The sequence below is a fragment of the Vigna angularis genome, chromosome 11, assembly GCF_016808095.1.
Source record: "Vigna angularis cultivar LongXiaoDou No.4 chromosome 11, ASM1680809v1, whole genome shotgun sequence".
In the NCBI taxonomy this organism is placed as follows: domain Eukaryota; kingdom Viridiplantae; phylum Streptophyta; class Magnoliopsida; order Fabales; family Fabaceae; genus Vigna; species Vigna angularis.
Window position 1 is genome coordinate 26,383,961 of NC_068980.1, and position 72,089 is coordinate 26,456,049.

Below are 72,089 nucleotides of genomic sequence, written 5' to 3' on the forward strand. Positions count from 1 at the left end.
CAAGTTTACAGGAACACGGTTCCATTCATTTGTCCAATTCTAATAAACATCACAAGATAACAATTATTAAATTTTATTTATTATTTAGTAATAATTGAAATATTCCATTTAAATAAAGAAATTAAAATTTAATAAATTTAAATTCTCTTTTTTCAAACAAAAGCTATTAATTTAAAATTCTTTAAAGCTGTGAAAGTTTAGCTTATATATATACAAGTCTCAAACAAATAACAGTAGGTACCCATTCCCTTCTCTGTGACATCAGTGGAATCGATTGACTTATGGTTTTGGAATCGATTCATATTCTCTTCTCCCAATTAATCCTTAGAGAGAAGAAAATTTTGAAAAATGCTTTTGCCAATTCATAGATTATCATGAAACTGTCATTCTAAGAATATGCAATCTGATCTTATCCCTCACACCTCCAAGACTGAGCTCACAGCCATACCTTTCTAAAGGAGTAACACTCACTACACATTTCTATTATATTCAACTGTATTTAAGAATTGGATATTTTTTTTTTTTGTGAAAAATCGTTTTATAAAGAAGAAAATAAGAAAATTTGCAAATATTACACCACTCTATCATGAACTTAAAGTCGAAACATTTACAACAAACTTGAACTCACCAACACCAATAAAAAAAAATAATCCAATCTAATATAAAGAATTGATATTATTTTTGACAAAAAAATCTTCAAACAATAAATTTATGATTTTTTATTTTTTATATGATGGTTAACTTTTTTTTCTTTTAATTAATTTGAGACTCAAACCTACAATTGAATTCTAATAACTTGTTTTTAATAATATGACAATGATGATTTTAATAAAGCATATGGAATCCAATAAACAGGGTGCATTAAGAGAAGCATTATGAAAAGGGTTTGGTGAATAGAAAAGGAAAAACTTGTGAGAAGCAACAACCATGCAAGGCATTAGTGTGTGTAAAGCAAAAACCATTATTCTAAAGCAAGGCGTTTGGAAGAAGTCTCCCTTAATGAAGGGGTAACGAAAGAAAAAATGTTTTAAAAACTAAAATGGCTTGCAAAGTGGATCCTCTTTATGCTATGCTTACAAAGACAACACAAAAAGAGGGCAATCGAAACCTTCAGCAAACACCAAAGGACATGCAATATATAAGATGAGAATGTATGCATCGTGCTTAGAGACTTTCATCTTGCTTAATATTTCTGTACTGTATCAACAGACCAGTTTACGTTTACCGGCTGATCAAGCATATAACAAGTCAATTCCAGTAAAAATCACAGCTAAGCAAACGAATGATCGAATACTCAGTTCAGTGACGGTTCAGTCTAAAAGTCTGATTTTTTATTAACAAGATAAAAATATACTTAAGCGATATTAGGTCGTAATTAGTTCAGTCCTAATCAAAAACTCAATTTGAAATCTATAAATATAAAGATATAGTAAAGAAGTACACGATTGCATTAATTAGACATTTAAGACTTAACTGTGATAATTAATGGATAACTATAAATTAACTTAAGCATCAAAATGTCTTTAGCATATCTTCATCAATCGAATTTAGACTCTAACGTAAATAACGTGGCAAGAGAAAGAGTAAAACAAAGTAGAAGAGAAGTGACTGAATCAAATTACGAAGAGATGGTTCTTAACCCTACATAGTGAAACAATTTCTTTGAAAGATGCTTGATTGGTACATTATTTACACTGAAACAATTTGTTTGAAGGTTGCTTCATTGATAGATTATTTCACATGTTATGAACAATCTTTAGTACTTCCAAACGCTAACCAACAATTTAATTCAAAACCACAAACAAAACTAGCAAGGCAAAAACAGAGGTTGCAGTAACATCATTAACTGTCTTTGTTTATATACCAATGTAGACCACAACAAATATTTCCATAGCTCAGTTTGATGAACAAGAGTTTCACCAACCAACAACTGGTACCACCCAAAACTAAACCTACGCTTCTTTTGTCTAATGTTTTTAATGTTAGATGAAAGTGTAGTAACATTGAAATTTTAGTATTCAATCTGAGACTAGTTTACATACAAAACAAACTACGTTTGGCAACTAGCAACTTGAACCCTAATCAGAGTGCACAGGATACAAATCTTGAGCAATTTCAGCACTGCTTCCACCATCAAGCAGAAGCTTGAAAAAAGCCACGGCTTTGCTCTTCCCTTTGGGGCTACCGTGTTCCTGCACGTAGGAGATCCCATCCAAGGACGCAACCTTGTTCTTAACCTCCCCAACTACTCTCTCACTCCCATATCTCACCAGATTCAACAACGCCGCAACAGCATTCTCCTTTGTCCTCAAACTACAGTTTCCACTTTCCGAACACAGCATCATGGCCAACCTAGAAACCCCCGAAACCTTAAGAAACGCGTCCTCGCTCTCCTCACACCCCGCAATCTGCGCGATCACCGCCGTCGCATCCTCAATTATGCCAACTTTTCTCTTCCCGTCCTTGTCCTTCGCCACCAGAGCGAAGAGCACGGGAACTGCTCCCAGCCGGACCAGTGCTGTTCGGCTCGGCGGGTAGAGTGCGATTCCGAAAGATGCTTTCAGAGCATCCTTGATCGTCCTCGTCAGCGAATCGGGATCACTCATTATGCTGATGAGGGCACGAAGAATTTCGGGTTTTGCACCGACGGTGGGGCGGAACTCGGCTACCACGGCGAGGAGGCTGTGGAGGGTGGCGGCGACGGATTGGACGGCTGATGGGGCGGAGGAGGTGGCGTGGCGGGAGAGGATGTGGGCGAGGGCGGGTAGGAGGGCGGGGCAGGAGAGGAGGGGGAGGCGGTCGGAGATGGAGAGGTTGAGGACGGTGGCGGCGGCGTGTTCTTGGATGGAGTGGGAGGGGGAGTAGAGGGCGGAGGCGAGGAGGGGGACGGCGCCGGCGGCGGAGATGAGGGGGCGGGCGGCGGGGTCCTCGTTGGAGGTGCGGCGGAGGTGGCGGAGGGCGGCGAGACGGGTTTGATCGGAGGAGGAAGCGAGGGAGGAGACCAGTGTACGGATTGTTAACGATTTCGTGTCCATGGATTGAATGGAGATAATTATGAAGTAAATTTTAAATTTTTAAACTTTGAATCCATTTGGGATGTGAGAATTGAATGCAAATTGCGAATATTTTTTCCGGGGGTTTGAGTTTAAAGAGTTGAAGCAATGGAATGTGATTGGTCGGGTGGTGTAGAGTGAAAGGAAAAGGTGAAGATAGAGATGAAAGAAAGTGAAGTGATTCTGAAGCTGTCACTCTGAATGTTATTTTACTAACTTAGTTGACTTTTTTCCAAACCTTTGATTGAGTCAGATGCTTATGATTTTACTATAACAATTAACCTAAGATACCTTAATTTCCTATGTAGTTGTATCTTATTTAGTTAATAAAAACAAAAACACTTTAAATCTATATTCATAAAAAGTAATAGAGCTAAAGAGAACTTAACAAAATAAACTCAAACTTCATAATTTTCTAATAAATTAAGCCTGAATATTTATATTTAAATTATTTAAATAAAATGAGAAAACATTATATATAAAAATAATACACTAATTTATTTTTTGTAGTCCTCCGTACATGATTGGCTGACCTTTTCAATCTTAAGAGATGCATTAAAAAAATAGAATTAGCAATGCTTCTTGCTTTTTTCTTCTACGCAACTTGGTAAGGATAATGATTACGTTTGTGTGAAAAATTACATTAGAGGGAGTGAATGTTTTTACTCTTAACGGTGTCACATGGAAACATGGTCAAAGGATCTTCCAAAAATAATACCTGGATCTGTAGTTAGATGAGTTATTTGAGGATTGCATATTCTTAATAATCTTAAATATGTTTCAATCTCTCTGTAAATACACTTTTTTTCCTGTTTTTTTTAATATTTATCTAAACAAACAATAATACTAAAAGAATAATTGAACATCTATTTCTCAATGCCAACGCACAATTATTAATCACGATACATAAGTAAATTACTACAATTAATTAAAATATTCATATCACAATATAAATCAACACATTTCATTTCTGTCAAAGGATTTAAAAAATTAAATAAAATAATTTAAGATGTGATGATTATTTTGGAAGAGTCGACAAAGTATTAACAATTGATTTGACTTATAGTTCGAGTTATACGTGTTCATCAAATTATTGTTCTATTTCAATTATATTAGAATAAATTATGGCACATTTTAAACAATACTTTGGTTAATATGATTTAAGTCATTAGTAAAGTATAAATGTTGTGCAACATGTCATAACTCATTAAAAACTTTAACTAGTGGATGCCAGGTATCAAGGGAAAGGGTTCAGATTTTCAAAAAGTGAAAGACAGGTGGCTGTAGGAGAATAGACCGATCGGTTTTAGCAGGAGGTATTTAAGTTGAGATTTTGAAATTTGGTCTCACTTTCTGCATGCACCCTTCTTCTCCAAACTGTTGAACCCCATTTTCTCCCCCTTCTCTCTAGATTTCCTCTGCAGAATTATGTAAACTGTAATCGAGAGTCATTCGTGACCGTTCGATTTTTCTTTGGTGTGTTTGGTCTTAACTGGATTCTCCTTCTAAAGAGAATTTAAGTTAATGACCGTTCGGTCTCTTGTTGGTAGATTGTTATACTAAAATACTTAGTTATGTTTAGTTTTCTATATCCACTTAGTCAGAATATTCAAATGAGTTAAGTAAATCAATATGATAGTCGTTTTCAGTATGAGAATAGATGTTAGGTTGTTTCCATGGTTGGTTATATATATATATATATATATATATATATATATATATATATATATATATATATATATATATATATATATATATATATATATGTATGTATGTATTTTTATTAGCTAGAGCATTCGGTCTCTACAGTACGAGGTCTGAGAATAGCACTCGGTCTTTTCAGTGTTCGGTTTCTTTATGAGATTTTGTGTTTTTCGGATATTCTGTGTCAAACAATATTCGGTCTCAGTAGTGCTCGGTCATAAACCAAGTGCTCGGTTTCAGTGTTGTTCGGTCTTATAATATTCTTTAATATATTTGCATTAGGTATTAAGAGTGTTCGGCTAAAGTTTGTAGGGTTTGGTTTAAATTCTCTAGTTCCAACAAAAGTTATTATAATTTTTGGTTAAGTCTAAAATCATAGGTATTCTTTAGTATTTGTTACCTCCTTAGGTTTTCTGTCCAGTGAATTACTATTATGTAGTAACTGTTGAGTTACAAGTAAATGCCCAAATATTATCAAGAGTGTTCGGCTGATTATGAGCCTTATCTCGCATGGACTGTTCGGTCATGTTCTGTGTATAAGTGGAAGACCGCTCGGTCTTACACTAAGTGTGCTGTTAGATTAGTTTTAAAGGTGGTCTTTCGTTCAGTCTTGTTTTGGAAATGAGTTATGTCTTTCTTAAATTCAGTTTGAATGTGTTAATGTTAAAGTATGATGATAATGGAAATGTGATATGAATGGAATGATATGGATGTAAAAGAGAATTCCAAGGAGGAATATCTCATGGATGGTATTGGAATGTGATAGGCTGTCGTTGAAGCTATCAAATTAATACTACTTTTCAAGGCAACTTCAGTATTGCCAAGTAGTATTCAAGAAGGTAGATAGGGCTAAAGTAACCCTGAGTCGTCTCCCAACGAACACATAATTGCTTTTGAATATCTAACTCTTACGAATGCTATGCAATGCTTATGGATAAAAGTAATGTTTGGAGAATGTTTAAAGAGCAAATAAGAAACTTAAAAACAGTTACGATGAAATAGGCTAATTCCACTGCTTTTTCAAGATAGATTCATCATCGGTTATTCACGGATAATTGTTCAATTGATTATTGTTTAAGTTTCAAATTAATTAAAGTACATTCTTAATTAATTCGAGGGCGATCATGCATTTAACCAAAGTAAATTCTCAATCAAATGCAAAACCTTTCTAGATTATTCACAATAAATTCAACCAAAGTACATTCTCAATCAAATTCTATTGTGTTTAATCATGTCTATTCTTAAATCTCCTAACCAAATTAAAAGTTAATCAGTCAAAGTAAATTCTCAATTGATTATAGTTGAAATTATTACTAATAAATCAAAGTACATTCTCAATTGATAGTAAAAACCATTTAATCATATGAAAGTTCCTAAATTAAATCAAAGTAGATTCTCAATTTAAACCTAGAAACCTTAAAACTCATATAATCAATATGCATGTAGATTCAAACACATTATGATGCAAAAATCTTTGCTTTTAACAAGATAGAGACATTAAAGACATAGAGAGAGAACAACTTAAATCAATAACCAAAGTAAATAATTGCATTAACTCAATCTAACCTCAGAATCCATAATGGATGGAATTACAGCAGAATAGCCCTAGATGTTCAGCTCTCCATGAATGGAGTTGAATACAAGATGAAAGAGAAGTGAGAGGAGTATGAGAGAATGAATTAATTAAGTGAAGTCCCCTTTTTCTGCCTCCCTTGGGTCTCTTTATATAGGCTTGATTGGGCTTGGACTCTGAATAATTTGTTGATAAGATATGTTCTGTTGATATATTATATCTTTCAAATATTCATTAGATTAAATCAGTTTTAAAGAATATTTGATAGATATTAACTCAATTATCTTATATCCTATATCTTCCAAATAACTAAAAGATTTAGATAATGATAAAATTATTTGGAAGATATTTTATGTTGATATTCCCAAATTAAATTCAACAACTGGATTTTATCTTTTAGATTTTCTGACTTTCCAAAATTGCACAAATACCCTGAAATTTCTTCTATTTGCACTTTAGCCCCTTTTGAATTTTCCAAATAAAATCTGATTTTGGGCCTTGAATTGCCATTTGGACCAATAAAACTTATATTCTCAGCTGCACAAATAAACATTAGAACATCCAAGAATAATTTATGCGTTAAAACTCACTTTTTACTTCTCTTTATTTCCCAAACCCAACAATTCCAATTATCAGAAATTCACTTAAAATAAACCATTTAAGCACAATTATCCCATCAAAAATTTGAATTTTAAAGCATAAATGTGGGCATAAATATGCACTCATCAGAATGGTAAAGTATGAATGTGGACAAAGCTTAGTTGGCGTTTATCCTGATATTCTGTGATTACTCGTTCTCACGTAGAGAAGGGTAACTCATGTGTGGGAACAGGAGGTCCTAGACCATAAGATGAATTTAGGCGGAATGGACTAACCTCGGGTGGCAGCTGTTGAGGATATCATAGTTATTACATCACCCGGGTGCAAAAACGTCGTAGCTACACAGAATTCATACAGTCCGGACATTCATAGTGAAGTGGTCGGTCATTGCATGCTTTGACGTATAATTTTGGTTGGAAATGTATGCCCATAAAGTAAATATAATAATTTAAACAAAAATCACAATACTTTTATACAAAGAACAAAAATAATCAATTATTAATAAAATTATGTTTATGAATGAAATGTGTAAAATTTAAAAAGAAGATAAATCGTACATGTAAAATGAATTATTTCAATTTTAGTTTTAATATTTTTAGCCCAAAAAAATAATAATTCCAAAAGTAGCAATATTTAATATCATACCATACAACTCTTGTAATTTAAACAATTAAAAATATATTAATTATAATATATTTTCATGTAATTCAAGTCACAAATCTTTTTTAAGGTTTAATTATCAGTTTTGAATCAAGACAAAAATAAACACTTAGTGCTAGGTATTCAAATCAAATCAAATCTTGCATATATTTTAGCAAATTTAAAAGAAAGTCAATCAATTATTATCATCCTAACAAGTACAAGAGTTTTCTTTTGATTGAATTCAACAAGTGTCAAACTCATGGCATTAGTGTCATATTTACATCTTTTTCAATACTTAATGTCTTGTTTCTTATCAACATCCATGTTAAGATTCATATAAAAATGATTTCAATGTTTGACCGTGTTAGTAGTTTCATATTTTTATTGTTATCATTATATGACTTGTCACAATATTCACAAATTGAATTATCATTATCCTATTGTAATGGACCCAAACCTTTGACCGAGTCGTTGTAAGTTTTTTCTTAAGTTCTTGACATGAGTTCAATGACCATATGTAAGAACTTTTAACATTGATGGTGATTAAACTTCAAATGATGTAGATCGACGATGTTATTGGTATCTTAGAACCTGAAGCATCATGTAATGATAGACCTTGACAACTAATATTTTTCATTTGTATGAATATTAAAACAATTATAAATTACTAAAATATTTTAGTAATGATTAACACTTACATGAATAATCAATAAAAAATAATTATAAATCAACATAATCACCACCTAGCCATCATGTCCACTCAATCAAATGTAAAAAAATACAATAAAATCTTGCAACATATATATTATTGGTGTGCTTATTCTTCCCATGAGGGAGAGCTTGTGTTCTTCTAAAAATAGGGGTGATGAAAATAATGATACCATGATCACGAAGAAGGTGACACATCATCATGAAAGTGATTTTGTTTGTTTGATTGATATTATGTTAATGTACAATGGAAGTAAATGTTAAAGATGATTGACATAATAAATGAAATAGAAAAAAATATATGAAGTTAATAGAATTTTGAGTTTATTTAGATATCTCATCTATAAGTGAACATTAAACAAATATAATAATAAGCTTAAAATTAAATTTTAGGTTATTTATATTAAACTTATTATCAACTTTTTTAAAAGCAAATTTTTAAATTGAATTAAGTTGAGTTTGACTTAATTATGGATGAAATATAACTCAATATCTAATTAAATTAGATTGAATTATTGAATATTCCAAAAAAAAAGTACCCTAGGTATAATAATACTCACCTTATCTTTTTAATCTTTTAATTTTTTTTTTACTATTGGTTTCATACTTAATATATGATCACTAGATATATAAACACGTAAGTGAATATTTGGACAACCGTATTTATATCTTTTATAAATACTCGTCCCCAATATGGATGCAAGAGTATCAATGAATTTTTATTGGGACCCAATTAAGTAATTCCGCAAAACATATTTTTAACCATATATAATCAATATAAACTATTTATTTTCGAAAACAAGGAGTCATTATGTGAGAAATCTTAAAGGTAAATTCTCCTTTTAATCTGCTTTATTCAGTTTATTTTATAATCAAAATTTTATTCTTAAGATTTAATACCCGAATTACTTAAGTAATCAATGAAAACAAATTGCTATCATTATTCCAACCAATATTGATTGAGATAACATTATTGCGTAGTACTAGGAAGTCTCTAGATATTAATTCGTCTATAAATAGATGTACAACTTCTTTGATATGACATAATTAAAGTGCATATAAATTTAGGTGGTGCTTCAAATTAAATTCAGTAGATGTGACTATACATAAACTATATTTATTATTGAAGAACATCTTATATCAGTTATAATTTAAAACCAGTGTTATGGATCCCTTGGTGAAAGATATTACATTAGTTAAATCCAGAACTAATGTAATATATATGATTTGTCTTCTTAGCTTAACATATTTCTACATTGGTCAAATATTTCAACAAATATAATAATAATAATAATGCACTTTTACATCGGTTAAACAATCGATGTATATCTATCCAACTATTTACATTAATAGTATTTGTATCAAATTTTTAACTAATGTAATAACTTGAGTATAATCGAATGTGTGTCCTATCAAGAATTTTTATTGCATTCGCAATAATCTTGACTGGAGTTTTATACACCATGTGATTTATTTACCAATATTTATATACATATTTGAATATGTAGGTAATGCAAATATTACATACGAATTTTAATAATGGACCTTTTTACAAATATAGGACAATTAACACTAAAATTAAGAATGTGGTGCATGTTTGGAAAAAAATTACAATTGGTGATAAGTCGTGCCACACACCTTCAGTACAAAGAGATTGTCTTAGGTTGATACGACATTAAAATCATGTCAATATGACATTATTTCGTTCTAATTATGGTACACTCGTGTCATCTTAAAATGACTTGTTTATATTAAAGTAAGTGTCGTATGAACACTTTAACGCCTTGTATCTATTTGTAATTTGTACATAAGTTACATCAAATTTATATTTGAGGGTTGAATTGCCCCCCTATTCATAAAAAAGCCTCGATACCAAATACAAACACAACCTTTTTCAAACTTAAGAATCTCACACAACCTAACACCGAACATTTTACAGCATTATTTTCACCAAAATAGTTTCCTTTTATTCATTAAGAAACGACAAACAAATATCTAATTTATTACATGACCCGTGAACTCGACGATTATCTATCCAAATATCGAAATCTCAAAAATTCAATCAACCTGAATAAAAAGACAAAAGAGCTACAATATATAAACCCGTGACACACACCATCACATACCTATAATAAATACGAACGAACTTTAAGCACAAAATGCACATCAACACATATATCAGTAACTCAAAATCTTGCACTATAAAGTTAGCCAGCTAGCAAAGAAACCCTTATTAGCATATCCTAGAACCAAACCCAGTAGAAGAAATAGCATCATCACCCAAAAGACTCTGCAATATGTAACTAAAGAGACACGATCATATGAAAGTCACACTTGTTTTATTTGGTGCAAAGTTCACGAGCAACACCGAGCCTTGAGTTGGGGACGTCGAAGAGCACACGGTGGTTTTGTTGTTGCATGTTGGCTATGACGTTGAGCACTGAATTGACGTTATCTGGAGCTGAAGCCATGGCCAAGCATGTGGTGCTTCCTGCAGAACTGTGTATGAGAATGTTGTCCTGTGGCAGGGTTACGTTCATGCCTGAGAACATGAATGTTATGGTGGGTGCAACTATCGGAACTGTGTAGCACGTGTCAAACCCTCCAAGGGATGTCACCGTTAGGTTTGCCTTTCCTCCCACTCGCCGCCGGAACTCGTCCCGGACTGCCACATACGCCGGCGCAACTAGCCGGCTGAACACCGTGCCTGCATGTTTAACCAATGTAAAAAAATAAAAACTTGACTATCTTCTAACTTAGTGTTTTATAAATAAGTGTATTTCATTTTGTTTGTATTTTGGTTGAATAAGAAAAGGCAGAAGGCATTACCAGAATCAAAGATGGTGCCGGCTCCGGTGACCGGATTGAAAGCCAAGGCCTCCTGAGGAATGTCGACGACTTTCCGGCCGACCCTAATCGCAACCAAGTTGACATAATAGAGTGAAGATCTTCTAGGATTCTTGAGAAGAGGGGTGTACTTGATCCTAATGGGCTGGGCCACAGGCCCAAGTCTGAGTGAGCCAGAGAAGTTGAGTGATTTGAAGCTGGGCAAGCAGTAAGAGAAGGTGGACTGATAGAGGTTCTGGGTCTGGGACAGCAAAGACAATGGGCCTCGGCCCAAGCCCAAAAGCCCCTGAGGTGGTGTACTGGGCCCAGTAGTCTTTTGAACACATCCGAAGGTGTAGCCAGGAATAGGGTCAGTGGCTAGAGTAACCGTGTCTTGGACCAGGTTAGCACCAATGGTTGAGCTACCATAAGTGAAGTTGAAGCTGCAGGAGCTGCTTCCACAACTAGGGTTAGGTACCTGAAAACGTTCACATCACAAAGTCATATTATACAAGGGAATTATATTTTAATTATTTCATATATTTGAGTATTTTTAAGTTAAGAAAAAATTCTTTGAAGGAACGTTGAACTAAGATTGTTTTAATTATTTAAAAATATTACAGCATCTGATTAAAATAATATAAGAAGGTACAGTTTGAAAGATTGAATGTGCCTAGGAAAAGGTTGGTTTAGCAGAAAAAAACAAGTCTCGTGAACCCTTCCTTGTCTGGGGCACACAGATTTCAAAATTTTTAGAATTTGGGATGGGAAAAAAGGTCAGTAAGTCAACCCCACAAGCTAAGGGGCAAGGGAATTCATGTGTCTATGTGATGATGATATCCAAGAGAATCATTAGACTCTCTTTCTCCTTCCAAGTCAAGAAAATGAAAAAGACTAATCACACAATATCAATCTGGGCCATGCATGCTTATGTTTTAATCAATTATCACAATTTTCTATGTGCTGTCCTCTACTCCAGTGGGAAAAGGGTCACAAGATTCTCAGAAAAAACACCATTAAGTAACACAGTGAAGGAAAAATACGAATATCACATGATGTTTGTTATAAATAAAGTAATTATTTCTAATAAAGTGAGTGTCCAAAAATCACTGCTCTGATTCTTTTAAAGTTTTTAATGATTCTTTTCTGTTAAACATCTCATCAACAATTCTTTTTTCCATTATTATACAAAGTTGATAGAAAAAATAATGAAACAAATAATGAGTTAATGAATCATCTCAACCAATACTAAGGTAAAATGAATTTAGATCTTGGTATGCTGTGTTTGTTTTTTCTCTTTGGTTAATTGTGCCTCAGAGACAAAGCACGAATGCTACATTTTAAATAGTGACAGCAATGGGGACCAACAATAAGCAGGACTACGTGTTAAATGCCTTTATGCATTGTTTATACTGACCCTTTGGAATATTATGTTAAAAACATTAGATTGCCATGGTTTTATAAGCAGTTTTGCAGAAAACAAAATAAAAAAGTCATGTAGAGTTAAAAAAACTGAGTAAATGGCAGTGTAATTTAGTGAAGAAAAGATGATGATGAGATTGAGAAAATGTGAAGGAGATGGTTAACCTGGTTGCATTGAGGAGCACCACAGTTAAGATTCTTGAAGGAGGTGGACTTTTCAGGAGAAAACAAGGTTGATGTGCAGCCATCACAGGCAGTGCAAGGAATCCAAGCAGCATCATTGCTGGTGTCCATGGCCAAGAGCAAGGTCTGAGGTGGGGTACCTATTTTGGCTCTCACAATGTAAGTTGGGCTCTGAATAATCTGTCTGCCTGAGGCAATAGGCACCACTGACCTCCCAGCCACCAAGCTAGCCAGAAACTGCAGCCTGGCTTGGTCCTTGGCCTGCAGTTGGAGGACACTCTCTTCCCATGAAAGTGCCTTTGATGGCCTGAATGGAGAACAAGGGCTGAACACATGGAAAACTTGCAGGGTTGAGCCATGCTCTTGTGTGTCACATTTGGGGTTCTGCCCTTGAACTAGGGAGAAGACTAGGAACAGGAATAAAGGAGAGAGTGAGAGTGAGAATGAGAGTGTTCTTTCCATGGCTGTTGATTTGCTGGTGTGATTTTGCTGCTTTCGTTTGAGTCCTTTATATAGTAAAAAGGCAAAAAAAAAAATGAACTTTTTTATTTTTTATTTTTGTATTTAAGGGAAAAGATTATTTTGGGGTTTGTAGGTGAGAAAGGGGTATGGGTCACTATACTTAGTGGTATTAACACTGTGAGTTATTTAGAAGTAAGTGGGAGATAACAGAGTGTACTCCATTTGGTTTTGTAGCCTACTCTGCTTATTTCCTGTATCACAATTTCAATATGGAAAATACACATCTTTCACTATTTTTGACCTAAAGAAACCTTTTTTAACAACTCTCTTGTAATTTTACATCAATTTTTTCATTTGGGCAAGAAAAGGGTAGGTTAAGGAAGAAAAGCTTTTGGCTACAACGCTTTTCAATGATGCAGAATTATTAGGGTTCATCCATTTGGGACAAATCATGTAGCTATGAGAAATAAATGTTCAATAATAGTGTGATTTTGCAGCTGTGGGGATGCTACTGTGGTAGAATGTAAAACAAATAAAGGCATGCATAATTGAAAAGTTATGGGTTGAGGAAAGGTGTTGTCTTTCACAAGCCAAAGTGAAGTGCTATTTGGTTGTTAAGGCAAGAAAGGATGGTGCAAATGTGGGGGCATGGAAGTACCATAATTCACACTATCTAGATTGAACTTGGAACACTTTTTCAGAATATCCATTATTTATTTCTCCTCAAAATTTGAAATGCAAGAGAGAATGGTTTTCAAGATTTGGAACAAAGAACACAGATCGGGTAATTAATTTCTTGCAGAAAAGACAAAGCAAGCATAGCACCAAACCAGAAACCGTGATTTCAGCTGAATTGTTGTGCCATTTTACTCCATAGTTGGATTTACCTTTTCACGGGTTGTGTTGTATATTTTTTTCTTATCTTATTCCTTGACTCCACCAAACAGTTATAACCAGGCATCATATTTGCTATGCTGCATCATTGTCACAAATCATTACACAAGCAAAGAAATCCATAGATTCAGCTTGGAACCTCTACAATAATAGGTTTCCCTCTTCACAAAATGTTTCATCTATGTATAATATGAAATCTTACGCAGTCAATTTCACTGTCTGTGACATAAACAAAGTTGTTTCGATCCAACTGACATATTCTCTGGTATGTGTAGGAATATACTATATATTAATGGGGCCATACATGATATTTGTTTAAACAAAAGAAAACCAAAGTGAAGGCTAGTTCCATGCACCTTAAATATGATAAAATGAATCAAAATCTCATGTAGTGGTGCCAAAATGATTAGACCCCAGAAGGGGATTTGCTGAAGAAAAGTGTAAAAGATTCTTAATTATCATTGCTTAGTGCTGATTGAGAAAAGTTATATTTGTTTAAAGATAAAGCTGCAGTATTATTTGCAGTGTAGGACCCCCAGAAAATGGGAGTTGATGATACCAAAAAATTGATTTTCTCTGAGACCGACTTGTGTCGGTAGAATGAATTAAAATTGTGAGAGGTTACAGTGATAACCACATACAAACACCCACTAAGTGGACAAGTGACATGGTTGTTTCATAAGCTATAAAAATAAAATATTTGAAGTGTGATCTTGATCTGATCAGTGAAGTTCAAGAACATGGAACATTTAATTTAAGAAGAGATTAGATTCTCATTATTGTGGTCATTTTCTTCAGCTCACTTTGAAATCCCTTGATAAAGACCTCAGTGCCATCAAGCTCAGCTTTGAAGGGAACTACATTGGGGACCTTGTTCTATTATGTAAGTTAACAGACATCAGAACCAAGAGAATCTATCTATGCCATTGACAGTGTCACATGTGAGTTCACCACTGTTGTTGGCACTTGAGAAAAGTTTGAGAAATAGTCATGTGCATTCTGGTTACCCCATTCAGATGATCAATCTCTTCAGTCTATTACACTTATATTTTGGATCCATGCCATCCAAAAATGACAGATTTTGAATTTTGACTCTTGGATAAAAGTACAGTTTTAACTTAACCAACCTTTTACTCGAGCTCCAGATAAGATAAATTTAAAAAAGAAAGTTCACTCGAAACATCAATGAAACCTGAGTTCGCATAAATCTCAAATAATATTTGTTAAGTGCTATTTGTAGGAAGGGTCAACATACATTCACACGAGACAGGATGTTATCCACTTTGAACCAAGTTTTCACGAATTTGCTTTTAGTATTATTTCAAAAAATCTCTTACCAATAAAATTATTTTATGTATATATAAACTTATGTCCATATCTTATTTTATCCGATGTACATCTAACATTATTTTTATCTTCCAAAACTATAACTAGTACATGATAGAATAAAGAAATCATTAACCAGAAAAGTAAAATTAAAAGAGTTTGAATATAAGACACTCTTCATCTTGCAAAATAAATAATCTGCAATTATTGTAAGGGATTCCATGACCTCTATGTAGAAAGACATATGGATATAGTCAAATCATATAACAAAGCATAACATGGTAGGAAAGAGTAACACTACTGTTTATATTTATAACAAGATGAAAATATAATAGTTATATTTGTAGTATTTGTTTCAAAGAAAAATAGTGGTGACAGAATAATTTTTATTTTTGGTGGGGTTTTGAGAAAAAGAAACTTCCAATAATGGGAACGGGAAAGCTGTTTTTTTTAATTGGATTTTTATGAAAAATAAATAGCTTAAGAAGAATATTATCTTTGGTGGGACAAATTAAAGGGCCAAAAATTCCCACTCATGTGACATGAAACAGGGAAAGTTGATAATTTATTTCATTTAGAATTTTATAATAACATAAAAGTATTAAATAGTTTTATATTAAAAAAAAGGAGTAAGAGTTATTATTGTAGTTAATTTTTTGAGTTGTTAGAAAAATTTAGTATGAACTATTTATGGTTTGCACTATATCCAAAATGGTATCACCAAAATGTTAACAAATTGTCACTACTTAATATAGGAAGGTATTAGTATTCAGATGCTTACATAAATAAATACAAAGAAAATCTTTCAAATATATTAAAAGATACAATTGTATTAATGTGTGGGAACAAACTTACTTTTCATAAACAAAAACAACTAAAAAATGAAAAAAAAAACTTTCAAGATATTAAAAATAAAATGTTGGCAGCCACACATGTGGAGCACTCTTATTTGTTTACCAAATCACACGCAATGTGCAAGCGTGCCGCACAAGTAGCAAACTCTACTATAATAATTTCACATGTGATGAATACTGAATGCTTTTTTTTCTTATGAATGAAAATTAGGATTTATAATATCTCATACATTATGTATGAGAAAATAATATATATATATATATATATATATATATATATATATATATATATATATATATATATACATGCAAATGAAAAATATTTTATAAATATTTTAAAAAATAAAAATGAAAAAATAAATATAAATTAAAATCGTGTAATATAATTATCTAAATTTATATTTTCCTCATTTATAAATTTAAGGAAAAATTTATTTAAATAAATATATATATTAGTTGCCATAAACTTATTTTGGGCTTTAGAAACACTTTAGCGCAATTTGATCTGGGTGAGCTTAAGTTCCCTACTGGGACAAATTCGTGCTGTATCTCCATTATTTTCGTCCTGGGCCCTAAATATGAAATCACTGTTTTGTCATTTCTCAATTAAACTAAAAATGGTTTTTGCATTAGAATCTAGAAGTCTTTTTTTTTTCTAAACTTCTTTTAGGATTGTACAGCTTAGAATAAGAAAAAAAAACTCATTTTCGATTAATATTTCACTTGTAGAAAATGATTTTTGGGTTATATAATCTAAAAGTAAAAAAATATATAATTTAGAAGTTTTTTTCTTTTCTTAACCCTTTTCAACTTTTACAATTTGGTTTTTATTTTTAGATTCCATAATCTAAAAGCAATATTTAGCTTTTATGAGTTGTATAATTTTGATGGCATTTTGTTTGGTAATCAGCAAGCTTTTTAGGTTGTACTATATTTGAAAGTTATCTTTACTTTTCAATTGTATAATTTATAAAATAATTTCTTTATCAGTTAAATATATTTTTTGTTTTCAAATAATTATAAAAAAATTATGTTTCATCAAGCTTTAAAAAAGTCGACCCTAAAGTAACAAGCTAAGTTGCCCCCAAGGACCAAATTTGTAGTAGATTGATGGGATAAACTTGAGTTGTGATTTTTATATTCATTAGGCTTAAGCTCTAAAATCTTCAACATCATATTGTATCAAGTTTTAAAAGATTTATCCAGAGGTGTAATCTATTGGCAAGTGCAGCAAGTCATTTGTAGTACAATCGAATAGAAGTTTGTTTTTGGGTTTCTGCATTTGGAAAATATTGATAGTAATATATATTATATAGATTAAGTGAAGTAGAGGCTATAAGTGAATTTTATCTCATCCTTTTTCACTATATCATTATTGATCTTGTCTGTGTACTTATGCAAATCATTCACTATCATGTGAGTGCTCTTTAAATGTAACTTTAAGTTCATTCTTGACACTTAGATCCTAAGTTCATCAAACTTCAGTATAATCCCTCAATGACTTCTTGAATTAATCTCTTGCGTTAAGATCATGACTCTATAACCAATTAAAATCTTAGATCTATTCATAACATCTAAAAGCACAAGGAGAATTAGTTGAATGACAACTTGGAACTAGTTCCTACTCAATCCCAAGCTAGAGAAATAAGAATGGGAGAAGGAGAAACAAAGCAAAGGTAAAAGCCTCGATGTAAAGGTGCATATAAAAAGTGTAGAGACGAATGGTGAAACGCAAAAGTCTAGAAGAAGAAAATTAAACATTTTCTATCGATTAAAGTAACTAACAAATATAAAAAGCATTTTCTATACTGATTGTAGGTCTAACCAGTATAGAAAAACTTTGCAATTTATTACAGTTTTGTCAATGCGTCAATAACTATACCGGTTCAGTGTCCAATCAGTATAAAAAGTTTTCTAATTTATTACAATTTTGTTACCATGACACTTTTTATACCGATTTTGTATCCAACTGCACCACACCATTTTCTATATAGATTATATTTACGATTGATATAGAAAGTCTTACAATATTTACAATTATGCTACCAAATCACTTTCTATATCAGGCAAATTACAACTGGTATAAAAATTCACTAAAAAAAGAGTTTTTTTTATTAGTATCTTAAAATTAATGTGTTGTCATCCAAAATTGTATTAAAACTTAATATCTTTCCTTTATAAGTTTGTGTTTTTATTTCAATTTTAGGAGGAAGAAACACTAACTTCCTGTATGTGAAGATACTTGGGAGTTCAATGAATGGGAAAAAACTGAAACATCATATAAGAAGGCCAACAAATGAATAAATCAATGTATTTGTTACATAGTTAAGGTCAAGAATAATGAATTGAGTGTGTAGAAAGATATGAATAAATTAGTGCATTATCATGAGTGTAAACTCATGAAAGCTGAGGAGACCATCACCATTCAAATCAAAGTGATGAATCATAGCTTTGCATTGGTGAGTGGATTTGGATTCACCTAACCTAGCAAGCATGGTTTGCAAGCTATTGGGAGTTATAAAGCCTAACATTTGAGAGTCATTGTACAATTGTGTGTATTTGTATATAATTTTGATATACGAAAATATTTGTTATATTGGAATTGTTTTATAAAAACAATAACTTATTTGATTTTTTTTATCATGATTGATTTGAGAAAAAAAACCATTTCTTTTTAAATTCAAAAGTCCTTATTATATTTTAGATGTGAAAACAAAAAATAAATTAAAAGGTTATTTTACATATAATATTTTTTAAATAGTTTATCAAAATAAATTTATAAAAACTTTAATAATTAAAAGAAAGTATGCTTTTATAATTGTGTCCGAATATAAGTAATTTTTGTACTTAGAAAAATAATTTATTTTAAATTTTTTAAAATTATTTTATTTTTAAGTTTAAACAAACTCAATCTATATTATATGTTTAACTTTTTAAAATAATGAAATTATATATCTAAAATATTATTGCAACTAAAAAATAATTTTGAATAGCTTTTTATAAAATCAATATTTATGATTAAAAACAAATATAAATTAACTCACATTTTTCAAAATATGTACAAAATAATCATTATACTAATTTCTATCAAAACGACCTTTTATTATTTAATTAAATAGTATGGGATGAATTGTCAGACCTCGAAAAACCCACCTGTTTAATCTCATTAAATGTACCCCAAAACCTTGTTCAGATGCATTTAAAGCGCACCCAAAACTCTGTAAACTGACGCCAGGTGTCAAGAATGGAAGATTCGAAAATCAGTAGTGGATGACAGGTGTCTACCGGAGAGCACACGTCCGTTTGGACGTGGGGCAGACAAAAATGATTTTCTGAAAAACCCTGCCCACTCTCCTCTGCATGCACCTGCTCCTTCCAAATTCTGACTTTCCATTTCTCCTTCTTATCTCTAGAAAACCCTCCCTTCTCTCTACTGTAACTCATCTTTCTTTCCTCCGATCACGTTTCAGAAACCGTAGTAGTGTTCCCGGCGGTATAAGCTTCAGTTTGAACCGATCATTTCAACGTTCTGATACTGGTAAGTTCCCTCTTCCTTAACCGTTCGTTCTGTCAACATGCAAACCAAGTTCTGGTTTCATGGGTCCTTAGTTTAATGCTAAATCCTTGCTGGTTTGTTATTTGATTTTGGTTCGTAGATTAGTAAACTGTTGGGGGTAGAAGGAAATCTTAGTTCTTTGGCAGACCAACTTCAGTCACTAGGACGACCGTTTACACTAGAGGTAAGGGAAGCTTATTCAATTTAATTCTTATGTTTTTGACTATAATGCATGAATGTTCGTTGGATTGTATGAAGCATGACTATGTGATGATTGATTATTTGACATGTGGAAATATCTGAGTTAATGTCTGAGTATGTGAAATGGGATATAGTTGTGAGTATGAAATTATAAAGTATTATGTTGAGAAATGAATTTGAACATGTGTGAATACCAAATAATAAATTCCCTATGCTATTGAACGTTCGGTATTTCTTATAAATTCTTTTGAGAGTGAATTCTTTCATTTGGAAAGAGTTGCATTTGAGAACGAGCGCCTTCTTGTAATAGTACTATGTTTGAGCATTCGGCCAAACATAGATTCACTTGCATGTCACGTGAGAAAATGAAAACCTTGTAAACAGATATTTTGCATATTTACTTATTCTTCAATAATGTCCCCCAATGTGTTTATTCCTATGATTTTAAATTGTTTCTATTTTCACTTATTGATAAGTCTCAGTTCTCACTCCCATAATGAGTGGCGTTCGGTCTTACACCGAACGCTCATAAACCTTTTAATTTAGTTATCCTGATGAAACCGCGTTCGTCCAAACTAGGTAGAAATTCCGTTACTGTGTTCGGTTATTGACTGGCACTTAGTCTTGATATATATATATATATATATATATATATATATATATATATATATATATATATATATATATATATATATATATATATATATATATATATATATATATATATATATGAATTTTACTACATCGATTCTTCAAAGGACGTGGCACGTATACCTTCGCTGTCTCCAACCTAGAGTCTTCCGTACTTTCTGTATTCTTCCAATGTTGACTTTAGTTCACGAGAGTCAGTTCATTTAACTGATTCAGGTTATAAGTAACGTTTGTTACCTATTTTATAGTTGAGCTCGATTTCTTCTTAAACTCTGGAAGTAACCCTTCAGTTTTATTTTATTCTGGAATGAGAGATTTCCCCGATCTCGTTCGTCCTCGTTCTAAAGAGGGCTGAACGTTCGTTATTTGACGTTCTTCGAAAGTGTGATAAAAACGATATTAACGTAAGAAATTATGAACGAGCGTTCTGGGGAGGAACGACTCATGAATGAATATTTGAAAGTTGTAAGGTATGATTGTGGCAATGCTAAGCTGTCGATTCATCCTGATGTTCCGTGAGTACTCGCCCTCACGTAGAGGGGGTATGTCATGTGTGGGAACGGCAGGAGGTCCTAGTCCTTAGGGTCACTTTGGACAGATAGGGCTAACCTCGGGTGGCAGCTGTTGAGAGTATCCCAGTTACTACATCACCCGGGTGCACGAACGTCGTAGCTACACAGATGTCATACAGTCCTGACGGTCGGTCTAGTAGTAGGCCTTGCCTTAAGTGTATTGTTAATCTCATATGTGTGTTGGTGTATGAATTGTATGTTTGAAAATGAATTAAATTATATAAGCTTACCCTGTGTTTCCTTGTGTTGTTTTATTGTACGTCCGTCTTGTCGTTGCAATGATCATCCGTGTGGATGTGAGCAGATGGAAGCGCGCTACTTGAAGAGGCGCTGGAAGAAGAAGCTTTGGAGGACGAGAACCTTGTAGAGGTGGAAGTGAAGGCCGAACAGTAGGACATTCGGTTGTAGTTGTAGTTTAGTATGAAGTGACCGTTCGGTCACTTCCTTTTCTTTTTGTAATTTGACCGTTCGGTAATAGGATTTTTGTAAGCCGTTCGGTCATGTTTTCCCTTTCAACTTGTACAGTTTACTTTTGTTGAACCTATGTAAGGCCGTTCGGCCAGAACCGTGCTTTTGTTTAATTATAAGACTAATTTGAATTATCATTAAGTGTAATTAATTCTATTATATGGTTTTACTGTATTTTTGGGATGTTATTGTGGGTATGTGACATCCGGGTACTGACGAGGATGGGGAGTAACGCCGGTGCAGGGATTTCAGGTTTTAAAGTGTAAATATTTTACCAAGAGAATTCAGGTAAGCCTTCGTGTTACATACACTAAATGATTTTATAGAATAATGTTAGATAGGTTCGCAGCAAACTCGTGTGAAAGTTACAAAATTGACTTTCTTTTGTACTGATATATATAGTTGGTAATAAAGCGGTACAAACACGCCATTCATTATTCGTTTGGCATCGTATTCTCCAATGACGCTGTGTTTTGGGCGCGTTAAAGCCCTTTTCCTCTCTCCTTCCTATCTTTCTATATATATTGAGATCCCATAGGAAACATATGAAAATCAGCATCAATTTACATAATCAGATAATCTATCTTGTGTTTGAGAGGTGTTGTTGATCGAGTAGGATGAAAATGGCTAAGAGAGATTATGAGCGTGTGATGAAGTATTTCGATGAAGATGGGGATGGTAAGATATCTCCATGGGAGCTGAGGAAGAAGCTGGGGATGATGGAGGGTGAAGAGTCAGTGATGAAAGATGTGGAATTGTTGGTTGAGGAATTGGATTCTGATGGAGATGGGTTTGTGAGTTTGGAGGATTTGGTGAAGCTAATGGAAGAAGCAGAAGAAGAAGAGAAGATGAGAGATTTGGAAGATGCTTTTGAAATGTACAATGACTCTCAAATGTTAGGCTTTATAACTCCCAACAGCTTGCAAACCATGCTTTCTAGGTTAGGTGAATCCAAATCCATTCACCAATGCAAATCTATGATTCATCACTTTGATTTGAATGGTGATGGTCTCCTCAGCTTTCATGAGTTTACAGTCATGATGATGCACTGATTTATTCATATCTTTCTACACACTCCATTCATTATTCTTTGCCTTAATTATGTAACAAATACATTCATGTTAATACAAAGCAAGTAACTTATTTATGTTTTATAATCAATCCAGAGAGTTCCACTCAGGAGATAAATTCTTCCACCACCTTCATATTTTTCTTCCTGCTCGTTAATATAAAGAAAGTTAATACAAAATTTGGTATTATAAGAAAGTTTATCCACTGACGTGTAATTGGTGAGATTAACATGAATGTTTATATTAGGTTAAAACAACTAAATTTAACGTTACCTAAACTAGTTCAATTCAATCAACTGCAGAGAATTCAGAATACTCATGCAATTGCTGAATTATTCAGCTTATAAAGTTCACTTATTTAGAGGAACCACAAGAGCAATCACTTTCTGACTGTGCAAAGGACAGTTTCTTGTGAGAATGAAAAATGTTGAATTTGTCAGCTGGCAACAACCACTGAGGTTTATAGTGGTTAGGCTAAGAAGAAACACAGATAACTTGCTGATACATTGATCACTTAAGAAATCAACTTTCCGAAGATCCAAGCATTGAACAGATTGGCATTTGGATAACACATACGAGATTCCTGAAAATGTACAATTGCAACAGTCTTGGAGGATAAGCTTCTTTAGCAGAAGACCTGCACCTTCTGCAACCGCAAAGAGAAACTCATCCGAGATAACAGAATTGGACAAATCAATATCAGTTAACCTTTTCAAAGTCCTGAATGAATCGATCAAATTCAAGTCAATGGGGGTGAGTGTTAAACCAGGTCCATGTATTCTTTTCTTTTCAATGTTAAAGGCAATGGAGCTCAAACCGGGTCTGAGGCGGATCGCAGAGGCAATGCCTGTTTGAGTGATCTTAAAACAGATGAAGAATGAAATCTCTTCCAATGACACAGTTTTGGCAAAGAGAGAACAATGATTTATCAGTGATCAAATGATTACCAGAGATATTAATCTTGCGAAGATTCTCAAGCATAGAAGACAGCCTTAGAACCCCAAAATCAGATGCTTGAGAATTCAATGGGAAGCTTATGTCAAGCTTATCAAGCAATGGGAAACAATAAGCTATGATTACCAGATGACTATCACGAAGCGAGCCAATGTTTGAGCAGATCAGAACCGTCAATTTTTTCTTGTTTGAGCCAAGTTCTCGCAAGCCATCAACAGGAAATGTTCTCTGGTTGGATAGATTAATCAAATCAAGCTCCAACCCAGATTGTGAAATTTGACGAAGCAAGCCTTCACGGTGGCCATTCAAATGACGATGACCAAGGCCAAGGAATCTGAAGACTGATTCCCAACATTCTTCAGGAAAATCTTTCACAGTCATGTTTTGCACTCTATCTATGAAGCACAAGAACAAGATTAAGATGGAGGAATGGTTCAAGTGATCATGAAGTCAGATATGATTGATCAGAGGTTATTTATTTAGCAAGTTTTGGAGGTGTTAAAAAGTGGTGAGGATTTGGTAATCAAGGTGACGAAAGGAAGCTCTTGATTCAAAAAGAAGGGTCCTTTGTTACAACACATTTGTTATCATATTATAGCTAGGAGATATGATTGTTAGACTCACATTTGTTCATGATACTCATCTATTTCTCTTGTTAGATTTTTGCCTCAATTGTTTGTCATCAAGCGATATTAGATAGGTTCTCCTATATAATATTTTTAGAGAAGTTCACTATTAATTTCAACTTCATGATTCTTTTGATTTTAGTAATTAGGGAACCTTTATTGGATAGTCTAAGATGACTACTAGGTTCACAACAATAAAATTTTCTCGTGTGACGAATAATATCATTTTGCATTGTTTTAATAGAACAACTTATTGATAGTATGAAAATGTTAGATCTTTTAAAATTTTAATGTATTTATTCTTTATATCTCTTTATTAATGATGTTTAATTATATTTGGTTAGATATTAAAGTTTATTTTTTCAAAATATGTTTGCATTTTCTAAATATAAATAATTTTATTTAAATTAGTTATGTCAAGGTAGGTTATATATCATAAAATAACTATTTTATTTGTCAAATTTGGCAGTAACGTTTTAATATAAATATGTAAACTATTTTCATATATTAAAAAAAAGGTTTAATAGGTTCGGAGGTCCTTATATTTGTGGGTTTGTTTCAATTGGGTCCTCCAATTTTGAAAGTGATCAATTTGGTCCCTACATGTGGCATGTTGAGGCATCCTTTTATTTGCAGGTAACACAGTTTTATTTGAAGGATGCTTCAACATACCACATGTTTAAAAAGTTAATGACATCCATTACATTTAATGGAAAGGGTATTATTAACTCAATTTTGTTAAATTAGGGACCAAATTGATACTTTCAAAATTGGAGAAACAATTGAAACGAATCCACAAATATAGGACCTCCGATCCTATTAAACCTAAAAAAAATTCTCTATGTAATATTTCACATTTCATCCCATATTTATCATACATTTTTTAATTAAACTACGTAATATACAACGAGAATTTTCTTTTATAAAAACTAAAATAGACATTCATATATATTATCCAGTTTTGCTTATCACTTTGTTTTCCATTGTATTATCTTAGGTTATTGCAGAAGAATAAGTTATCTAGTCCTATTCCGACTGAGATAGGAAAGCTTTTAGAGCTTCAAACCCTTGACCTCTTTGGTAACCAACTAGATCTAGTGCAATCTTCTGCCATGGCCCTTCTTCTCCGTCTCAATCGTCGGAGGGCAACCAGCTCTCGCACCCTGTTCTTCTCTACTTCGAATTCTGATTCTAACTCCGGCTCCAACTCTCCCTTCTCTTCCCATTTCAGAGATGTCAGGGAACGTCTCAAACAACCCTCTTCCCCTTCCTCAAACCCTCGCTCCCAACCACCCTCCGCAAACGAGATCCGAAAAAACCTCAGCGAGTTTCGTGCCAAGACCGCTCCACCTCCGCCCGGTAACCCGTCGCAGCAGCAACAACAATTCTCGTTCCAGCAAATCTACCAGCGCCACAACGTGCAGGGGAATCCCCCTAGATTGGGAGAATCGTCCTCCCCCAGCATGCAATTCATTCGCGAGAACCTGCGGAACTTGTCTGCTGCCCAAACCCCGGTGTCGCAGGGTCGTCCTGGGATGATCGGTGGCACGAATGCCTTGCCGCAGGGCATTTTCGGAAAAGAGATGAGGAAAGAGGGTACGAAGTCAACGACGATGTTTTCGGCGGGGTTCTTGAAGACTTACAACGTGGAGGATTTGGGGAAGAAATTGAGGATGCTGAGGCCAGAGGGAAAGGAAAAGGGTTGGTTTTCAGTGAGGGAGTTGAGTGAGAGGTTGGTGAGGTTGAGGAAGATGGAGGAGGAGCAAGCCCGTTCCAATACCCGTGATTCTACTATTAACATAATAAGGGGATGTCTCGCTGAGATTAATGAAGAGCAAAATCTTGCCAAGAAGAAAGCTTCATGTCAGTAACTACTTTAACAAAATCTTCTTCTTGTCGTTTTTTTAACCTGGTTGATTAACTGTTTTTATGTATGTGTTTTCCAGTACAGGGACATAGCATATTGAACCATTTGAGTGGGGCTCCAACCTTCTCTCTGGAACCTCCTATACCCCATCTTGTTGAAAAGGTAATTATTGTTACATTTTACATGTTTTGCTTTTATTAGTTTGTGTCAACCTTCGTTTCATTCTATCCACAACCTGTTATAGTGTTTTTGTTTTGATGTCCTAATATTGGCACTGTTTATTTCCAGTACTTTCATCCGGATAACATGTCCTCCTCTGAGAAGATGAAAATTGAGCTTGCCAAGGTTAGGGATGAGTTTAAAATGTCGGAGTCGGACTGCGGTTCTGCGCGTGTTCAAAGTAAGGGGAATTGCTCATTACTGATTTGTGATGTCTTTGTTTGATGAAAAAGATCTTGAAGGAAGGGATTACTTTTGCTTTGCTTGTTTATTTGCTATATTGGTCTTCGTGAAAATTGAGGTTGCTGATCCTTATGAGAATGTTGATAGGCACTTGTTAGGGAATTAATACTGTCCGTTTGATGTTATGCAGTTGCACAACTTACAACTAAGATTAAGCATCTATCAGCAGTCCTACACAAGAAGGTGAGTTGTCCCTTCGTATTCCATTTCTTTTTAATATACTCTTGTGTTTGTGACCAGTGACTAGAAGACTCTTCATTAGAAAATTTGTAGAAGTTGTTATCTGTGGTTCTATATACATTATTAACGGGCATTGTTGCTTAATTTATGGAGGACATTTTAATTGTGGCATCTACTTGCAAATCTAGTTTGAAATTCAAGGAATTCCTCCAATTTCTTTTGTTAGTGTTCTGTGTTCATAGAATGTAAGATTTGTTTTTTTTTAAAAAAAAAACTGATTTAAAATTTTATTCCAACTGTATGATTAATTGAATGTTTTCTTTATTAGGAAGGAGCAGATTTTTGAAAACTCATCATAAAGTCCAGGACTTTTATTTTAATACACTCTACTATGCAATGAGAGAGCCATATGATCTTATAGTACTGTTACACAGAAAAACACACCAATCATTGAAGACGTTAGTTGGTTGTTCTGTTATTTAGTTAGAACTTTGACTTGCATTATAATTATTTACTAACAAGTGATTTAACTCTAGTTTGCCTGGCATGGAGCATTACACTTTCAGTAGCAGATGATTTAAGACTGAGATTAGCTGGCTTCCCTGCCATTTTTTTTAGATATTCAGAGTTGTAGTTTCATCTATGCGAGTGTTTCAGTTGTTTAACATAGGAGACAATTTGATTTTAGCTTTATTTGATTTCTAGAGAAGGTCAAATATACTGAACGTTGTTATAACTTTTCTTAATAAAATCTTGGATATGGCTGTAGACAGGATTTTTGGATTGGTGACTGTACTCTCATTGTGTTTTTTGTTTCATCTTTCTGTTGTTTATGTCAGTTGACCAGCCTATGGTATATATTATGGAAGTTATTACCCTTTATAACCAGTTCATATTTACTTTGTGAACGTAACTAATCAGATTTATTCCATGCAATGTGACCCTGTCATTTTAATAAAAGGTCCATTTAATCCGATGTAAATATAGAGTAGTATATATATATACTCTTTTCTGACTCTATTCATTCCATGGTTCTTTAGGATGTTCATTCTCGTAAAGGATTGGTAGCAATGGTTCAGAGGAGAAAAAGATTACTGAAATACCTCAGAAGAACTGATTGGGATTCCTATTGCTTTGTTATCTCTAAGCTGGGTCTTCGTGATAATCCTGATCATAGCTATAGATCTCGAACTAGTATGGCAACTTAGGGTTGCATATCTGGTGGTCAGATTAGATGAAAGAAACCCCAACATGAACATATTGGAAAGAAAACCAGCCGCACGATGAAAAGTCGGCTGGGTTGTGCATTTTTATTGGGGTCAATCAGGTGTGAACCAAACTGTTCAAGAGGCTGAATCATTGGTTTTCAGGTCTGGTTTTTACACTACAATCCTCGCATCAATTACTGATGCAATTTCTTATTCCAGTTTTTTTGTGAGGAGATTAATATTCTGATCAGCCCCTTCAATTATTTTATGCCAGCCTTGGGTGGATTTTTGTTTTGTACAATAGTGGCAATAAGCTTTGGACCTATAATTTTGTGCACACTACTCAAAGTCACCTACCATAACCTAGAACCTTTGGGTGCTAAAGTATTATTTTGACCACTCACAACTTGTCTCTTATTTACTTGCAATTCCTTAAGTGTGAAACATTATCACATTTATGAGATGTAACCCGTTTAGGGGCCTTTACTATCTCGATCTCATCCGTATAGTGGTGATCGAATCACCACCAGAGAGCGATTTTGAACTGTATTGAATGAATTGTGATGAAGTGAGTCATACCTTTTAAATTTTTACATTAATTTTTTTATGAACCATAATAAGTTAAATTTACAATGACAGAATAATTATTCTATAATTTAAAAGCTTAGTCACACCAACTGCATCTTAACTGGAGTGGAATAATAAAATATAATAGATCATGATCTACTTTTTTATATTTTATTATTATTATTTGTACAAATATAAATTAGTAAAACAGTTTTGGTTGCACTCCACTATTCTCTATTCCATTATCAACTACCTATTTAAAATTAAACATACAGTAAGAGCCCAAGTTGTTGGAGCCAAGTTTCGTATCTTTACATAATTTTTGGAAAACGTTTCTTTAATAACCAATTTTTGCCAACTTTTTTATAATGCCACGTGGCACATAATGATTGGTCATTTTGAATTTTTTTTAAAAAGATATACCACAGTTGCTCTTACTCTCTCCACCATTGCTCTCATGGGTCTCTCCACTGAAATTCTCTTTCTCGTTCCTTCTTTCCCCATCGTTGTCGAAGTTGGTTCAATAAGAACGGTTCTTGCTCTTTTCTTTCTCCATTTCCTTCCTTCGTGCTCTCTCTTTTTCTCTCCTTTCATTAGAGCTATTTTTCCCTTCTCTCCCTCTTAGTGATTTTGACCTCCCCTAATGTGTCAAGCTTGGTAGCACATGAGAAAGTGCAAAGAGAACAAGTGATGCACGACTTAGGATTATTATAGGTTTTCAATTTATGTTAATTACATGTGTAGAGATTGTCATTGTATGAGTCTTGTACAGGTTTTAGTATACAAAAAATTATTATTATAGATGTTGGATAATATGTACTTATCTGATATTATATGAATAAAATTTCAATTTTGATATATTTTGTCTGTGTTTTTGGGTGACATTTTTCACTTTTTCGGATGGATGATTGAGTTTATTAGTCATGGGTGGTGTTTACTTAACCAATGAACAACATAAGTCATTCAATTGTTGAGAAAAATGCCTATTTAGGTAGTTTGCACCAAGTTAGATGAAGTCCATGACTATTGGTGCCCATGTCATGCTCTCGTAATCGATTACAGGAGTCTTGTAATCGATTACCAGAGACTTGGGGGACAATTATACACAAAGTTCAACATGACTCCCTAATTGGAACAACAATACTCCCCGTGATAGTTTTTGTTCTGCTTTTCTTAAATTTTTCCATTTTTTGAGATGGGTGAGTGAGTTCAATGTTATTGGGTATGTTCCCTGCACCAATGATGATGTTAGGCCATTTATTTCTTCAAAAAAAATGTTCATTAAGGTGGTTTTCTCCAACTGAGATTAGGTGCATGACTATTGTTGTAACACCCCTTCTCGGAGTGTCACAGGAAATTCTTTTATTTTTTTAATTAAGAAACATGTCATCTAATGTTGTTACATTGTACAAATTTTAAAAGGAAATTTCAATAAGTAATAGATATGTAAACAAGAGGGAAAGATATACGTATAAGATAACCGACTGTCAACTTTGACCTTTACCGACTGTTTTAATTATAACTTTTCTCACAGACCTCCAAATGATGTGATTCTTTTTTTTATTAGAAACTAGACTCAAAAATCTTTCTAACTACTAATTTGTAATTTTTGGACATCTGAGTATATCCTTAAAGTTAACGTTTTACATATTCCTGTCAACTCTGACATTTGTTGGTTGTTTTACTCTTAACTTTCTCCACTGAACTCCAAATGAATTGATTATTTCTTTTTGTTGGAATATAGACTCAAAGAGCTTTCAAATTACTACTAACTCATAATTTTTAGATCACTGTACTAGGTACAGTTAATTTCCCAAAAACAACATTTTTGTAAGCTTCCTAAATGGTCATAGACTTCACCTACCTTGGTTCAAACACCTATATGGATTGTTTCGTCCCCAATTGAGTAGGTAAAATTGTGTTTTGATATACTTGACACCATCAGTAATAAGAAACATGGGATATCCATGAAAAAATTGAAAAAAATCACCCATAGGAAGAGATTTCATTCTTCATCTGTTTTAAGATCACTCAAACAGGCATTGCCTCTGCGATCCGCCTCAGACCCGGTTTGAGCTCCATTGCCTTTAACATTGAAAAGAAAAGAATACATGGACCTGGTTTAACACTCACCCCCATTGACTTGAATTTGATCGATTCATTCAGGACTTTGAAAAGGTTAACTGATATTGATTTGTCCAATTCTGTTATCTCGGATGAGTTTCTCTTTGCGGTTGCAGAAGGTGCAGGTCTTCTGCTAAAGAAGCTTATCCTCCAAGACTGTTGCAATTGTACATTTTCAGGAATCTCGTATGTGTTATCCAAATGCCAATCTGTTCAATGCTTGGATCTTCGGAAAGTTGATTTCTTAAGTGATCAATGTATCAGCAAGTTATCTGTGTTTCTTCTTAGCCTAACCACTATAAACCTCAGTGGTTGTTGCCAGCTGACAAATTCAACATTTTTCATTCTCACAAGAAACTGTCCTTTGCACAGTCAGAAAGTGATTGCTCTTGTGGTTCCTCTAAATAAGTGAACTTTATAAGCTGAATAATTCAGCAATTGCATGAGTATTCTGAATTCTCTGCAGTTGATTGAATTGAACTAGTTTAGGTAACGTTAAATTTAGTTGTTTTAACCTAATATAAACATTCATGTTAATCTCACCAATTACACGTCAGTGGATAAACTTTCTTATAATACCAAATTTTGTATTAACTTTCTTTATATTAACGAGCAGGAAGAAAAATATGAAGGTGGTGGAAGAATTTATCTCCTGAGTGGAACTCTCTGGATTGATTATAAAACATAAATAAGTTACTTGCTTTGTATTAACATGAATGTATTTGTTACATAATTAAGGCAAAGAATAATGAATGGAGTGTGTAGAAAGATATGAATAAATCAGTGCATCATCATGACTGTAAACTCATGAAAGCTGAGGAGACCATCACCATTCAAATCAAAGTGATGAATCATAGATTTGCATTGGTGAATGGATTTGGATTCACCTAACCTAGAAAGCATGGTTTGCAAGCTGTTGGGAGTTATAAAGCCTAACATTTGAGAGTCATTGTACATTTCAAAAGCATCTTCCAAATCTCTCATCTTCTCTTCTTCTTCTGCTTCTTCCATTAGCTTCACCAAATCCTCCAAACTCACAAACCCATCTCCATCAGAATCCAATTCCTCAACCAACAATTCCACATCTTTCATCACTGACTCTTCACCCTCCATCATCCCCAGCTTCTTCCTCAGCTCCCATGGAGATATCTTACCATCCCCATCTTCATCGAAATACTTCATCACACGCTCATAATCTCTCTTAGCCATTTTCATCCTACTCGATCAACAACACCTCTCAAACACAAGATAGATTATCTGATTATGTAAATTGATGCTGATTTTCATATGTTTCCTATGGGATCTCAATATATATAGAAAGATAGGAAGGAGAGAGGAAAAGGGCTTTAACGCGCCCAAAACACAGCGTCATTGGAGAATACGATGCCAAACGAATAATGAATGGCGTGTTTGTACCGCTTTATTACCAACTATATATATCAGTACAAAAGAAAGTCAATTTTGTAACTTTCACACGAGTTTGCTGCGAACCTATCTAACATTATTCTATAAAATCATTTAGTGTATGTAACACGAAGGCTTACCTGAATTCTCTTGGTAAAATATTTACACTTTAAAAACACAAATAAATTCCAATAAGAAAATGTTAAAATATTTATCTTTTAAATTTAAGTTACATTAATGAAATTCATTTTAATTTTATATGTAATTTACAATACATTTCTGTTTTAAACCATATTTCTTTATTTTAAAATATATATCATTATTATTTTTTAAATTTAATTCAGTTTCAAATTCATCATAGATTACCGTATTTTAAATTAAGTTTATATTAAATATTTTTGGTCTATGGTATTAAAAGATTATACTTTTTAATTCATCCCATACTGTTTAATTAAATAATAAAAGGTCGTTTTGATAGAAATTAGTATAATGATTATTTTGTACATATTTTGAAAAATGTGAGTTAATTTATATTTGTTTTTAATCATAAATATTGATTTTATAAAAAGCTATTCAAAATTATTTTTTAGTTGCAATAATACTTTAGATATATAATTTCATTATTTTAAAAAGTTAAACATATAATATAGGTTGAGTTTGTTTAAACTTAAAAATAAAATAATTTAATTATTTTTCTAAGTACAAAAATTACTTATATTCGGACACAATTATAAAATCATACTTTCTTTAAATTATTAAAGTTTTTATAAATTTATTTTGATAAACTATTTAAAAAATATTATATGTAAAATAAACTTTTAATTTATCTTTTGTTTTCACATCTAAAATATAATAAGAACTTTTGAATTTAAAAAGAAATGTTTTTTTTTTCAAATGAATCATGATAAAAAAAATCAAATAAGTTATTGTTTTTATAAAACAATTCTAATATAACAAATATTTTCGTATTTCAAAATTATATACAAATACACACAATTGTATAAAATTAAAAAAAAAAACTAGATATTATTACAATATATGAAATATACCGATTAGAGTTAAAGGTCACTTATGGGCAGTTAGCAGGTATATTAGCAGGTATTAATGGGTCAGATTATCTCACGCTTTACAAATATTCGATATTAATAATTGATTATTGGATTTGATTGCCTAAAAATATATTGCATTAATGGTTAATCAATGGGCTTGGCTGTCACAAGCCCTAAAAATATACTATTGATGTCCAGGTAAAGACATCTTTTTCTATCCTAATAAAATAGAGAATTCTTTATAAAACATATTTGACTATCTTTTTCTATCATAATAAAAATTGAGACTTCTTTATGAAACATATCTGACTTGAGCGTCGGAGTGTATTCTGCAGGTCAACAACCCATCAGAGCGGATTGTGTTCTTGAAGAAAATTGAACGATCGGAGCAGAGGAAAGCAAGGAAGGACGACCGACCCTCGGACCAATTCAACCAAAACATTTGGCGCCCACCGTGGGGCCGAACGACATCCCCATGAAACCATGAGGAACCAGACGCGCGCTCGATCTCGACATCGTTATTTCAGATCAATACCAGGTTTTGCAAAGTAAGAGCAAAAAAGTCCATATTAATTTCTAAAGGCATGTCTTTTGTTTTAAGAACTCTCAGGTGATCATTAGAGGTTTACGAGGCAAAAAATTAAATGCTTCCACATAAAAATAAAATTATAAAATTTGAAGCATTTCTTTTATTTTGTTTAACACATATTTTTGTGAGTAAAAATATCTTGTACAGGAAGGTTTAGTTCCTTCCCACTAGGTCAGTTGGACCACCTACGTTCAACCTTGTCAGGTTCAAATGACTTTTCATTATAAAAAATAAATTATAAGATGTTGAAGCAATTACTTTATTTTGTTTAACGCATATTTTTGTGAGTAAAAATATCCTGTGCACAAGAAGGTTCGGTCCCTTCCCACTTGGTCAGTTGAACCCCCTACGTTTAGCCTTGTCAGGTTCTAATGGCTTTTCATTGTAAAAATAAATTATAAAATATTGAAGATTAATGAATGTTGTAATGGTTCTCAACTTTTTGTTGCACCTTTGAAATCTAATTAAATTGAATGTGAGAAAAGTTTTGAAATTGGCAGCTTCGGGATTCTTGCTTAGTCAAGGGAGTGTCGACGAACAATTCAGCTAAAGCAATGCAACACTTTCAACACAAGCACATCATAACACGGATTCCTCATTTTTGGCCACCAAACGTTCAATCAAAGACAGAACGGTCTCACCTGCCTGGCCATCCGGTTTCATAACCTAAACTATTTTTTATATTAGTTGGCTGCATTTTTCTTATCATTCAAATTTGAATTGTTATTTTCTCTTCAGTACAAATGACAGGACCCTGCATACAAATCACTCGGTCAACCACAACACAGTGCTCGGTGATTCTAAACGAATTCACCTCAACCTAGGGCAAAAGGAGCTTCAAAAGTGAACTCCTAGATTGTGCCGCTCGATGATTCTAAAACGAATTCACCTCAACCCAAGGCGGAAGGAGCTTCAAAAGAGAACTCCTAGATTGCGCCGCTCAATGATTCTAAAACGAATTCACCTCAACCCAGGGCGGAAGGAGCTTCAAAAGCGAACTCCTAGATTATGCCGCTCGGTGATTCTAAAACGAACTCACCTCAACCCAGGGCAGAAGTGGGGTAGAAATTGGCTTGCAATCTTGCATGTTGAAGCGTCGCAAGATCTTCAATAAATAGTTCTTCTGTGAAAGCCCAATCTTCCTATCTTTTCTATCTCAGTGAATTTGCATCCCTAAAATCTTGTTTGTCGGTCCCAAGTCATTCTTATCAAACTCCCTAGCCAATTGTGCCTTCAGTTCTTGGATTAGAGCTTTGTTGGGGCCTACCACCAACATGTCATCCACATACAACAATAAATGATAAAATCATTTTCTTTAAACTTATTGTAATAAGTACAATGGTCTGAACTTAGTCTGTTGTATTTGAGGCTAATGATGAAGGAATCAAATCTTTTATACCAACACCTTGGCGCCTGCTTTAAACCGTATAGAGATTTGTTCAACCTGCAAACCAAGTTTTCTTGTTTTTCAAAGCCTTCTGGTTAGAGCATATATATATTTCCTCTTCAAGTTCTCCATGAAGGAAAGCAGACTTTACATTCAATTGCTCTAGATGTAAATCAAATGCAGCATACATTGCAAGGACAATTTTGATCGTTGTTAGTCTAACAACTAGGGAGAAAATCTCGTTAAAATCAATGCCTTCTTTCTGAGCATATCCTTTAACTACCAATCTTGCACGATATCTTTCCCCTTGATCATTGCCATCTTTCTTGATCTTATAAACCCATTTGCAACCAATGGCTTTTCAACCCTTTGGAAGTTCCACAAGATTCCATGTCTTGTTTCTATGAAGAGCTTCAATTTCTTCTTGCATAGCAGCCATCCATAGTGAAGCTTCTGAACCACTCATGGCCTCTTGAAAAATTGAAGGTTCTCCTTCTTCACTTAGGAGACAATACGCATCATGACTTGTCATCACATATTGTGAATGCCAAGATGGTTTGACTCTTTCTCTTGTTGTTCGTCAGAGTTCTCCATCACCAACCTCATTTGGCTCATGTTCTTCTTGCTCCTCTTTTGAATCGGAAGAATTTTTCGAAGGCTTCTTCTTTATCTATACTATAACCTTGTCCTTCTTCTCGCTGTCATTTGTCTGCTTACTTTGCAGTTCATTTTCTGCAAAGACTACATCTCTGTTAACAATAACTTTGTGGGCAGTAGGATCCCACAAGCGATACCCCTTTACATTGTCAGCATAACCCAAGAATATGCATTTTCTGGATTTTGGATCCAATTTTGTTCTTTCTTGGGAGTTGTACATCACGTACATAGGACAACCAAATATACATAAGGATGAATAATTAGCTGCTTTGCCATTCCACATCTCCATTGGAGTTTTCAGCTCAATTACTGTTGATGGTGACCTATTTATCAAGTAACAAGCAATTTTAACTGCTTCTGCCCAAAAGGATTTAGCTACACCTGCAGTTTGCAACATAGCTCGTGTTCTTTCTAGAAGAGTTTTGTTCATCCGCTCTACTACACCATTTTGCTGTGGTGTGTGTGGTACTGAAAATTGTCTTACAATACCTTCTTTCTTGCAGAATTCTTGAAAATCTTCATCTACATATTCTCCTTCGTTATCTGTTCTCAAGCACTTAATTCTTTTTCCAGTTTCAAGTTCTACTTGTGCTTTGAATTCCTTGAACTAGGCAAACACATCAGACTTCTTCTTGATAGGATACACCCATAATCTCCTAGAGTAATCATCAATAAATGATACAAAGTATTTTGCTCCTCCGAGGGATAGTTCCGGTGATTCCCACACATCAAAATGGATCAAGTCCAATATATGTTTACTTTTGGTAGTCGTTCTAGCAAACTTCAACCTATGTTGCTTGCTTGTCACATAATGCTCGCAGAAAGGTGAATCAACCTTTTTGAGCCCGGGTATGAGATTACATTCCGCAATAATTTGCAATCCTCGTTCTGACATATGCCCAAGTCTACGATGCCACATTAGTATTGTTTCTTCTTGACTTGTCGATGCAATCGTTGCATTAGCTCCTTGCACAGTATCTCCCATAAGCACATATAAGTTTGCCATGATTTTCTTTGCTTTCATGACTACCAAATTTCCCCTCACTGCCTTCAAGATCCTTCCTTCAATATGGATCTTACATCCAAGGTCATCTAGTTGTCCTATAGACAATATATTCTTTTTCAAGTCTTTCACATGTCTTACCCCTTGAATTGTGCGAACGGTACCATCATAGATATTTATTTTGATTGTACCAATTCCAGCAATCTCCAATGCATGGTCATTTCCCATGAATACAGATCCACCTGAGATAGGCTCATAAGTGTGAAACCAGTCCCGGTGTGGAGTCATGTGCCACGTTGCTCCTGAATCCATTATCCATCTATCATGAAATTTCTTTTCACCATTAGAATTGATTGCTGCTTCACTTACGAGGATTTCTCCGTCTTCTGCGGTATTTGCAACACAACCTTGTGAGGTTGATGCTTCATTTTTCCTCTTCCAACACTCTTTCTTTGTGTGCCCTTTCTTGCCACAATAGTAGCATTTGTATTTGAAATTCTTCTTACTTTGTGAGTTTGACCTGTCATTATTTTTACTCCCACTAGAGCCACGTTCCATTGATCTTCCTCTTGTCATCGTCAATGCTTCTGCTTGTTTTGAAGTTTCCACTTTATCCACTTTGTTTTTCCGCCTGGATTCTTCTTCAAGAATAGTTCCGGCAACATCCTCAAAGTATAGACGCCCTTCAATATTATTATTCGTAACGTTGATGATGAGCTGGTCATAAGAGTCTGGTAAGCTTTAAAGTAGAAGCTCTACACGCTCATTTTCAACTATGTTGAAATCTGTTGCTGATAATTGGGCAAACAAGGTGTTGAGGTGGTTGATATGGTCTGTCACCGAAGTGGACTCACTCATTCGAAGAGTATAGAGTTTTCTTTTCAAAAATATTATTGTGTGAAGAGACTTCACCTCATATAATTTGATGAGGGCATCCCAAATCTCCTTTGCTGTATTTTTCTCCGCCACGCTAGATAATACTGAGTCTGCCATTGCCAGGTGCAAATTTGCGATAGCGTTGTTGTCAATTTCTTTCCACTTCTGATTCGTCATTTCTACGGGTTTTTCTTCAATTTCATCTATGCAATTGTCTTTCTCATAATTGCCTTCATCTTTAATTTCCATAACGAGAAATTATTCCCGTTAAACTTCTCTATCTCGTATTTTGTTGTCATGGTTTTTAGAACCGGCTTATGCACTTCTCACTATGAATAGTATTGTCTACTAGAACAACACAAGTAGACCGTGAAGTAAAGCACCAAGAAGTTCCCAAGAAAGAGAGGTGGGTCACAAACAGACACTCTTAAGTACCAAGTCTTTCCTAGCCAGAACTTTCCCAGACAACACTTTCACACTACCAAACGTTTCCAATAATAACTCTTTTCTGATGCGGAAGATCGGATTAAACCGCAACCACATAGCAATAGCAGCAGAATACAAATCAATAGCTTTGATACCACTATTGGGTATCAGTCATATAACACAAGCACTCACAACAGAAAATAAAGATGAGAAAATATCGACTAGGCAAATAAATGGAAATTTTATATTGAGAGGAGAAATTACAATACTTTCTTCTATACTCAAAGAATTTCTCAATTGCTTAAAAGCAAGAGAAAGATAGAAGGAAGAGAAGAGAATGGGATGAGGAAAGGGGGAACCTTAACCTCTCTTTTATAACCAAAGGAGGAAGTCCCTTACAATGTTTTACTAGATGTGGGACTTCTCCTTCACAGGATACAATATAAAAAGTGTTATAACAATAAAACTGTAATAAATTAGAAAACTTTTCTATACCGATTGGACATTGAACCGCTATAGAAAATGACGCATTGACAAAGCTGTAACAAATTGCAAAACTTTTCTACACTAGTTAGACCTAGAATTAGTATAAAAAATAACTTTTTATACTGGTTAGTTACTATAATCGGCATAGAATGTTTAATTTTCTTCTTCCAGACTTTTGTGTTTCATCATTCGCCTCTACACTTCTTATCTACACTTTTGTGTCACGGTCTTTACCTTTGCTTCTCCTCCCATTCGCCTTCACCTCTACCTCTCCTTCCATCGTTCTCAACTTTGCCTCCCCTTTCATCGTCAAAGTTCGTGTTGTCATCATTGTCCTCTAATGCCACTGTTGCGTTGGTGCCATTGTAAAACATTCTTTCCACAAAAAGACATGCAAAAGTTATATATATACTTCAACATATAATTTTGTTTGTCATGGGAGAAATATTACACATGTCATCTGTTGTTATAGATATTTTATATAACTTTTATAAAATTTTAGAAGTAAATATTTTATAATTTATTTTAGAAACAAAACACAGTTTTTTAATTGTTTGAAGACGACAAATATTTTTAATCCATATAAAAATTTTCATTTTGTAAATTATGTAATTTGGAAGTAAAAATGACTTTCCAACAATACAACCTTGGATTAATTTATAAATGCAATAGAAAAGGTATAAAAGTTACACAATCCATAAGCTAAAAAGTAATTTTAGATTGTGCCGTCTAAAAGTAAAACGGACTTTTACAAGTTAAAAGGAGTTAAAAATTCGAACTTATACAATAATTCTTGTTCGAATGTATTATAAAGGACTTGATGCACTTGTCAATACATCACACAACAAATAAATCTTTTAAAACTTGATAACGTGTGACATTGGAGATTTCGAAATTTAAGTTAATCATAAAAATCATAATTCAAGTTTATTCCATCGTGTTTTTCGCGTCGCTACGTATAAAAATATTATTGTTCCAAATTAGACCTAGTTAATTTAGTATCTGCGTGACAAAATTACTTACAAAAATATAAAGAAAAATCACAAATTAACACAAATGAGTTAATATTTTTAATAAAATATTAATAGAAATTATAAATTCTATTTCACTTTTTAAAAATGAAAACTCAATTGAAACCAATCAAAATCAAATAACCTAATTAAAGTTTTTGAATAAATACGAAAACCAATCTAAAATTTAAACCAAAAATTAAAATATATATATCATACAAAAGAATACAAGACACTGTTAAGTGTAAAATATAACCTTGAAAGCAAATCTACAGATGAATTTTTAACAAGAAAATCAGAAAAGACAATTTTCTTCCCATCAGGCTTTTATATTTACTTCACTTTTGAAATATAAAAAGAATTTATGGGATAGATTATAATTTTAGTCTCTCTTTAATTTTTGCGACTATGCAGAAATTTTATCTCAAAAGTAATACAATGTTTTAAAGATAGGTAAAACCAATACATTGGGATTGATTTCCGTGAGTTGAGTTAGAAAATTTCAAACATCGGTTTTACAGCACAAACAATGGGTCGAACGAGAAAATCTGAATAGGAGAGAAAAACAATAATCTAATCTTAGATTCTTTAACCATATAAATAGTACAACAACTCTTCTCTTTTTCATCAAAAAACAAAAACACCTTCCACACTTGTTTCTTTCATATTCTCTTTTTCTCTACACTTTCAAGTCATGGCATCTCAATCATTCTCCGTCAATTTCTTCCTCGTTGCTCTCATGGCAGCTCTTTTCTTTGCCGTGGCCTCCGCCGAAGAATTGTCTCCGGCGCCGGCACCGGGACCCGATGCTGGAGATGCTGGATCTCTTTCTAGCTCTATGGCCATAATTGGAGCTTCCATTGTGCTTTCAATGTTTGCCATATTCAAGCACTAATTTGATATTACGGGAATGATGATTGTGAGATGAGTTGATCCATGTTTTATGGAAAGAAAAGAGACAAAAGAGAGAGATTCGAGTGAATCATTTATTGTAGGTGTTTCTGAGAAACAAGAGGGATTTTTATACCCAATTTCTACCATTCATTATTTCAATTTCAATGAGTATTAATACATATTCCCATTGATTCATTATTGCTCTTCCTTTTTTCCAATATATATAAGAGTTAATGATGTAATTAGAAAAGGGTAGGATGTCAACAAAGTAAAACCTAAGGACCCACTTAAACATTACAAAATAATTCAAAATTTTAATTAATGAATAAATTAATTGAGATAATCATTTTTCTTTATAATTATTTCGAATGAATATATAAATGAATAAATTTTAATTAATGAATATATAAAAGTTCACTTCTTTATAATTATTTCGAATGTAGATCTAGATCAATGTCTAATTTTTTTATGATAGTTCAAATGATTTCATTATTGTTTTTTTTCCTAATTTGTAATGATTGTTCCTTTTATATTGTTTGGATGACATCAAATACTCTGATGGTAAGGTCAATTCAAATTTGACAATTCAGATATTAAATTTGTAATAAATACAAATATTTATTTTCTTACTTCACTTCAAATTTATATTTAAAAAAAATCGAAATGAACCTTTGATTAACAACCATCTAACTTATGGTAATTATACTTTATTTTAAATTGCATAATATTAAAGTCAATCTCTTTGTAAACTAATCTTTTAGTTTCATTTATAATTATATGGTTACAAGAATTTGTTCGGAAGATGTATTACTAATAATTGATTTATCTTGTTCATGATTAAAGAAAGATGCATACTGTAACATCCTAAAAATACAGCAATAAACTATATATTAGAATATTCACATTAATAATAATCCAGAATCAGTCTTACACTAGAGTCGAGCGTACGCTCATGGTCGAACGGCCTTACACAAGGAGTTACAAATTAAAGCCGTACAAGATAAGCTACCCTGACTGAACGGTTTACAAAAGAAAAATACCGAACGGTCATTCTTAACGATAGGGAAGGTGATCGAACGACCACCTCATTAACTAGACAAAGGACCGAATGTTCTACTATTCTATCTTTGCTTCAACTTCTTCCAACGCCTCTTCCAGCCGCTCCTTCAACAGCGCGTCTCCATCTGTTCACATCCACACGGATGATCATTGCAATGACAAGACGGACGTACAAGGACGAGACAACACAATAAAACACAGGGTAAGCTTATGTAATTTAATTCAAGAAAATAACATACGTTTATCAATTCAAACACATCAAGTACATTTCAACATATTTATACAAACAATGCCTACTACTAGACTGACCGTCCGGACTGTATGAATTCTGTGTAGCTACGACGTTCGTGCACCCGAGTGATGTAGTAACTGGAATTCTCATCAGCTGCCACCCGAGGTTAGTCTGTTCCGTCCAAAGTACCCCTAAGGACTAGGACCTCCTGCCGTTCCCACACATGATCTACCCTCCTCTACGTGAGGACGAGTACTCACGGAACATCAGGATGAACCGCCAACCAAGCATTTCCACAGTCATACTTTACAAATTCCAATATTCATCCAAGAGTCGTTCCTCCCCGGAACGCTCGTTCAACTTCACATCATTTCATTCATATCACATTCTCTTCTTATTTCATTCTTAATCATTCTTAATTCCATCTTTCATTACCAATCACTTTAGTTTCATCTTTCATTATCCATTATTTCAATTTCCTCTTTGACCAAAAGTTTGTAAAAGGCACTAAATACCGAACGTTAATCCTCACTCAGAACGAGGACAAACACTGGAGACGAAACAGATATGTCTCCAGTTCCAGAACAGAATAAGACCGAGAGGTTTACTGTCAGTTTGAGAGAGAAACCGAATGTAATAGATATCGCAAGGAACGAATGAACTGGACGTTCATTACAAAGTAAATCAATTATATGAACTGACTCTTGATAACTCTGACCGAACGCTGAAAAGACCTCGCCAAAGGCTACGACTCTATGCTGGAACCAATCGATACAGACACTTCAAGATATTCCAATAAAAATACTTAGAAGAATTCTCATGAAGAAACCGAACGCTTATGAATATTTAACTTATTTGATTTTACATCAAGAAATCCTAATGCCAGTAAATGACTGAGCACGGTAGATAAGAAAATTCTATTGAAGATAGACGAACGTTATTTTTCATCAAGATAGATTATATAAGGAAACGAGTACGAGCGCTTGGTGTAAGACCGATCACTACTAAACTTATAATGAAAGGTTTGGTAAATATATTAAGCTACTATTGAAGTGGTGTTTACGAACAACAATAATATACAATTACATATATATATATATATATATATATATATATATATATATATATATATATATATATATATATATATATATATATATATATATTGGATTTATCACAGGATACCCAGATACAACTGTGCTTGGCCGAACGCTCAAGCATAGTATTACCACCCAAGGACGCTCGTCCTCAACTAGGATTCTCTCCAAATGAAAGAATCCCGTTTCAACTAGGTTCTCCAGAAAAACCGAACGGTCAATGACCGTTCAGTAACGAACGTACACTTTTATATGAGAAATTTCATACCAGACTCATTTATTTTCAAACTCATTTCTTAACATATAGTTCCATAACTTTATTCATTTTTATCATAATCATCTTCCATACTTCATACAATTCATATCATATAAGTCTCATATTTTTCATACATCAGACATGGCAACCATCATATATCATATAGTCAAATATCACAATAATCATACTTCACTTTAATTTAGTAACTCAACGAACGTTCATTCAATCCAATCACATCAGTCATTATGTATCAAAATCATTCAATCAACTAAACGAACGTTCAAACATTTCAACAGCATACAAATTAAATTAAATAAGCTTCCCTTACCTGGATACGCAATTGGACGTCCTAAGAGTAGGTTTTTGGTTCGCCCGACTACAATCTTTCTACCCTCAACGATCACTTAACTCTTCCAACTAAACCAAACAACATGAAAATCAAAATAACTTAGACTATACCCCTGCATGCAACCAGAACTTGGTTTTGCATGTAACAAAAGACGAACGACCCAGGGCAGATACACTTACCCGCTCAAACTTGAAACTTGTTCAGTTCAAGAGGAGGCTTGGGACGCCGGGAATGCTCCTACGGTGCCTGAACGGTGATCGGAGCAGAGAAAAGGTGAGTTACAGTAGAGAGAAGGGAGAGTTTTCTAGAGAGAAGAAGGAGAAAATGAAAGATCAGATTTTTGGAAAGAGGGTGCATGCAGAGGAGAGTGAAACGGAAGTTTCTGAAACAATCATTTTCTTCCCACGTCGAAATAACCATTCGCTCTCCTGCCGACACCTGCCTTCCACTATCTGATTTCAGAATCCTAAAAACTTGACACCTAGCGTTTGCCATCTGAGTGTCGCACCTCTCTCTTGACACGTGAATTCCACTAAGCGAGACGTGCTTGGATTTTACTGGACACATACATACACTAATATAATTAGAAACATTATAAATGTTGAGTGAATTCATATTATCTTTTATCTTATGTTCAATACTCTATGGCAATTATCTTCAATACTTAAAATTGAGTTCGTACGTACCTACTATTTTTTGTTTATTTTAGTTTTTACTATATATTGAGCATTCACCGACCAATTTGAAAATACTTCATTAAGCAAGACGCTTTAAGGAAACAAAGATTATAGATAGAGAACTACTTTTGGTTTTCATTAAATGATACTTTCTTCTATATTCTATATTCAAATATATTGTGCATACAATAAGGGTTCAAAAAACCAACTCAATTAAATAGTATTGAAATATTTATACTTTATGAAAAGGTACATTTATTTTAAATTGTGTATAAAATGTTGAATTTATATACTGTTAAGCAAACTTTGATTGTAGACAATGAAATTTTTTTTAGTTGGTTGAAATTTTAATTTATTTTAGAAAACACTTTTTTTTTACTATGTAAGCCCAATTAAATAATTTTAGTTAAATCAAATAAACAATTATATTGTTTTAAAAAACATGACTATCTACCCACATGTTTCATGATTTCTCTTATTTTATTTAAAAATAACGTATTAACTAAAGTTGAATTAAGAATTATGAAACTCGAATATTTAAAATATGAAAAATAAATATTTTTAAATAAAAGATTGAATGATTTAATCATAATCTTTCTGAAGATTTTTTTAAAATGACATTCATACTCTTTCTCACCCAACATGATAAATCTCATTCATGATGCATGTGACTGGGTTGACGTTGTTGTTGGCTTTAAGAGCCATGAAGAACTCACGCAAATGCCAAAACCAGTAGCCATTCTCATTCTATCAAACTAACGGTTTAAGAGAAGAAACATGTCTGCGATTAAAACAAATGACTCTATAATTAGGACCAAACCAAAATCGCATATTTACCACCACCTTTTCTCTGCTTCCTTGTAATTGTCTGGTCTCCTAGTACTTTTCGGAACGTTAATCACAGAACCATGAGTTGAATCCCTTTGGTCCAATTCTAAATCAACAAAAAAAAAATAAGGGAAAAAAAAAGGAGAGAGAAATTGCGCAAGAACAAGTAAGAAAAAAGACCAGTCTTCCAACCAACCTTTTGATTTCCTCGTCAATCCAACAGCATTGTCGTTTCTTTCAATATCTGAAGACAACCCATTTTACACGACCACATAAATAACATAGAGCCAAAAAAGCACAAAAAGTTTTTTCATTTTTTTCTGTTTTGGGTTTATTTTCACAATTTGATTGATTCCCCCATTGTGTTATTCTGTTCTGGGGTTGGTGCAGAAATGTTTTCTGCCACATTCCATTCATTAAAGATTTTGTTTTTAATCGAGGGGCATTTGGGTTGCTGGCATTGATGGATGAAGGAGAATAGAGGTAAGGGTGTGTGAGGGAGGGTGTATCAAAGTGGATTCCTTAAAGAGAATGAGCAAAGAGATCAACAAAGCCTGGGAAGCAACAATTCGCAAATCGAGTGGTACGAAGAAAAGGGCAAGCAGCATCTTCTCACAAATGTCTGTGGCCCATGTGGATGACGATGTGTCGTCGGAGGTGTGTCAGGTTGAGAAGATTCTCCCCAACGGTGACTTCTACACAGGCCAATGGCTGGAGAAGTTCCCCCATGGCCAAGGAAAGTACCTTTGGACAGATGGGTGCATGTATTTCGGTGAATGGATCACGGGAAGCACCATGGGAAAGGGGAGGTTTAGCTGGCCTAGTGGTGCTACCTATGAGGGTGAATTCAAGAGTGGTTACATGGATGGGAAAGGCACTTATATTGGTGCTTCCGGGGACACCTATAAGGGGTCTTGGGTGATGAACTTGAAGCAGGGACAGGGGACTGAGAGCTATCCCAATGGAGATTTCTATGATGGGGAGTGGAAGAAGGGGTTGCAGAATGGGCAAGGAAGGTACCAGTGGAAGAATGGGAACCAGTACATTGGGCAGTGGAAGAATGGGGTGTTCAGTGGGAATGGCACCATGATGTGGAACAATGGGAATAGGTATGATGGGGCTTGGGAGGAAGGTTTGCCTAAGGGAAATGGCACATTCAGGTGGAGTGACGGGAGTTTCTATGTTGGGGTTTGGAGTCAAGACGCAGAGGAACAGAGTGGGACTTATTATCCTTCTGAATCTTCTTCTGAAAGTCCTATGGATTGGGATCCTCAGAATCTTTACACAGTGGAGCTGAGTGATTGCCATATTTGTCCTTGTGAGAAAGTGGCAATTTACCCTTCACAGAAAACATTGAGTGGGTGTGGTGGAGAGGATGATAATAGGCCACTGTTTAAGAAGAGAACTGATGGGAGTGGGAGGCCAAGGTGGACTTCAGAGGATGGGAGGATCAGTAGCTACAGTAATGATGGGAATGGTGGTTTAGATGTAGGTAGAAAATCTGGATTTAGTGCCCTGGAAGCTCGTTCCATTTCTACTAGAACCAGTTTTACGAGGTTGAGAATAAAGAATCCCAAGAGACAAGGAGAGACCATATCCAAAGGGCACAAGAATTATGAGCTTATGTTGAATCTGCAGCTAGGTATCAGGTACTACTGATCATGGAATTTAGTATTACTTTAAAATGTCAACATTAGTTGAGTTAAATGATGTCTTAGAATGGTGTGGCATTCTAACAGAAAATTTCCTTCTAATTTTTGCTACTCCACTGTTAACTTATTGTGCCATAGCACAGACATTCTGTTGGAAGACCTGCTCCAACTCCATCGCTTGATTTGAAGTCTTCTGCTTTTGATCCCAAAGAAAAAGTATGGACAAGATTTCCAACGGAAGGATCCAAGCACACACCACCTCACCCGTCTAGTGAATTTAGATGGAAAGACTACTGCCCGGTTGTGTTCAGGTAGACACCATGGCCTAAGTAATCTTGTTTTTTCATTTCAGCAAACTTTGGTCTTGGTTAGGTGTACCATGTTTTGTAACAGAATCTTCTTCTATGTGCTAACTTGTTGAGAGTGCCCTTGAAAATTTATAACCTTCCTTTTGAGTCACAAAGAGGAAGGTGATATGCTCTGAGTAAGTTTTTTTTCTCTCTAGAAAGTGGCACTGGAAAAACCATTTTGATATCTCTCTAGGAAGAACAAAGGATGTTAGGAATTTCCATGTTCATTTCATGGTTGCTGTTATAATTGTTTCATAATCTTTTGTATAAACTAATAGTCTATATTATATTCAAACTGATTGCATTTATATTTCTAGGGCTCTCAGAAAATTGTTCAAAGTTGATCCGGCTGATTATATGATTTCAATATGTGGGAATGATGCCCTTCGAGAGCTCTCATCCCCTGGGAAAAGTGGAAGCTTTTTCTATTTGACAAACGATGATCGTTACATGATAAAGACCATGAAAAAAGCTGAAGTAAAGGTGAGTTCCCTATTATTTTGTTGGATACAATATGCTAAGGCATTAGTTTATGTATAGTTACATACATATACATATATATATATATACATATATATATATATATATATATTCTCTTAATCTCATAATTAGATAGTTTTACACGTAACCTCAGTTCTAAGTCCAGTAGTCTAGTGGATCTATGCATTACAAAAGAACAACAGTTACTATGTCAAGAAAATTATAAGTTTGGCAAAGATATGTATTACTCCACTTAGGCATGATGCTTGCCAATCAATGTTTGCTTAATCCTATGTTTATTACATGATTGCAGGTTTTTCTGAGAATGCTCCCTGCTTATTACAAACATGTTCGATCTTTTGAGAACACTCTAGTTACCAAGTTCTATGGCCTCCACTGTGTTAAACTAACAGGGACTTCACAGAAGAAGGTAGTACACTAGTACAGAGGTGTGTATAAACTGTGTTTTGGTATTGAAAGCTTTTAGATAATTACACTTCCGACTATTTCAGGTTCGCTTTGTCATCATGGGAAACCTGTTCTGTTCTCAATATGCCATCCACAGGCGCTTTGACCTAAAAGGTTCAACCTTTGGTCGCACCACTGACAAACCCGAATCAGAAATAGAACCTACAACAACACTCAAGGACCTTGACCTAAATTTTATATTCCGGTTACAGAAGTCTTGGTTCCAAGAATTCTGCAGGTGAAAAACCCATGCTTATTGCTTCTTTTCCCACTATTTTTTGCCTATGCAAGGATTTGTTTCATTAAAGCACATTCTATTAGCTGATATGACAATTTCAGTTCAAAGATACAAGCTTTACACCAGCAATCTGAAAGATATGAAACTTTCACTGATAAGGTTGCATAGCTGGTTGATAATTGTCTGCATTCTACAACATTATGTGATATGATTGACGCACTGGAATGCGGTTTCTGTGATTTGACATTGATGTTATGCAGTATTTGGAAGTTGGTTACATTTCTCAATATGATGTTATGCAGGCAAGTGGATAGGGACTGTGACTTTCTTGAGCAGGAGAGGATTATGGATTACAGTATGTTGGTTGGTCTTCACTTTAAGGAAACAACATCTGCTGGCACTGTTGCACCTACACGTATCAGTTTAGACAGTGCAGAAGATGGAAGGCCCGGTCTCTCTGGAGTTGATGCTGATAATCTTTCAGTAGATCCTAGCCGGTATGTTGTCCCTAACTTCATCTTTGCAGAAGTTTCATTTGATATCGGTTAGAGATAAAGGCAATTCACAGTATATAAATAGATGTAAGTTTCATCTTACAAACCGGTTTTATGAAATTAAGTTAGACTTAAAGTCTGATTCTTAGTAATATCAACTTTAGTTTCGACTGAAACAAGCACAACAAGCTTAAGTTTTCAGTTATTGAACTGACCCTGAGGACCTGTTTGGACAAAGTTCTTAGTAAGCACTTATAGGAGGAAAGAATAAGAACAGAAAGTGCATTAACCTTTTTCTATAAGTTAATTTGTGTAAACTTTCTGATTTAGTTTGTCTAAATTTTGCAGTTTGATGGTGTTCAGTTAGGAAGTGTTTTTTTCATTTAGAGTGTGTTTTATGTTTCAGGTGGATTCAATTAGGAATAAATATGCCAGCAAGGGCTGAAATGACTGTGAGAAAAAGCACGAGTGAGACTCCTCAGCTGGTTGGAGAACCAACTGGAGAGTGTCATGACATCATAATCTTTTTTGGTATCATAGATATATTGCAAGACTATGATATCAGTAAAAAGCTAGAACATGCTTACAAATCGTTCCAGTATGATCCAACATCAATCTCTGCTGTTGATCCAAGGCAATACTCAAAACGCTTTCGTGATTTCATCTTCAGAATTTTTGTAGATGACACTTGAAGGTGAGATTTTGATGCTAAAAATTCATCTTTCAACAGGTGCCCATCAATGTATAGTTACAAGGAAATCACAAAGTTCTAACAATCACATTCATACTCATACATAGTTTAGCAATCACACACTTATTGGAGGCTATTTTGTGATCACAGAGACATATACATTTTCTAAAACTTCTGCATTTTCTAGTTCATCATTATTCTCTCCTTCATTTAGTAAATTTTACTTTATCTATAGGCACAACAAATGTATACTTTAGTGTAGATCAAATGTTGTTAAAGTTAATCAAAGCCTTTATCTTTTCAATTGTAAATGAATCAGTAAAAACTGGTACACAAGATTGAAGATTATTCTTTTCTGCATGCATTATTTTGTCCCCAAATAAGACCTGGAATTCGGCACTGGATAAATTGTACATTCAGAGGATGAAAATTATAGTTTTTTGTGTACAAAAGTAAATGGAAATCTTCTTGGTATGGTTTTGTGTTATCTTCTACTAACATCGTTTCGCACAAATTAAAATAAAGTTGAAAAAAATTAACGAAGTTATTAGAGCTGTAAATAAAATAATTTATGAAAACTCTAATTATATTTATCACACAAAATTATATATTTATGTTTAATATACATTAAACTTTATTTGAGTTTTACTTTTTTTTATGAAGATATAAATCTATTAAATTAATGAATTTATCGCACACTTTTTTTGATAATTATAAATTAATAACAATAATAATAATTAAATTTATTTAATTGAGTTATTTCGTAACATAAATCATAAGATATTAAGATTTTTATTTTGATAAATTCAGATTTTAAAAAATACTACTACCCACTGCATATAAAATTGTAAATAGTATAAAATAATAATGTAATTATCGTTACAGCGTCTTCCTGGATTAACTTGGAAAATTATAAATGAATAACAAATATAAAAAATAATGGAATTGAAATCGAAGAATAAATTAATGATAATAATAGTAATTCAAATAATGGTAAGCGTATTTTATTGAACTAATAGGAAATCTTCAATTTAATTTGAAATGACGTTAATTCGCTTAAAACTTAACAATATAACATAATTAAAACTAATAACTTCAAAATGATTAAACTTATCATTATTTTTTAAAATAGTTTTATAATGAATGCATTTAACTGTAGATACTAAAAAATAGTAATCATGGTATTATATTTCCTATGAAAAGTGACTTTTAACTGATTGTTTAAATTTTGACTTAATTGTTAATATTATTACTTAATTGTCCTCTTTTCATGATTTTTACCTCTTAAACTTATTATTTTAGACATTTTATCATCACAGTTTCAATTTTTACATAAATGTTTGAAAAAGGTGGGATTGTGAAATCTTGATACGTCCCATTAAAATTGAGATAAGGTAAAATATAAGAAATAAATTTTAAATTTAATTTAACTTTATAAAATCAAAACATGAAATTTTTTTATTAATCTATTATAAATTTGTATTGCTTTTAATCCACGTAAATTCTTTGTCATAAAACTTTAAATAAAAATATGAAAACCTGAATTAAAATTCCTCAGCAACAATGTCCCTAATCTGGTACACCAAATTTGGAAGATAAATTTACATAATTAAGACCTTTTCCCAGAAAATTAGCAAAATCAACTTCCTTTTCTCTCATCAAACTCATCCATCATCACCTGTTATTCATAAACAAGGTTCCAATGTTGTTAGTACCCACTAAAACATAGTTTCTATAAGGGTAAAACAGTACAATTTAAAAAATAAAATTGTATTTTGGATAATTATTAGGTCAAGGAAAAGTATCAGATAGATTTGTATCAAAAATCATAAACAAATTTATATAAAACATCAAATCACTACTTTTAATCCAAATTTTTTAAATTATTCACTGATAATTATTTTTTATATAAGTGATGAAGCATGCAACTTTAGGATGTAAGGGTGGAAATGCAACAAAGATGGCAACGTGGAAATGCAACAGACAGTCTGATAAGATAATGGACATTGAGAAGTGCACCATAAGTGCTTTTTTCTAGCTTCCTTTTGGTTTCCGAAACTCACAATTTTCCAAAAGTGATTCTCTCTCTTAATTCCTTCTCTGTTCACCCTTCAATTACAAACTACAACATATGTTCTTGTCAAAAAAATTATTAAAGAGACATTTTTCTTATAATACAAAAGAAAAATATGTTTTAACAATTCTTTTTCAACAACTTTTTTATAATGTAAACCGTGGTTTGTGATTGGTTGATTTCAAATATTTTAATGAAAATAAATTTATACATACCAATAAAATAATAACTGTCAAAAGTTATTAAAATTAATTGCTAAAATATAGGATCCAATACAAAATATAAACAATTTCTATATATCAGTCAACAATAATTGTGTCACTACACTTTCACTTGCATATTTCTAATGCAAACCTAAAATGCAAACTCTTCTTCTACTCTTTCAACTCATTCGTTCTAGGGTGATGATAAAAATCCTAACCAATTTATAATAGATAAGCTATTAGAAACTTCGTTAAACAAAATGAGTTAGATTTAAAATCGATTTTAATAATTATATCTCTTTGTCTTGTGTTATCAGTAATGGTATTCATATGATTTTTTTTTTTCATTTAACAGGAAAAAAAAATGAAAAAGGAAAAAAAATGTAGCAATGTAGCAGATCAATACCATATGACAGATTTGAAAATGTGTAACCAGAATCAGGCCTTTTCCGTGTAACTTAAACTCAGATGTGATGTAACAATGTAAGATTTGGTAATAAGACAAGGTTTTTGTGTGTTTGATAATTTGAATGTTTCAGAAGCATTGAGTTATTGTTTTTGAATGTTTGAGAAACATTGAGTTATTGTTTTTGAATTAAAGAGGGTCTAATTTGGTACCTCTGAAGAAGAATGAGCCAAGTTGCTAACAATGTTCAGGTGGCAGAAGCAGGGTATGCATTGTTATTTGGAAGTCCAATTGCAGAAGAACATTCTCTGGTCTTGCCACTGCAATTGTTTCCCAGCTGCAGTTCCGAAACACAAGGCACTGCATTTGCAATTTTCCCATCAACTCCATGGTCATAGAGAAACCCTTTGAAGACATGGCCACTGATGTGCACCGTTGCCAAGTAGGCAAACTCATCTTCACCATTCCCAATGGCAGAGACTCTGTGACACTTGAACACTGCAGGTGCACGAACATGACCAGGTAAAGACTGTTTGAAGCTAGCATCTGCAATTCCAGAGAATCATTTCAACCCCATAATGCCTCAAATTCATCTTAAACTTCAATTTATCATACCAGATTCTTCCATCCAACAACTCTCATCTAATCACTTCTAAAAACCACAAAAATTATGGCATACAAGTTACACCGATCAAATCACACCAAAATTTACTACTTGATACCATTTAACTATGAAAAATAAAAACTAACAGTTGTTCTTAATTTCTTTGATGAGTGAAAGAACATGAAAGTGAAAGGGAAAGCACCTTGGTGAGAAGAGATTGTGGCTAAGCTTTTAGGTGTTGTAGCATTGGAGTTGGAGCTGTGAGAAGTGGCAGTGGCATTTTGTGAGGACCCCACTATAGCTCTTGGCCTCTTACTGCCACCACCAACGCCTCCGGCGGGAGCCACCACCATTTCCCGCTCCCGGCGGCGAATTGAAGGGACCCACGTGCTCTTCACATGAGTGCTGCAATCGTATCCGCGTCCCTTGCAACAAGTCCTGCATCTTCTAAAGATGCAATCTTTTTTGGCCCTGTTGCCACAATCTTGACACACTCGGAAGTCAGGTCCATAAATTCCATTTTCTTCGCTCTCCATCATACCCTTATGGTGATGATGTCTCTCGTCATCCTCCTCATCATCATCATCCATGTTGATCACACCCTTCTTCGGAGGATTCACTTCTGGGCACATCTTGAGGTTCCAATAGTTGGTGGTGGTGGTGGTGTTGCCACCAGCAGCAGCACCACAGTCTTGAATCTCATTGGTTTGGTGAGGGTGTGGCACACAGGGTGTGGCAGTGAGGAGAGGGAAAATGCCAAAGCCAACACTGAGAGCGGCTGAAGAAGGAAGAGGAAGGTTGGGAGTTTGGTTTTCTGAGATGGGTTGGCCTTGGTGCAGGGAAGGTGTTTGAGCTATGAGCACTAGGTCTCTAAGGCCTAACATGCTCATTGGAACAAACAAGTCACAAGCTCTGAGATTGAGGTTCTGGTTCTTGGAAAAAGGGTATGTTTCAAAGTTCTGAGATCTTTATCTTATGGAGCTAGCTGGTGTTGATGAAGAAAGTATATATGGAGATCTTATCTTATTATATGGAGAGAATTGAATTGCAACACAGAACATGAGTTTCCATTCTTTTGATGCAAATGTTATACATGGTTTGAATTTTAAAAAGCAAAGATAGGGAAGAAATAATAATAAAATCCCATGATGGAGAAAACCATAATTCCTTGAATAATTTTATCTCATTTTTTACACTTTGATTTGGTTAATGAGTTTAACCATATATGTTAAATTTGTGAAAAAATGGTGAAAAAATGATGGTGGTTTTGCATAGTGGGATTGAGAAAAGGTGATTTTTTGGGGGTACGAAGAAGGCTACTGCTACAGGTTCTGACACTGAAAGTCCACTTAGAGATTCTTGGATTGGTAGGGTGAGTAATAATTATCATTGAAGTTTTATGCTAGGGAGCAATTTTTGTGCCCGCATGTGTAGGTTAAGGATTAGATTTTCTCTTGCACCTTTTTGTTTTCAATTCATTTTTAGAGAACACTCATTGGGGCCTTCTGTGTTTTGTTGCAAACGGAACCTAGAGAAATAAGGAAAATTGCACAACAATTGGCCTTTTCTATTTTCAAATAACACAAAACAAAAACGGAAAACTCAACCAATTTCGTGCTTTCTTCTTTAATTTTTCTCCTAATTCACCTAAAAATACATATTATTTCGGGTAGAGTTGGAAATCACGACTAAAACACTCTTACAGTTTTTCTTCAGGTCGCTAAACGTCATTTTAGATCTCTCTTTCAAAGTTTTCCTAAATCCTTGATATTCCAACTCTAAATCGTATGTTCAAACATATATTTATTAAAGTTATTTCGATGCTCAAATTAATGATATCATTCGTTATCACAATAAAATTTTAAATTTATAATAAATATAATTATCTCTTTTTATCTCAAACTCACAAAATAATACGTCGTCATCACGAACCAATACGTCATTATTATTTCTCATAATCACCTAATAATACCTTTTCTTTTAACTAAAGACTGAATTTTAATATTAACTCAGTCTTCATTATAAGATTTTCTACTTATATATATTCTACAAATTTAATCTTATTCCAGATAAATGTAAAATGTCTAATTACTAATGTCGCCACACTGGTATAAATTTCACAGGTAGAACAATTTTCCACAGCTTATTTAAGCTAGAGTGATTCGAATACACCTATATTTTATTTACACTTATTATGTACTTGTTTCTTTATTTTATTTTATTTTCTAAAAGAAAAAACTATAAACCTCTCATTTTTACTCTTTCTAAATATATATTTAAATATTTATGGACTCTATGTTCATAATCATTTTTCTAATTTAAGTGGTCTAAAATTCTATCTAAACCAAACTGAATTAACGTTTTCTTACTTTTATGAATGATGAGAAAGAAATTTCTTTCTCATGTTTTTCTCTTTCAATAAATAGTTAAATTTCTTTTTTCTTGCTAGAAAATTTCCAATTTTTATTATTAAATGACTTGAATATCTTTCTATTCTTTATAAAATGAGACCTTTTGTCTTTTACCGCGAAAAAGTCACTTGCTTGATACGTACATATATATATATATATATATATATATATATATATATATATATATATATATATATATATATATATATATATATTCTAATTATAATAATTAATCGCTAACTTAAATTTGGACAGCAACACCAAATTCAAATTAAATCAAGAAAATTGTGTCGAATTAAGAAAATTACAGTTTAACTAATAAATTAAAGCCAATAACGTCTAACTAAAGTCAGTTTTTCTTTTTTCTATAAGCAACTAAAGACAGTTAATTAACCATTTTTTTCTTTGTCCTCAATCATCACATGTATAATTATTTACTTGTTTATGTTAATTTTTTAAATTTTATATGGGACTGCTTTATTTGTATAATTTTAAAAAAAATAATTGAATTTGTAAAATTTATTTTAATTGTAACATCTGATTTAATAACATATAACTATTAAAAAAATATTATTTAGTTATATTTAAGTAACAGATAACTCAAATAAAAATACGGCTATTAAAATTATTTAATATATATATATAATTAATGGTTTTATATAACTATGAGATGATATTATGATGCTCAAGAATTCAAAACTAGTGCTCAGCAGTTTTGAGTTAAAAATATTCATAGATTTGTCAAATGAATTGGCATTCAGCTCCTCCTCCCACCGTTCAACATTGTATAAAAAAACACGATGAAATTATGTGATTTGAGAAAAATGAAACCTATTAAAATAGTCAAATTGAATTCTTTTTTCAGCACTTTGGTCAATAACAACTTTTAATATTAAAACACATGTTAATTAGTTCAATTGATCAGATACTAAGTTTCTTCATCAATACAAGCTCAACAAAAACAATTTAACATGACAAGTATCCAACAAACTAAATTTAATAGATCAATTTCATCTTAATCATAAAGATAATTCATAGTAAAATCATACTATTAGTAATTTCAATGAATCAATCACGTAAAAATAATTAGTCCTTTACGTGATAGATAGACCAAACTGTTTAAGAACCTTTAAAACATTTTCAGACACATATAAAAAGTTATATTTATCCTTATAAACAACACAAACACCATCAAAACATACCATTATAACTATTAAACTCAAATATTTTTGACTATTTTTTTAAACTAATAATATTTATTTATAACAAGTATTTTTTTTATGTGCATATTTTATCATCTGTAACCTTGTAAAAGTAATCCAAAATAAATAACAATTATCTAGATGTAAAACCAATATTTTTATTATATTATTATAACATTTTAAATTAATAAAAATTATTTTATGCAATACCTTTTAGACAATTCCAAAACAAAGTATATCAATCGTATTTCATTTAATAATTATCAAAATAATTAATTTTTTAATTACTTTTATCATTAAAAGAAGTGGACACTATACTTGCACACTATGAAAAATAATGTTACACAATATACTTTAATTATAGATGTTGTTAAACAACATGGTTTGTCTCATAAACAAACACATGCAAGCAATCACCTAGAAAATGAACATTTTCTTGTTGGAAATATTATGTTTTTAGATGATTATTAAATTTTGATAATGTAAACATTCTTTCTACCTAAACACATACCTAACTCAACAACATTTCTTACAAGTGTACTAATACACCTAATTTTAATTATGTCACATGGATCTTTTCATTCACTTTTAAAAATTAATTTTAAAAGAAAAAATAAAAAACAATTATTAAAAGACGATTCTAGCTTGTCCCAGAAATGGGCCAGGGACAAGGAGTAATCTCATGTCAAGTCTGAAGAGAGTACTCACTCACATGAAAGATTAAAACAATTATTAGAAAACAAATTAATAAATGTCTTTTTACTCATTTTAAACTAAAAAGAATAAAGCTTAATTCAATTAGCTAGTTAGAGCTAAAGCTATTTAATGCATATGTGTGAATAAACAGTGGCATGTTAGAACATGTGAAAAAAGGTTTTCTAAAATGAATTTTTAAAAACAATAAAATTTTATTACAATATTTATATTATGATACTCAATAGTCTTACATAGGAGTTAAAACCTAATATATTTTAAATATATATTTCTTATTTCATTATTCAGACATCTTTTAAAAATAAAACTTAAAAAAATGAATAATACTTTAAATATATGATAATTAAATTTAATTATGTCTTCGCATATTTAAAAAGTGAACAATATCTTATATTTATTGAAAAATAGTTTCACCAACATTTACAAAAAAATACATGATAAATATCAACTAAGAAATAACCATAATTTACAACAGTGGCATGTTAGAACATGTGAAAAAAAGGTTTTATAAGAAAAAACAATAAAATATTTAATTTTATTTAAAGTATATTATAATATGTATATTAATCATATTCTCATCACATTTACATAATTTAGAAATTAAAACTTAAAACAATTTAAATATTTGTTTGTTATTTTAGTTTTTAAAATATTTTTAAAAATAAAACCATAAAATACAAAACTCTACAAAATAAATAATATCTCAAATATATAATAATTGACTCTATGTATCTTTACAAATTTGAAATCAAAACAATAACAAGAATCTTTGTTAACGTTAATTAAAAAATATATATATTGGAATAACAAAGAAAAAGACCATTACTAATTTTAACTAAGAAAACTCTAGTCAACACAGCTAAAAAATAGCATTAGCTTACATTGAAAAAAATAATAATCTTAACAATAACGACATAAAAATAGTCATAATTGAATTTAATTTAAAAGAAATCGTGCACAGTTAAGAAAACAATTTGAAGTCTTTGACTTTCAAATTTTGACTAAGCAAAGGAGAGAATATGAAAAGAATAGACATAAATTACATAAAGTAAAAAACTGTGAATTATACATTATGAAGAATTGAAAATTCTCAATTTTTTTTTAAAAACATGATATGTTGATTTGACGATATGTACACGTGCTTTTCATAGATTCTTATTACGATTAAAATGTAAAGCATGAATTGATCTTTAAAATAATCTTAACCATTTTTTATTTAAAGTTTTATTTTATTTTTATCTTTGTAGATATAATAAACAATTATGTTAAGTTTATAATCAATTATATCTAATTAAATCAAATTTGAATTCTCGTCAAGTTCCATCGAGTTAGATACGAATAATGTCTATTAAAAATTTCATTCGCAACTCTCCACTATTCACGTGAATATCTGTTTCAAAAAAATTTCTACAAATATTTTAAAATTTTTAGAGTTCCAACATAACTGAGATGTCTAACATAACTTTATTTGAAACTATACTTACTCGTCTCAAAATACTTAGATTTTGATATAATCGAAATAAATATCAAAATACTTGAAGTTAATTATATTTTATTTTCAAAGATACTTCTATTATCAAACAACTATATATTAATATGATAATTTATTATTTTATAAAGTAATAGAGAGTATGTAAGTTTTTATACATGGACATAAATAGATAATATCACAATAAAAATACTCAATCAATTCTCGTACTCACTTTTATATTCATAGTTTCATGTACTCTTACTAATATAAGTGTCGAAAAATATTTTGGAGTAAATCTCTCGTCAGTTTCCAACAACAACTCGACAATCAAATTTCACGTATGGAAGTTGATTTCATCAAAGTATCAAAGTATCACTATTTTCACTTTCAAATATCTACCTTCTTTTTTTTAAAAAAAAAAACAAGAGCAATTAAAAATTTCCAAAGTCAAATTTTATAATAACCTCTTAATTATCAATGAAGTTTTCTTGATTTACTAATTTTATTTTAGTATTTTTCAATTATATTTCATTTATAATTTGAAAAAGATATAACAATCCAATTTTAGTTACAGTTTTATTTCTTTTAATAGGTTGATAAACCAACTTTAAAACCCACCAAAGGTTAGGTTAGTTTGAAGTCTTCGACCTAGCATAAGGAATCCAACAGCAGCATATCCTTCAATCGCCGACGATGGTTGGAGACTATACATAACGACGATGTAAAGAAAGACGTAAAAAACAATAAAAATACCAATTATGACATAAACTATATAGAAAGTTAATTTCTTCGTCATTTATAGTTACTAACACATGCTACTACACTTTTAATATGTTTTAGGGAAACTCACATACTACAACTTTAGAATAATGAACATCACTAACACCACCATACAACCTAATACAGACCATATGTTTTGAGACAATAATTTAATATCATCTATGATACAAGGACTCAAATTTTATTACTTTATAGCTTCCATAAAGATTGTATCTTATCAAGCATCACATGACATCCAATAATCTTATCCGATAACTTTATCAAGCATCACATGAATCAAGGAGTTGATCGAATGTCAAAAGCTGGTGGTATTTGAACTTGAAGAAGGCTTCAAGAAAGCTCTTCGCCAAGCCACACTCATTTTCAACTTCTCGGCTAATGATGAACACTTTGATGTGAACAAAGATGTTCATCATAAGACATTGGCAAACATTGATAATATCTCTACGATGTCAGCGATAATAGGTTAAAGATGTAGTTACATGTGCATTTCCTTCATTAGATTATTTGGTACCAACATATTAAGTGGAAAGGAGTATAACAAGATCATTGCAATACATTTTTCCTAAGTTTAGTGATCTTTTTAATGCATACACTAATAACTATAGTTGTAAACTTTGAGATAATAGACTAGAAAATTCATTTGAATGTAACTATTACATCTTGTACTATATGAGGATCATTACTAATGATATTACTAATTTATAAACTGAGGTAGTATACACTTATATATTAAAATAAGATTAATATTTATTTTTATCAGAGTGTTAATATACTTCATATGTTTAAGTTATTTCAAGTATGTTGCATATACAATAACAATGGAAAATTCATCTTCTTCAACTTATTTAGGCTTTTTTTTGTTAAATAATTTAGATAGTTTGATATATTTAGTACTTTAGGTTAAAATAAACAATTAGTGGTTCAAATTGTCTAACTGTGTAAATTATGTATTACATTTAGAGGTTCTGGATTGATATCAAAAACTAAGTTTGTTTTAAAAAATGAAATTTTTTATGTCGTCTAAGGTAAGAATGAACATGTAATGTACTTCTTACGTTAATTAATATAAAACATCTAACTTTTTTTTCATTTTTTTAACTCACTTGTTATTTTGATTGATGTAATTTAGTCCAAATAATTAACGTAAAAAGAACTACTTTACCCTGGTGTTTGTAATTAAATCTACACAAGCGTCTCAAATTCTCCATCCTTCATTGAATTTCTATTAAAATAATTTTTTCTCCCACAATAATTTAATAATATGTATTTCCAAATCATACCAATTATAAATAATAGAAAGTACTTAAAACAATTATACAAAGTTAGGAAATCGTAACTTACTTACGGGGAACTTGACTCATAAATAAAAGTTATTATTATAAAAACCTAACCTAGAAAAGATTAATCATATGATCTCATATCTGACATCTGAGCTCCATACCCACAACAAGCAAACATTACTATGAAAAGTGAAACTTGTTATATGAAGAAAATAAAAACTCACCTAAAATAAAAAGTTTAAATTGTTTTATAATTATATAATGATGAGGTTGTGTTTATATACATATATACATGAAAGAAAAGACAATGATTAATGGTGATAAAGCATGATAATTATGAAAGATGATTAGCAGAGAATAACCATGATTAATGTGAAAATGGAAGAATAGTATTAAAAAGAAAAGTAGGGTAAGATTTGATGGTTGAAATGTTAGTGTTAATAAATTGGGGAGCACAGTTAGGTAAGGATGAGTGAAGGTTGCTAATATTGAAAAACTTAGCATAATAATGGAAATGAAAAAGGGTTATAGAAGGTGTGGGGGACCAATCTACATGCTAAGACTAAACGAGAGAGAGTGTGTGTAGGTCAAGATCAGAGCCTAACCCTAATTTTCTGTATAGAGTTGGCTTATAGGAAACAAAAATAGGTAACTATGGCCCTATTATTGAACCCTAGTCTTCCTATTCCACTGCATAAAAGTTTTTCATCTTTTCTTCTTTCGCCAACCCAACTGACATGGATGTGCCATAATCATCCTCCTTTACCTAATTATTCACCCATTTAGTTTTTCTCTCACTCCCTCTCCACACATCACATCACTTTCTTTCTTCTTTCTTTTTTTCACAAAACTCTAATTCTTTTCATTTATATTATTTTATAAACAAATGGAAAATTTTTCATGCATAATAAAAAGTTTTATCATGGTTTAATATAAGTTTTAGTGTTCTCAAAACTGGTTATCTCACTTAATAAGTCAATCTAATTCAGTTCACTTGTTAACAAGTCAAAAAAGTTTGAATTCGATCCGACTCACCACGGGTTTGGTAGGTTAAATGGATTGTTTTACTTAATCACTAAATAACAATTTTTTTTAATTAAAAGAAAATAACCTTTTTTTTTCTAATTCAAATCTAATTAAATTTCTATCCAAAATAATGTTAAATTTTAAATACAATAAAATAAAAAAATAATAATACAATCCAAATACAATAAAAAATCATCTTAAACTCCAAATATAATATAAAAACAAACACAAAAAACAAAATTAAGTGGATTGACGAGCCAACCTGCTCACTATAAGTACAATCGGATGAGTCAAGTTCTTAGTGGGTCAAGCTTAAAATTAACTCGTATCAAAATTTTAATTTTTTTTCAATCTAACTCAGTCCGAACTTGTGGTATGCTAAGTTTGCTTACGAGTTTCAACCCATTTTAACCGCACTAATATGTTTAAAGAAAATATAACTAACATTTATGGTTGATGTGAGAAAAAAAAAGTGTATAATAGATATTTATAAAATGAAATCAAAGTATTATTATTCTACCGAAAAGTTATTAATTCTTCAGCACACACAAAAAAAAAACTTGTAATTTAATACTTGATATACATCGAGAGAAAGGAAATTAATATATAGGATGGAAAGTGTAATGTCTATTGGTGTTCTTTCATAAATTCCACTATATGTTCATATTATATCTTTATATTTATATACTACGAACTGGGACATTGAAAACCGTAGTAGGGAGAATCATGAATTTAGAATTTGGATCTTTTAAACATTTCATTCACTCTTATTCAATACTTTTTAATGTAAAAATACATCCAATCTCACAGCAAAATTTACGCATATAAAGTAACATAATAACATATTTGTTATTAAAGGAACAATGTTAACATTTATTCTGAAGTTTTTTTCATTAAAAATATAGTACAAAAAAACTTATTATACTTTTTCAGAAAATAGAAAAGTAATTATTGTATAAAAATAATATTAGGTGATTTGCAACTTAATATTAGGAATTGTGGGGGGACGAGTTTTTTTGCATTTTATCTTTAATCTCGAAATAAAAATTTATACTATTCTAGTATAAAATTTTTGTTTCATCTTCATTCTTATTAAATAATGGGTAAACATGTATTCATACCTACTTTCTTACTATTTTAATATTAATTAATTAATTTTTAAAAAAATTACACACAAAATTATGATATTATCAAATTTTTAATATCAAAAAGATTTATTTAATGTCAAATATTTATAAAGAAATGATGATTTTATAAATTTGAAATCAAAGTATCAAATAATCAATTGGTTAAAAATGAAAAATATATTTATATATATACACAATAATACATCAATAAAATTTCACAACAACCAAGATATCCATAAATTTTGAAAACATTAATGAAACAAAATTAATAAAATTAAAAATATTGTTTAAAAATTTTAAAAAGAAAAAAATATTCAAATTCAAATGTATTTCAAATGTTTACTTTTTTTTTCTTTCTAATGAAATCTTTTTTCATACGTTAATAAAAGTTATAATACACTGCTTAAATGAAATATAATATAAAAAAAATAAACTAATCAATTTTTGAATTTAGAAATAAATATTTCATCCTTTGAATTTTATGATAATAACATTATATTATTATATTATAGTAAATTAAAAATCTTTATATAACTGCGATAATAAAATTATATTTGAGAATAAGTTACAAAATAAAATTAATTATATAAAATATTATTAAAACAATATTATATATGATAAAAAAAACCAAATAAAATTATTAAAAAGAATAAAAAAATATTAAATGCATCTCTAAAAATAATTACCAATACATGAAATTACATAAAGAAAGAAAATTTATAATTAAGATTTTGATAAGATAAAAAATATAAAAAAAACTTTTCAAATATCAACTTAGTTAAACTTGAAAGATAATAAAAATTATTAGAGCAAAACCAAATGAAAGAAGATTAAAGATAATTAAGAAAATAAATATATTTATATTATATAGTAAATAAAGGATTTATTGTTAGATACTTTAAATTAAGATAATCAAACATTCTCGTGTTAAACATTGAAAACTATTTAATTTATAAAAATTTGAACGTAACACAAAAAATAAATATAATAAGGTTATGATAAGGAAAATTGTATTTTAAATTTTGTGGATATCAAACAAATCAAATAATTAAAAAGATAAGAAAAGATGTACAAAGAAAAAAAATTACAAAATTAATTAAAATATTTATCTTCATACTCAATTAAAAAAAATCGAATAAATATATATGTATTCAATGAAGATTTTCCTACAAAAAAATAAAATGGAGATGAGTTTGGAATATACTAATGTAGTTATATTAAGCGTATATAATTAGTTTCGTGATTTGTATTTTTTAATTTTTAAATACAATTAAGGATAAAATAAAAATATATAATTTGTATAAAAATAGGTAAATGTTATTATACATGGTTATAAGTTAATAATAGGAAGTAAGTGTGCTAAGAGATTAACACATAACATTATTAGTGGAAACTCTAGTTACACCCCCTATTTATGAAGCACATCCCTCTCTCCTACACTATTTTTATTAAGTCATTTTTTTCTAGAATAATAATACAATAATGCATGTTTACATTCATTTGACATAAGTTATATGGATAAAATAATAAAAAAGTGTAAACTTTTGTATTGTTTCAAGAAAGAAGAGAATAAAAAATAAGTAAGAATAATATCAAATGAATATAAAATTTTTAGGTGTGTCAAAGAATCTTTATTTTTCTTTCTATTCCTGTGCAATCTCACTTCCGAATTAACCTTCACGAACAACATACACCACTTCTACAAAGTAATTTCAATTTTATTTTCCTATGATAATTTTTTGTTTTATAATTTTAAAATATTTTTCATTTTATTTTTTTTAAATGAATTAATTTAGTTTCTTTGGTCAAATTGATAGTAATGATGTTATCCATTAGTATAATAGCAAAATCAATTAAATTGGTATAATTTTATCTTCAAAATTATAAAAATATTATAATTTTTGAAGTCACGTATGATTTTATTATACTAAAATTATACAGTCAACTATTGACATACCTTCAAATGCAATGACCTCGGGAAAATGCACAACACATATAAAGTTTATGGAAACACAATTTTATGTGAGCAGGACTAAAGAATAATGAATTAAGATAATAATAAAAGAAAAAGTTAAAAATTAGGTTTAAAGAATACAAATATGGTGTAAAAGTAAGGTTTAAAAGGGTAATATTTGGTAATTGAAATGTAGTATAAAGGAAAGTGGGTTGTGCTTAGTAAGTCAGGGACGGTATATGGCAAAAGCCTTCGAGCTGTAGGTGGTGGTTATATAAATAAGTTTTCTATTGTTTTAAATTTGTCTGAAAATCTTATCAAATATTTGAATGATGATTGAAAATTATTTGTTTGATTCTTCATCATTTCTTAATTGTATATTCAACTATATTGTTGCTCCAGACAAAGAGAAAATTATTCAAAATCATGAATTTTGATATATAAAAAGATATTGTTTAGTTACCGGGAAATACAGACATGGTGGGCTATTGTACGACATGAGATATTGTAAGGATTATTTTAACACTATATATCTTATTTTATTGGTTTACTTAATTCAACTATTTTTTTTTTGGTCTTTAATTACTTTCAAGTTAGTATTAAAACACGAGATTTTGGAAGTTTTACTTCAACATATAAAACTGTAGATGCCTTAGTTATTCTTTTTTTTTTTAATTTTCTTTTGGATTTTTTCTTAAGTATTTCTAGATGTTTGTCATTATTTTTCTATTTTTGTTGTTATTATTACTATTATTATTATTATTATTATCATCATTATTATTATTATTATTATTATTATTATTATTATTATTATTATCACCATCTTTTCATGAAGTGCTCATATTTTGATCAAGGTCCTAAATCCTTAAATGAATTCCAAATATGATTTTATTAGAACACAAATTCTTATCGAGAAAAGAAATTATTTGATCGAACAAAAGGGTACTCGTCTTAAATCCTTAAATTCTAAAGACTATCCTAATTTCATTATGCATGATCATTTTGAATCGTTTGTATTATTCAATTATCAACTTATCAGTCATTATAAATATTTTTATGAATTATTAATCTATTTATAATGAGTTGTTTTTATTATATGAATTATTTTCAATGCATGCCCACGTTTATGATTACAGGTTTTCGTATATTCATAACCCTCACGATTTAGGTTACTATCCTTATATTTTTTTATCTCCATTGAGAACATTGATGTTTTACATATACAATTTATAAGTTTTCGACATCCTATATTGTTGTTTCTTGTAATATTTTGGGTCATCACTACTCAAATATATGACAAAAGGCTGCCTCAGTAAATCTTCTGGTATATCATATCTCATTACTTTGTCAGAGGAGAAATCTGTTCAGTAGTATATACATGAATTGTACAGAGGAAATGTGCATAAGGTATACATACATAATTATATAATAACTAAAACACGGTAATAGTACAGAATTTTCATTACCTACATAAATATATGGTTGTTACTTTCAATCATCCTATGTGTAGATGTTATATTGCCTTCCTTGCACAATCTCGTCCACTTCAGCAGATGCGAACACCCTTTTATTTGTATGGTTGCAAAGCATTCAAACTACTGGAAAAATACAGCATGCATACCCAGATTTCACTGTTGGTGTCCAGAAAATACAACAAAACTTGCTGCCTCGCACCTTTGGTTTGATGCAAATCTTCTTCCATGTTGTCTCCATCAACATGGAAGAGGAACTACCATGGTTCAGAGTTATTACCAAGAAAATTCCTGGCATAAGATGGCCGAGTCCATCCTTGCTCCATAAGGATCAGATTCAAGCGCAGCATCAGGTTATTCACGGCATCGTCTTCCAGGCTGCAAAGAGACTTTGATGATAATGTCTCTTGTGTTGATGAATTCTGCAGAAGTTGAATGGTAAAACACCTCAATCAATTAACTTTGAAAAACAGTCACATGCATTTTATAGTATAGTAATGATACCTTTAGTTCCCGGTATTTCTTTAGGTATTCCAGAGACTGCTCATATAATCCACAGTGATAGAGAAGAATGCTGTAATCTCTTAACTCGTTTGCATCATTTTTCAACAGAATAAGACGCTCACACGCTGAAAAGATAGGGAAAATAGTTGGGATCATATCAAAACATAAGAAAGTGTGTTAATTGCTGCTCAATATCAGCAGAATTCACAAAAGACAAATCCAATAAATAATGTCCAACAAACTTTTTAGAATATCCAGAAAACATCTCAAAATATTAATTCTATGTTATAAAATTATAGCAAATGATCTCTTTAGGAGTTGTCTAAGATTTCATTATATTTCTTTTTATTTCCTTGTTTAAGGGACTAGTTGTTTTATCATGTTAGTGGGTCTATGCTTAAACTAGTAGTTTTTTGGGTTTGCACCGAGAGTATTATTCTCCGACAGATAGTTAGAAACTAATTCTTTTCGAAACGTAAGAATCATCAGATTGAGTCTTATCTATCCCGACAAAGTTTTCTCCATTTAAATGTGCAAGAATCGAACTCTAATAATATGCGTAAGGAACCCAACCAACTGTGCTTAAGTGTATTATGCTAGTAAAATTACGCTAGTTCTTGACATAGGCCTGTTCAACTAAATGCCTCCATAAATACTTCTATAAGAAGAAAGACATAACATAAGCTGATAAATAAAACTAGCTTATATGCAAGTTAAAAATCTGACTTTGGAGAAGCTAACATGAAAAAGTTTTATACATAAACTAATTTTATTTTTTGAAGATTTTCATCTGTTCTTATTTCTCTTTTCTATAAATGCTTATGAAGATACTGACCCAAATAGGCTCACAATTATTAGTACAAATAGAACAAATTCATTATTTCATATCACTACCACTATTTAGCATCTCTACACCTGACTTTTCTCTTTCTAAACAACACTTGTACAATGATTTTAACCAAAACTTAGCAACTAATCTAGAGGGACGGATGGCATGCATGACCAAAACCTTTATAATGCCTTTACAGTTTGAGACAGAGAACAGAGAAAATGAATCAAATGCATACCAGACAAAGAACGCCTCATGTCCCCAAAACGCACACTGGTCCAAACACCTCGGTCTAGTCTATGTTGAGCAGCCTTAGCTGATGCAATTTCTGAGCCACTGCAGTTTGACCAACTTTAAAACTAATTCTTATATAAACTAATTACATTACAGAAATAAAATATGTGCATGTCATCGAATAAAGTACCTTTCTCCAACAAAATCAGATCTGTCAACACAGTTAGCAGCAGTTGCTGCCCTTAAGAATAAAGTTTTGGTGTGATCATGTTGAAAAGGCCAGAATGCATGCTTCAGATCATTTAAGATCTGCACATATAGGTCAACATAAGTCAAAAACGAGACTAAAGGCTAAAGCAGCTAAAACAACAGAGTAGTTGAGATTGGCATAGATAAAATGATACATTTTATCAGAAAGTCAAACAAGTATAAAGAAACCTAGAGTGAAAGGAAATAAAAATAAAAGTGCATGCTCCTATGTCCACAATGTCTAGCATATATTCATGCATAGCACCATTGCTCCTGAAGTTTATTACAGACATTACTGGAACAGCCAGCAAGTGGAAAAGACACTCCATAAAGTCCACAAAAAACCTCAGGAGCATAAAACTTATTTTTCTGTGAACATGCTTAAAAAAGATGCTCATGCAGCCATACCCTAGTTGGAGGTTGTCTCCAACCGGTAGAACTTGTGATCTATGATCACTAGGTCACACATGGCAGCAATATATTTATGCCAAGGCTCTCCCTACTAGTTTATGGCACAGGTGAACAGAGCAAAGTAAAAGGGAATTGAGAGCACACAATCAGACATTACCTCAACTAATAGGTTTCCTGAAGTCATTATGTGAGCTTGATCTGACTCCTTGCTTTTCTGCTTATGATAGCCTTTGGGAAGGCTAAGAGCATCGTGAGGGAAGAAAATTTCAGCATCAAAATACAAAAGGCTCCACAGACGAAGCATTTTCAGAATTTCTGAGTATATAAGCGATAGCATTGCAGAAGATCCAGAACGATGGGTCAAAACCTGTTCAGTACATCAAAGTAAATCTATCAAATGTATACCCCTCACAGATTTCTTTTCAGAAACAACCTGTAAAAGTAAATATATATTACCGAGTGGAGATAAAGAGCTCTTGGCTCCAATATATTTGTATTGGCTCTCCTGAAACCCTACAACAAGAAGGTGATCAGAAAAGTAAAGAACATCAAGGTAAAAGGATGAAATTAGTTTAAAAGCATATAATTTAAGAGAAGTGAGAAAAAAGTACTGAATATATTACAGGCTGTCAATACGGAGTTCATAAAAGAGGAAAAAAAAACACATATACAAAGTGTACTTCTCGGAAGATATTTGTTAGAGGGTTACCACAAGTTTATGTTGGGAAAAACTCGGATGCAATCTTCACGTAGTGAAAAATCTAAAAGAAAGTAGAATTTAAGTCTAATCCAACCTTACAAAATCAGTTTGATAAAATGAGGTTAACTACTACTAATATAATATAATTTGGTCACATCACTAGTTGATATGAGATTTGTAACATTTGTGCTCACGCCAAGGACTAGCCGTCTTGAGCATTAGACTATGCAGCAAACTCAATAACTAGTAACACGGTAAGCCTAACAAACTTCATTAAAATAGACTTTGATATCATAATAAGAAAATGAATTAAAATTAACTAGTATAGGGAAGTTTGCACTCACTTATATAATATAATTTAATTGTATCTTTAGTCAATATTAGATCTCCGACTAAAAATAGAAAAGGAGTAGGTTGTTAATAGCCAGGATAGCAGGCATGAATGTAGATGGAGTGATTTTAGTATCAGCACCGCAGAATAGGATAAATGTAAGAAAGAGGCTATAATTAGGAGGATTTGGAAAGCTGTTGGACAACACAATACCATTTTTTAGGGAAGGTAATTGTGAATTGCAAGGCGGCAACAGGGAAGGTGACTTTGCTTATTATTGCAGTTTGGAGGAGATAAAAGTGTCTCTCAAAAAGGTGATTATGTTACTTTAATTTTGGATGATATATTGATTAAAACCAATAACCAGTGTTTCCTATCCAAGGATGGTGTTTGAGATATTAATAAGTAATTCTGCCGTTGAATTACAAGAAATGCAACTATGGTACGATAAAATTGGACCAGTTAGGAAACATAGTTGTCAGAGAAGTTTGGCAGACAACCTAGGAGGAAGCAATGAAAATTTTGCAAACTTCTAAAAAAATATTAAATGCAAAATTTCTGAAATAATAATAAAGGAAAGAGAATCTTTAAATACAGCAAAACAAAATTAGTATTTCTCTGAACATTTCTTGACATTGCAACTTCTGAATTCTCCCATTCAAGATTAGACTTACAGCTAATTACACAAGCTTGACCATTTGTTCCATTTTTAAATCTAAAATGAATCTAAATGCTTGTTTGCATTCAAGCTTCAAAAAAAACAATTGAAGGTTCTTTTAATAAGCTGGGTTCAGTTTCTTATGCAGGATACTTTGCAGCTGTTGTCTTAGAATAATGCTTCAGAACCCTTGAGTGGTTATTAGCTAGGGTAAATAACGACACCTATTGAAATTTTTTCAGATAGCACATAATACCTTTTGATTTTTTTAGTGTTTACAATAATCATCTTCAGGACATGGTAATATTTTTTTCAAACAATTAAGGGGTCTAGGTCTCTAAAAAGGAGGGGTATTGACCAAAATAAAAAGAACAAGAACAAGAACAAGAAAGGCTAGTCAAATGTAATTTACTCTGTTAGCTATAACACGTTCACTTATTTTTGTCAAGCACATTAGCTTGGAGCATGAAATCAAAAAACAAACCTTGTGAACATATAGAAACCTCTCGATGCTCTCTAAGAACTTCTCAGGCGATGATTCATATTTGGGGCTGTAGTGAGGACAATAGTCCATGGAAAGATCATCTAATCTGGTGATGAAATCATCCACGGGAAGTGGAACTGATGAATGTGATACCAAAGAATCATCCTCTGCAGCTATGTAGAGAGCAGTTCTCCCCAAATCAACACACCTGTTGATACAAATGCTGGTTTGCTTCTCAATATCAGTAAATCTCCCAATTTGTAAGCAGAATTGCTCTCTAGCTTCCTTCTCATTTACCAACAATGAAACAAATGAGATTGAATCTAGAACTTCAAAACCCAAAAAAGCTTAAAAAATAATTTCAAATTCATCAGCATAAACCATTTTTGGGTCTAAACCAAAAATTTCAAATTGCACGTATTGGAAAAAAAAAGTCGCGTAAAAATGGCATAAGGAAATTCCAAATTACACGTATTACCCCATTTCGATCAAAACAAGGTCAAACATGCTTCATATTTTTAACATACCAAACAAGAAACAAATTGAATATAGCTTCTTTTTAACCAAAATGAAAAAGAAAAGAGACAAGACAAAACTACAAAACAAAATGTAACAATACAAATCCACAGCAAACTCTGCAGCCCAAACCGTTCCAACCCTAATGCCTACGTTTGAATTGGTTGAGGAAACAAACAGAAAAATGAATGCTGAAAAAAGATAAAATAAAAATAAATAAAATTAAATATTAAGTTATTTAATAGAGTATAAATATATAATATAAAATTAAAATAAATTAAAATATGATTTAATTGCTTATATAAGAAAATATAGAAAAAATAAATAAAAATAAATTAAATGTTTAGTTATTTAGCAGATTAAAACGTATAAAATATAAAAAAACCAACAAATCAAATCAAATAAAATCAGCAAGTTCACACCGCAACTAACACAGAATTTAAAAAACCAAAAGTAAAGTAAAATTCAACCAAAATTGAATTGGAAAAAGGATGTTAACATTTCAGCTCGCTAATTTGCTGTTTGCAAAAAAACATTCACATTAAACATTAACATAAGCCATTCATAAGAAACTCGAATTCAATTAGAAAACAACAGTTCAGGATTTTTAGTCGGACAGTCTGCGAAACATAGATTTCCATCAAATATCGACGAAAACAAATGAACTCCAACAATTGTGATTAGAATATTGTAAGAAAAAAAAATAATATAGTAATAATAAAAATAATAAGAGTTAGTTTGATCGTTGATATCGTGATTACTCTGGCGTGTGTGGTGTCGATTCCAGAAGCGTGGAGAGCGTCGTGCAGGACGAAGTTGAGGTCGGCGGCGAGGTGGCGTTGGGCATTGGAATTGGAACCGACGTGACAGAGAACACGACAGGATGAAGAAGGGCAAATTTGGGATTTCGAAAATATGGAAGTGATTGGAAGCGGAGCGAACGAGAGAGCGAAAGAGCGCATGTTGTTGGTTTCTTCAGTTTCTGCACTCTCACATTACAGACCAATTAAAGAACCCAAATACAATAAAGAATTATTATTT

The 72,089-nt window shown here is 32.0% G+C and overlaps 9 protein-coding genes across 10 annotated transcripts; 3 read left to right on the forward strand and 6 right to left on the reverse strand.

The window, feature by feature from the left end:
- Positions 1–2,078: 2,078 nt before the first annotated feature.
- LOC108332559 (U-box domain-containing protein 1) lies at positions 2,079–3,035 on the reverse strand. Its single transcript, XM_017567883.1, has one exon. It carries the CDS (start codon positions 3,033–3,035, stop codon positions 2,079–2,081), a length of 957 nt encoding a protein of 318 aa, XP_017423372.1.
- A 7,293-nt stretch (positions 3,036–10,328) lies between these two features.
- LOC108334349 (aspartyl protease AED3) lies at positions 10,329–13,208 on the reverse strand. The gene is made up of 3 exons (XM_017570136.2): positions 12,694–13,208; positions 11,110–11,584; positions 10,329–10,987 (listed from the first exon to the last, which is right to left on the reverse strand). The coding sequence occupies exons 1-3, from the start codon at positions 13,171–13,173 to the stop codon at positions 10,620–10,622; spliced, it is 1,323 nt and encodes a 440-aa protein (XP_017425625.1). The 5' UTR covers positions 13,174–13,208; the 3' UTR covers positions 10,329–10,619.
- Positions 13,209–22,189: 8,981 nt separating this feature from the next.
- LOC108333233 (putative calcium-binding protein CML19) lies at positions 22,190–22,774 on the forward strand. The gene has a single exon (XM_017568620.2). It carries the CDS (start codon positions 22,313–22,315, stop codon positions 22,745–22,747), a length of 435 nt encoding a protein of 144 aa, XP_017424109.1. The 5' UTR covers positions 22,190–22,312; the 3' UTR covers positions 22,748–22,774.
- Positions 22,772–24,100, reverse strand: LOC108333232 (uncharacterized). Its single transcript, XM_017568618.2, is given in 2 exon segments — positions 22,772–23,662; positions 23,664–24,100. Coding segments are annotated over 2 exon segments (984 nt in total). The 3' UTR covers positions 22,772–23,115.
- A 1,211-nt stretch (positions 24,101–25,311) lies between these two features.
- Positions 25,312–28,551, forward strand: LOC108334498 (uncharacterized). 2 transcript variants are annotated; one of them, XM_017570376.2, is made up of 5 exons: positions 25,312–26,208; positions 26,292–26,374; positions 26,501–26,612; positions 26,805–26,857; positions 27,895–28,551. In XM_017570376.2, exons 1-5 carry the CDS (start codon positions 25,458–25,460, stop codon positions 28,060–28,062), a joined length of 1,167 nt encoding a protein of 388 aa, XP_017425865.1. In that variant the 5' UTR covers positions 25,312–25,457; the 3' UTR covers positions 28,063–28,551. The 2 variants fall into 2 exon arrangements, with proteins under 2 accessions (XP_017425865.1, XP_052726602.1); XM_052870642.1 differs by lacking the exon at positions 27,895–28,551 and adding an exon at positions 27,391–27,648.
- Positions 28,552–31,506: 2,955 nt separating this feature from the next.
- On the reverse strand, positions 31,507–32,081 carry LOC108333346 (putative calcium-binding protein CML19). Its single transcript, XM_017568761.2, has one exon. The coding sequence runs from the start codon at positions 31,966–31,968 to the stop codon at positions 31,534–31,536; it is 435 nt and encodes a 144-aa protein (XP_017424250.1). The 5' UTR covers positions 31,969–32,081; the 3' UTR covers positions 31,507–31,533.
- Positions 32,082–45,306: 13,225 nt separating this feature from the next.
- On the forward strand, positions 45,307–49,737 carry LOC108333557 (phosphatidylinositol 4-phosphate 5-kinase 6). The gene is made up of 7 exons (XM_017569021.2): positions 45,307–46,681; positions 46,828–46,995; positions 47,352–47,517; positions 47,828–47,944; positions 48,027–48,220; positions 48,523–48,717; positions 49,121–49,737. Exons 1-7 carry the CDS (start codon positions 45,564–45,566, stop codon positions 49,404–49,406), a joined length of 2,244 nt encoding a protein of 747 aa, XP_017424510.1. The 5' UTR covers positions 45,307–45,563; the 3' UTR covers positions 49,407–49,737.
- Positions 49,738–50,910: 1,173 nt separating this feature from the next.
- LOC108333292 (protein LATERAL ROOT PRIMORDIUM 1) lies at positions 50,911–53,826 on the reverse strand. Its single transcript, XM_017568695.2, has 3 exons — positions 52,895–53,826; positions 52,301–52,634; positions 50,911–51,083 (listed from the first exon to the last, which is right to left on the reverse strand). Exons 1-2 carry the CDS (start codon positions 53,580–53,582, stop codon positions 52,336–52,338), a joined length of 987 nt encoding a protein of 328 aa, XP_017424184.1. The 5' UTR covers positions 53,583–53,826; the 3' UTR covers positions 50,911–51,083; positions 52,301–52,335.
- Positions 53,827–65,965: 12,139 nt separating this feature from the next.
- LOC108332277 (uncharacterized) lies at positions 65,966–72,048 on the reverse strand. Its single transcript, XM_052870838.1, has 8 exons — positions 71,810–72,048; positions 70,533–70,817; positions 68,816–68,872; positions 68,517–68,726; positions 67,890–68,008; positions 67,704–67,801; positions 66,637–66,761; positions 65,966–66,554 (listed from the first exon to the last, which is right to left on the reverse strand). The coding sequence occupies exons 1-8, from the start codon at positions 72,008–72,010 to the stop codon at positions 66,390–66,392; spliced, it is 1,260 nt and encodes a 419-aa protein (XP_052726798.1). The 5' UTR covers positions 72,011–72,048; the 3' UTR covers positions 65,966–66,389.
- Between the last annotated feature and the right edge of the window lie 41 nt (positions 72,049–72,089).

Coding starts and splice junctions, on each gene's coding strand:
- LOC108333346 (XM_017568761.2), bottom strand. CDS start 31,968: ATGAAAATGGCTAAGAGAGATTATGAGCGTGTGATGAAGTATTTCGAT.
- LOC108332559 (XM_017567883.1), bottom strand. CDS start 3,035: ATGGACACGAAATCGTTAACAATCCGTACACTGGTCTCCTCCCTCGCT.
- LOC108332277 (XM_052870838.1), bottom strand. CDS start 72,010: ATGCGCTCTTTCGCTCTCTCGTTCGCTCCGCTTCCAATCACTTCCATA. Junction 68,009..68,516: donor CAGGAAACCTATTAGTTGAG/GTAATGTCTGAT, acceptor CTATATGTGCAG/ATCTTAAATGATCTGAAGCA. Junction 66,555..66,636: donor AGAAATACCGGGAACTAAAG/GTATCATTACTA, acceptor CAACTTCTGCAG/AATTCATCAACACAAGAGAC.
- LOC108333292 (XM_017568695.2), bottom strand. CDS start 53,582: ATGAGCATGTTAGGCCTTAGAGACCTAGTGCTCATAGCTCAAACACCT. Junction 52,635..52,894: donor CACAATCTCTTCTCACCAAG/GTGCTTTCCCTT, acceptor CTGGAATTGCAG/ATGCTAGCTTCAAACAGTCT.
- LOC108333233 (XM_017568620.2), top strand. CDS start 22,313: ATGAAAATGGCTAAGAGAGATTATGAGCGTGTGATGAAGTATTTCGAT.
- LOC108334498 (XM_017570376.2), top strand. CDS start 25,458: ATGGCCCTTCTTCTCCGTCTCAATCGTCGGAGGGCAACCAGCTCTCGC. Junction 26,209..26,291: donor TGCCAAGAAGAAAGCTTCAT/GTCAGTAACTAC, acceptor TGTGTTTTCCAG/TACAGGGACATAGCATATTG. Junction 26,613..26,804: donor CGGTTCTGCGCGTGTTCAAA/GTAAGGGGAATT, acceptor GATGTTATGCAG/TTGCACAACTTACAACTAAG.
- LOC108333557 (XM_017569021.2), top strand. CDS start 45,564: ATGAGCAAAGAGATCAACAAAGCCTGGGAAGCAACAATTCGCAAATCG. Junction 46,996..47,351: donor TACTGCCCGGTTGTGTTCAG/GTAGACACCATG, acceptor TTATATTTCTAG/GGCTCTCAGAAAATTGTTCA. Junction 48,221..48,522: donor TGGTTCCAAGAATTCTGCAG/GTGAAAAACCCA, acceptor GATGTTATGCAG/GCAAGTGGATAGGGACTGTG.
- LOC108334349 (XM_017570136.2), bottom strand. CDS start 13,173: ATGGAAAGAACACTCTCATTCTCACTCTCACTCTCTCCTTTATTCCTG. Junction 11,585..12,693: donor GTGCTCCTCAATGCAACCAG/GTTAACCATCTC, acceptor GAACGTTTTCAG/GTACCTAACCCTAGTTGTGG. Junction 10,988..11,109: donor CGGCACCATCTTTGATTCTG/GTAATGCCTTCT, acceptor TTAAACATGCAG/GCACGGTGTTCAGCCGGCTA.